The sequence below is a fragment of the Rhipicephalus sanguineus genome, chromosome 9 (assembly GCF_013339695.2).
Source record: "Rhipicephalus sanguineus isolate Rsan-2018 chromosome 9, BIME_Rsan_1.4, whole genome shotgun sequence".
NCBI lineage: Eukaryota > Metazoa > Arthropoda > Arachnida > Ixodida > Ixodidae > Rhipicephalus > Rhipicephalus sanguineus.
The window spans coordinates 151,102,009-151,174,097 of record NC_051184.2 but is presented as its reverse complement, the minus strand read 5'-3'; the positions used below and the strand labels follow the sequence as shown (position 1 = coordinate 151,174,097).

The 72,089-nt window shown below is 46.9% G+C and overlaps 1 pseudogene; it reads left to right on the top strand.

The window, feature by feature from the left end:
- The first annotated feature begins 44,125 nt into the window (after positions 1 to 44,125).
- LOC119405919 (uncharacterized) lies at positions 44,126 to 49,898 on the top strand (annotated as a pseudogene).
- Positions 49,899 to 72,089: the final 22,191 nt, after the last annotated feature.

The following is a 72,089-nucleotide window of genomic DNA, read 5'->3' as shown; positions in this document are numbered from 1 at the left end:
TTACAATGGTTTCAATTGAGTAGAAAATGAGAGAAAACTTGCGAATTTGGACAGCAGCACATGTGGGACTTGAAACTCTTTTTCAAAGCACGCGGCAGTGCGCCACAAGCAGCCGACGCGGCCGCTGAGACCACGTGATCCTGCCAAGCACGTCACGCCGACGGTGGCGCCGGCGTTTCCAGTGGTGGGCCTCGAGGCCAATAATGAAAACTTGTAAACTGGAATCATGAAGCACTTGTCGTTCTGGCAACCAGCGCACTTCGAAGGCACGTGTCTTTCGCGGCTATTTGATCGAGACGCTCGCGCGTCGTCTGCTAGCCCCATTCCAGATAGCGCATGTCAGTGATGCGCGGAAAATTGTTTTGTCACCGTTACGTTCGCTTGACTGAGAGTCGGTTACTGACTGTCTGAAAGTCGATTTTCGAAAGCAGCATTTGGCAAGAGCTAATACTGAAAGCTTGGGCGCTTAATGTTCCCCGATGCGTGCTACCGTCTACTGGTGTAGCACACTATACGCAAGCCATGAGTTCATGCGCTAAATAGCATGAAATGTCACTAAGCTGCTTCCAGTGACAATGTACATAATGATTGTAGATTGTTTCGCCGGTAGCGCATGTAGTGTTCATGGGCTCCAATTCTTCAGCTTCGGGACCTAATGTCAGCGCTGCATGCACATGGCAGCGATCGCGAGGCAGCGCTGCTACTGGTACTACATGCATTCGTTGACTGTTCGGAAGCCACACGGTCACGTTTAAGGATACTTGCCATGCTTGGTTCAGTTGTTACCTTGGGCTGCAAATGTGAAGGCTGGTCTGCAAAGAGTGACGCTACTGCATCCTTCTTAAGCCGCCGCTTCTTCTTATATTCTATGAAATCTTCGCGTCGTAAACGACGGCTGCATATTCTAGTGCAGTTTGAAGATGTATTAGGAGACCAATTATCCCGCCTAATTACTGCAAGCCACCTCTACCGAACGCCAGCGGCAGCTGAAATTTCATGGAACGACAGCCGAACAGTGTATTAAGGCGAAAGCCTTAGATGCCTCATCAAACGCGAAAATTGACCGTCGGCGGCGTCAGCACGAGTGATGCAAAAAATAATTGCGTGATGACGTCATCATATGACGTCACAGATCATAAAATTTTGTGACATCGTCGTGACGTCACATAACGTGACGTCGTCATATCACATCTTCGCTTGGTCAAAATGGGCCGATCACGGAGGCAGTGCATGCCTCCGCTGATGTCCAGAAAGCTTGCACTGCTTCCGATCCTTGAGGCTGTAAGAACACCATTTTAGGCGCAGAAATGTTTAAGAGGGAGGCAGGGAATGTTCAATACATTGACTGGAAGAAAATAAGAAGATGGCTCTCACCTTTCAATCGTCTTAGATGAATGTATAAGGGACCCTGTGAGATTTTTTTTCTTTATCAATAAAGGGAAATAAAAAAAGACAATCGCGATTTTTTTCAGTTCCATTTGCAGAGTGTAACACAACAGTATGGCATACTAAGTCATTGGGGCGGTTGCAATAGACTGAAATAGAAAAAAAAACGCGAATATTATCAAACTCGAGTGCAAGTATCGAACCGGCCGCACGGCCTGACAGTCTGCCCGCGGAATACTTACAGCGGGGATGCAAAGACACGCGAACATGCGGCATCTGGTTTCTTTGCTGTTTCGTATCTATTTTCAAGTGGTTATAGCCTCGATTATTGATGAGAACACGACGTCATCCATGACGCAATAAAAGACCATCTAGCATCTTTTTATTGCCACCACGATTAGAGCACGATGAAAACAGCGCGCCGCTACGTTCGCGTTTCTTTTCATCCCCCTGTACCCTGCGAAAGCCTGAAAGAAGCACAAATGCAATTAAACTCGCATACATACACGAATTCGCGAGCTTCGTGATACGCGCGGCCGATCAGCGCCAGCTTCCCGTAGTCTACTTGCACAGCGCCACCACGCGGCAGCGGCGAGCGGACGCGGAGCGCGTGCTCGACGGCCCGAGCTAGGAGAGCGTTCTCCCAGGCACTGAAAAATAGAGGAGGCGCTGACTAAGTATTAGCAGGTATTAGTGGTTTAGGGGCGTAGCTCCTCTTAGTGTAACCTTGTCACGTCTCCGTTGTCCGGCGTATCTCCCGGCAGCCGGCAGTAAACGGCAGTATCTGTCCGGTGGTGGTGGTGGTGTGCGGCGTGACCACCCTTACTGCGCATGCGCATACCCTCTCCACACACCTCCTCTCCACTCCCCCTCACCATTCCCCATGTCCTCTGCCCCTCTCCCCTTCCCCTCCCCCTTCCCCTCTCCCATAACCAGTCTTAAAAACGGAGGGGGCGTGCACACATGAAGGCTCCCTAAAGACAATGCGCTGCGACAGCACGTGATATGTATCGCCCTCTCCTCTCCTACGCCCTCCCCCCCCCCCCCCTATTTGCCTCGCGGCGCAGCGGCGCCGACGCAGGCAGCGTCGCGAGGCAGCGTCGCGGCAGCGTCTTGATTGAAAAAACCGACCGCTCGCGCTGCACAACCGTTCACTGACCACCCCGTATATATAGGCACTGGATTTTGACCTCCAAGGTAGTGCGTGTGTGCGATTTCTCCTGTGAGTGATTAAACAATGAAAATTCACAGCGTACATGTAAAATTAAAGTGAGCTGCAAGTCGTCATAACTCTCATCGAACCTTTAGTATAAACACGCCCGATTTCACGTCGCTGATGATGTACTGGGCAGAATTCACGGAAGATTCACGGTTTACCGATGAACCTCCGCAGCTTCGCCCACTCATCATCATTCACTCCGTGGATATGCTGTGATTTTTTTCTGCGTACTACAGATGCCAGCTAAATGCAAAAAAGATGGCTGTTACCTCCGTCGTAGGAATCGGTATAACACGAAAGTGAAACATGCCGTCACAGATGTAGTTGATTGTTAATAGTGCATTGGTATATGAGAGCTTGTACAATTTCTATTGTTGTTTGGCAGATATAGCACCGCTCGGTATGTGCGTACACACGTTGACGCTTAGCGGCTCATCTTCGTAGCGACGACTAAGGCCCACGATCATGATTTAACAATTGCGTTAGCTGAAGTTCTCAGGATATACCTGGACAACGCATATGGTGAATCGATATGCACTCTAACTGATACTCTATATGCACTCCTTCAAAGCATCGTGATACGCAAAGAGAAACGCTACGAGCGTCGTGTGTTCCCTCCAGCCTGGCCGTTAATTCTCACAGGGCGAGCGGGGAACGCGACGCGAACATAGAGTAACATAGTTTACGATGTTACATTATGGTGCGACAGCCAGGCGAGCGTTGGAGAGCTATAAGCACATAGTAAACAGTGATACTCGATATGCACTCCTTCAAAGCGTCGTGAAACGCGAAGTGCGTCGTGTCTCCCCTCTAGCCTTGCCGTAAATTCTGACAGTGCGAGCGGGGAACGCGGTGCGGCAGCCAGTGGAGGGGTGGCTGCGTCGCATGAGCAGCAACTACGAACTTTGATGGAGCGGTCGCGAGCGCCAGCGCACTCGCTATCTGGGCAAACGGCTGTATACGCGTCTACGTGCAACGTTCTCACCGCTTCGCGATGACACGTCATACTGCACGAAAACCGCTTCCCTCCCTGGAGCGGCCGCATTCCCTTACACCAGCGTTTTGTAGAGTTGCGCCAGATCGGATCCAAAAGAGTTGGCTGCTAGACTTACTTCGTATAACGTTACAATTTGTTGCTATCGCGTTCATTGTTTCGCGCTTAAGTGAAAGTGATTTTCTTGTTTGTTTGTTTGTTTGTTTGTTTTCGTTTTTTTTCTGAGCCATTCTGTCCAGCAACTAAGGGCCCTTCTGGATTATCAACTCACCGTGGGGAACATTTACTTGAAATTCGAGAATAATCTAACGCCTGTGTAAGGCAGCCACCAGGAAAGGGCGCACCTTTTTTTATTTTGTTGACATTATTCTCTTGCCAACTCTAAAGCCGCATTTATGTTTTTGTCTGTTTCTGTATGCGCATTTAGGCGCTTCTGCTACGTGTTGCCGTGATCTTGTAGGCGTAGGGAAAAAGGGGTGCGGCCGTTGGGAATCCGAACTGCAGAAGCCGAGGCGTCTGCGCATGGTTCCGCGAAGTCTTCGAACGCCATAGATTTGAGCACTGCACGGGCCGTGATTCTCGGACAGGGCCCGGCCAGGGCCCGGCAATCGTTGAAGTTTACCCGCCCGAGCTCGACCCGGCGACTCAGAGCGATACCCGGGCCCCGCGCTAACCAGACAAAAGATTTCACGTACCCGGCCGGGCCCGGCCCCCCCCCGCCCCGCAAGATTGGGTCCGACGTGGGCCCGACCCAATAATCTAGGTCTTGTCGCCCGAACATGGAATCGCGAGCAACGCATTTTTAAGTAGCAAATCTTTACGTTTTCTTGGCGCATGCTACGCTAACACGTATGCTTAATTCCGTCTACAAAAGGGCCTCACTGTGATAACAGTAGACCGGACATGCTGGGCACGATTAACGGTTCTTCAGCAGCGGTATACTGTACCTATTTTTCTTGCAAATACAATGGGAATCATCAATAGCGTTTGGCAGCAGACATTGTAGCAAGAAAAGGGATTTGCAGCATGAGTTTAATTTCAACAGGAAGCGCAGTAAGAACAGAGGAGAGGGAGAACTGAACGTTCACTTCACTTTGTTTTTATTGCGCTCTTTATTGAAATTTAAAGCATTCTCTAACGACAAAGCTAATCGTGCACCCAAAATGAAACCACTTGTTTGGCCGAACTTGTGGCCGTGAAACGGGAAGTCAACCTGTAGAAATACACACTGTACACTGATAGCGGCGAACAGAGCGTCGGCCGTCGAAAAACTGTTCATGGCTGGGACGCGCCGTCTTTTATACATCACGCATCGAACTTTCCTGTTTTATCACTGGTGGTCGAGCAAGCTCTGAAATATTCTGGACTATTCGCGTCCTGCGCGTAATCTTAACAGAGTGACATACTACAACCACGAAGCTTCACGAACACTGCGGCGCGGTCAGCGTCGAGCGTTGCTAGCCTTCCTTGCGGGTCTAACCCGAATACATCAAAATAAAACAAGAAGCAGGCGTCGCAATATGTAGCACCTGTCTTCAGCATAGTAGCACCTTGCTCCAATAAGAGAAATATTGGGAAAAATCCAAATTTATTATCTTGTGAATACGCTAACCTAGATAAAAATTATAACGAGCTCCGTGCACCACGTGTACTTTTCGAAATACGTATAAACAACCGAACGGAAGAAAAAGCTATTTGTCGTAGCATTCTTTCCAAATATCAGTCCCCTGCTAGTACAATTCTACAAGTTTTTGTGGCATAGTTTAGCGTTCATTCCTTCACGTGTTATTGGGCGAAACGTGAAATTATCAAGAGATTCCGGTTGTAAGCGCACCATGCGCTGTTACGTCAGATATCCATCACAAGAATGGTATTGGCAATAGCATTTTCATCCCGGGCTGTATGTTCTGTAAACGTGCTTTAAAACGTACGATGGTTGGTTCATTCTTTCAGTGCAAATAGTGCAAAAACAAGACAAACCACAGGACGCCTTCTATTGCTTTGTTGTGCACTGTTCTTTTAGCACGTGTATTCTTCTAACGGAGCTTGCGCGGCGACAACGCTTCTTTAAAGGCAGCGATTTGATGTTACGGTGCCAGCCTGGAAAGGGGTACAAGCGTGTGCAACCCAACATTGAGCAGATAACGTTCACACGTATAAATGGGTGTTAAACATGAATACCTTCAACAGTCGTAAGAAACCAAAGCGACAATTAGACGTCAATCAGATGCAATTACATGTACTCGGGAGTTCTCTCACGCCACCCGAAACCTCAAATTGTTGCAGTAAATCACAATTTCCGTTCGTGAAAATAAATATGCACCTAGGCTCACACAAGCAAGGCCCCAGCATTGCGATTTTTCTTATTCATCCCGAGAACCGGCAATTGCGGCGAGGCAGCAGCTTGTTGTGCGGATCAACCGTCTCATCCCCCTGCGGACGAAATAATCACACACGCACGATTCGCTTCTGCATGGAAAGAGTTAGTTGGTACGGCATGGCTGCTCTCACCGCAAACACTGCAGGATACTTAAGCGAGAGTGAATGCAAAATGCGAAAGAGAGACAAATGAGGCATTTCGCTCGCGCTGACGTGTACATGCTTGGATGGCTGGGTACCGAAAAAGCCACACAAATAGAACAGTTCAAGAGTGGCGTTGCAACACGCGGAAAAAGCAACATGGGCGTTATAATTGCTCGCTAGCTCTGCCCGCTTTTGCACGCGTGACAGCCGGGTGCAGGGAAGTCGGGCGGCAGTCTGTGTGTGTGTTCTCCCAGAGTTCTCGCTGCGCACAAATTTGGCGCAGCTGTTGCGTTCCCCGGCCAGCGAACGGGTTGCAGCGGGTTGCACCTACCCGTTCCCCCTTTCTCATTCGTTGTTCACATCGCACCTCGCATAGGCGCCGCCAGCTACCACAGGGCTTCCACGCATTTATTAACGCAAAGGGCCTTCCCCGTGTTTTAATAACGCGCTTATACCATTCCTTAAGGATACAGTGTGCGCAATATTTCTTCGTTTATTCGGTTATTTCTTGCGGTGGCTGGCACACAACGAATGTTCCCAGAACGAACGCTTTACATAGAAGGGGTCGACACAGCCGGCCTGATATATCCCCCAGAGACAAGGAGCAGAAGTCGTGCTATAATCGTGGCCGCGAAACGCTCGCACTGCCTGCGAATTTAGACAAAATCCTATTTGCTTTGCATTTACAGCTAAATCATGAATTTAAGTGATGATAAATAGATAAGGAAGCACTTAAATAGGCAGGAACAGGCAGTGCCCACTGAGTCACGAAACTCAAATTCATCTAAGACCAGTATCATGAAGCAGCGCCTTTGTTGTTTCAGGTCCTACATGACAGCACTGTCATCTGAATAGTAACGGCATGATGACGGTGTGGTAGCGTTTACTGGCGCGAGAGATAAGTGTAGCCAAAGATGACCATAGCCGTGGGATTTGACAATACAAAATGTTGGCTCAATTGGTTCTTAGCATCCATATTTACAGCTTCACAACAAAGGCAATAGCGCAAAGAATCACATGGACGGCGAAAGTAAGGCTGGACACAGTGCTAGCAGCTCGAGGTTTACTACACGTGATCACGCATATATATACAACACCACGCAAAGGAAAAAAAGTCACAGTTTCGCCGCAAGGGCGAAGCAATGAATGCGATACCGAAAAATCAAAATGTGACACGAAGAACCAGAAGCAGCTCGATACTTGCAGCGTGCCGCTCAAGCACAAAAAACGACGCCCTAAATGAACGCACAGGCATGCACAGGGCAATCGTGAACTAACAACTGTCACAGCTGTTACGCCTATGTGCTTGACCAACACGCTGCAAGTGTCAGCAATGTAGAATCAGACGCTTGCTTGCTTGCTTGCTTGCTTGCTTGCTCGCTTGCTTGCTTGCTTGCTTGCTTGCTTGCTTGCTTGCTTGCTTGCTTGCTTGCTTGCTTGCTTGCTTGACCCTCAATTCTTGGCTCTTACCGTGCATGTGCATGTGCAACGTCGGCCGTCGCCGCCCGTGCTCTCGCACGGGCGGCGACGGCCGACGTTCGACGGCACTGCGCCGTTGCGGCAGCCTTGTCGCTAGCGTGAGCGGGCCATTAGACGTTCTTGAACTGCGCGAAATGACAAGGACACAAGCAAGAAAATACAGGGTACAACACGAGCGCAGAACTGCCAACCCTTTAATTTCTGGTAAGCAAGGAACAGATATTTCAACCAGGAACCCATACACGTGACCAATCTTTGATTCTCGCATGTGCCGACAAAATACGAACATTGCTGGATGAGAGTGCAGCCCAAAATAGCGGCCGACCGAGCACCGCAACACGTGGGACCAATCTCCCTGAGCTTTACGCGTGTGAAGGGACCAAAAAGTCAGCTGTCACTTAACATATAACCTGAACAAAGGTGAAAGAATGAGGACGTAACATGGCTTGATGTAAACAAAACATTGATCGCTCAACAAAATAAATATGCAATAAAACCACATGAAAACTAAAAATATGGCACGATGGAAATCAACAAATAACAGAAGTAAAGCTGAAGACGACGGAATTAAAAGTTAAAAAGTAAAACAGTAAGACCCCTCGTGGGAAACTGGCGGTCGCCCGCAGTTTTCGCATAAAACCGACAAAGAAACAACGCAACAAAAGGCACAAAAAACGCGAAAAAATTCTTTTACTTTTACAGGGCACTCTCGAGGAAAGCAACTTCTTTGGGCAATAACGAAAGAGACGGCATGCTAATACACTTGTCACCAGTTTTCATTATACGATAGGCTTAGACAATCTCCCTTCGGTTTGGTTCCTCGATTTAAACAAGAACTTGGTCTTTTCAAGAATTGGTTTGCAGTATGTGTTTCTTCCGCCCTCATCATTTCCTCTACATCTGTTACAATGTTGTGCCAAAGTGCCTCCTGCATTGTTCTTTACATGCCATTGGTGTTCCCGCGCCCTTTCGTTGAAACACCTTCCCGTCTATCCAATATACAAACTGTCGCACGGCACGGGAATGCAATACACCACCCCACAAACACACTCAGTGTAATTCGTTTGGTGCCTTGTTGAGCACTGGGGCGTACTCTTACTCTTACCTGTGACCATGGGACACACTCTACTGAGTTTACAGGGAGCCGAGAAGACGACCTTGACCCCGTACCGGCTTGCCACTTTTTTAACATGAAAGTGTTTTATGCCGGGCTCTACCAAGACTTTCATGACGTATTTCCGCCCCGGAAGTACGTCAGCAAAATGAACGCCATCAGATGGCAAAGAAAAAACTGTACGAAAAAAGTCACAGTTTCGCCGCAAGGGCGAAGCAATGAATGCGATAGCAAAAAATTAATGCATACGAAGTGAGGCTCGCCAATGGATACTCTCAGTTTGAACAGCGCTCCTGTTGCAAAGGCGGCCGAAGCAGCGAAGGAAACTAGCGTGCTTCAAGTGTCGAGCTGCGGCACTTGATAGTTCGCGCTCATCTTCTGTTTGTTCGTTTAGCGGCGTCCCTCAGGTCGAGTTACATTCGTACGCGCCGTAACATGAGCGCGGACATCACGGTGAAAGCTTGAAACATTACTCTTCCCCTCACCACGAGAAAACCGCGCGAGCAGACAGCGGAAGGGCAAGGTTCTCCCACGCGCAAATATGAGAAGAAGCGAGCGAGCTCGCCGACGACTTTTAAATGCGCCCGTCGGGCTCCTAACGCCATCTCGCTGGTAATGAAGAAACGCTTATTATCGCCTGCCGTCTCTGAGTCCGTCCAGCGGTAAAGGGTATGTATATAACGCTCGCCGTTAGCTACGTGGAAGATCTTGTTCCGTGGCGTAGTGGATAGCGCCACTCGCTGCGGAGCAAGAGGTGCCTGGTTCGATTCCGCGCCTCGGAAGCAATTTTCTGAATTTATTTTTCTTTGGGGCTTCTGTATATATATACATACTTATGCATATACGGTGCGTGGCGACGGCGACGGCAAAATCCAGCCGAGACTGTCCATATAATTTCTATCGCAATAAAAGTTCCATTGATTGGCGAGAGTCGAGCCCATGATCTCTGAGTCCGCGATGATGGCTGGCGGGCGTTTAGCCCAACACATTACGGAGGCTACATGAACGCGCCTTTTCACACTTTCCTCTCACAGTGCTTGGATTGACATATGGATGCCATGAGCGTCCCCTTTATAAAGGGGCGGCGACATCTGTGGCACCAGGCTCAAAAAAACAAAAAACAAAAAATATAATGCGCCGTTGCTACGACCGTCCATTCGGCGCGTTCCCAATACAAGTTTAATTTCGTCAACGCTTTAACACACCTTCAGGTGGCGCCTTTAGCCCAAGCCTCGCTCATAGCATCCATCCATATCGAAAAAAAGATGGTTCATCCCTCCGTCATAGGAATCGGAATAACACGAAAGTAAAGCGTGCCCTTACAGAAGTAACTGAATGTTTACTGTACATTGATATAAGAGAGTTTGCACAATGTGTATTGATGTCTGGCACCTATAGCACTGTTTAACGTCGATGCACCCACTTTGATGATTGGTGGTACATCTCCATCCAGACGACTAACGTCCATGTTAAATGATTAAACAAACCATTGTGGTAGCTGTAGCAGTTAACAGTGGAAGCGTAGTCGGAGAACGAGGAGTGATAGCCAGAAGAGCGTCGTATATTGGACGCAGAAATTGGTTGCCATCCCGCGGCATGTTATAATGTGATCGAACACCACGACCGGACTAGAGGGAAACGCAAAGCGCGTCGTGCCGCCCCGGTAGCCCGGTCACGATTGTTCTCGGGGGCGAGCTTCTAGGTGGCGTTGGGCGAGCGCGTGAGCGCGGAACGCGGTGTTACAGCCACGTGAGGCAGGCACGCGTCGCAGAGCTATTTTCGGTTTTGATTAGCGTCATGCCAGGCCGACGCTTTTACGACGCTAGGGCTAAGATCACCACCTCTCGGTGTGTTAAGGCAGTGACAAAATTGAACTTCTATTGAAAACGCGCCGAATGGGACGGATGTGTAACGCGTTGCAGGTGCTAATCGCGGAGGCCTCAGTAAAGAAGAATTACTTTACCGCTCCCAGAGGGCAACGACACCCCGCCGACCGGGAGAGTGGTAGATATAAAAGGCGCGTTTGTAAAGCCGCTAGAGTCTGTGACCGTGGCGCAGTGGATAGCGTGCCCGGCATATTGCGGGCCGAGCGGTCGTAGGTTCGATGCCCGTTGACGGAACTTTTCAATGCGAATGCATTTCTTAGTTGGGCTATGTCAGGCGTCGGTCGGTGTCCGCGCGCCTCTCCGCTCTCACTGCCTCTCCCATAGCAACAGCTGCGGGCGCGCGCGCTTATCCTCGCCCCTAGCAACCAAAGCGGGTGGTGCTGGTGGAGTAGCGGAGAGTGAGTGGAGAGGAGGAGCGCGCTCTGGCGTGTGAGGGCGCTCGCAGAGCTCGGCGGAGCTCCCGCGTGTGTGGAGAGAGTGTAGGAGAGGGTAGCTGCAGTGCTTCGCCGCTCGTTCTCTCGCCGTTCGCTCTCTCTCCTCCCTGCGCCACCGCCTCAATGCAGTGCGTTTGAAACGCGTTTGTAGCGTTTGTGCTGCCTTGGCACAGCCTGAAAACAGCGCGTTCTAAACGCGTTTGTGCTGCATTGAAGGCGGTGGCAACATCTCTGAGGTGATACGAACGCACGTAGGAAGCGTTCGTTGAAAGAGGCGCCCAAAAGGGAGACACTTGAGCGCGTCGATGTGTCCAGCTTTACGCCATTAAGATTACTACGCCGTGTACTCTTGGCGCAAGAAATGCATTCGCATTTCCTCACGATTCCCTTCGGGGAGGTGGGGGCATTTTTTTTCTTTGCCATCTGATCGTGTGAACTTTTTCGACGTCATTTCCGTGACGGAAATACGTCTCTGAAGTCTTGGTGGACCCCGGCATAAAACACTTTCGTGTTAAACATACCTCTCCGACGCTGGTCTGGCTGTCGCAACGCGTTCCCCGCTCGCCCTGTGAGAAATAACGGCAAGTCTTGAGAAAAGACGCGACGCGCGTAGCGCTTCTCTTCGCGTTTCACGACACTTTGAAGGAGTGCATATCGAGTATCAGTGTTTATTTATGTGCTTGTTAATGCCACGTTTGCGTGGGATTCACCATATGTGGTGTCCACGTATATGTCAAGAACTTCAGCTACCGCAAGGGTTAAATCATGATCATGGGCGTTAGTCGTCAGTACGGAGATGTGCCACTAGGCGTCAACGTGAGTGCGATGCGTTCACATCAAGCGGTACTATATCTGCCAAAGAACTGTGGACATTGTACAAGCTCTCATATACCAATGCACTATAAACATAAACTACTTCTGTGACGACACGTTTCACTTTCGTGTTATACTGATTCTTATGACGGAGGGATCAGCCATAGTTTTACGTTGTGCGAAATTTGATGAACGTAACCCATAACCTGCAGTTTGTCGTTCTGAAAAGTTTCTTTTAGTGGCTTCTTACCTTTATTTTTTGTAGGAGGCTTTCACAAGCACCTGCAATTCAACTATGAGGGTAGCCAGCCGACAGCAAGCGCCTATAACTTGCTCATTGAAGCTGATTTCCACTTTATGCCCACAGGATTTATCAAGCGCGGACTTGCAGGCTAGGGTTACGTTGGCCCTCTTAGCAAGCTTTGAATGCGCACTTTCAGACAGAATTGGGGCTTTTTTTTGTCCTCGGGTTGTAGTACCAACAAATGTGTTTGTCATCAAAAAAGAGCTCTAGTCCCAAGAACTGAAGGCAATTGTCTCTGGCTAATTAGCCCTCCGGAAACTGATTGAAACACCTTCAATACGGGATTCACTGCGCCATCATGCTTATCGTGCGCGGACGCGTGGAGTATATATTATAACTAGATGTTTACGACATCTTGCCCAGTGATTAGTTGCTCAACCCGCTGATCAAACACTGACAGACAAATTCTACAAAAGTACGGGTGCAACAGACGAACCTATACAGGTTCCGGCTTCTGCACGTAGTATTTTCCATTAAACTCAATAGCCGTAGAATTCAAGTGAAACATTAACAGTTCAAGGAACTTCTCTGTGCTCACCCCTGCCGCATTCTGAAAGGCTACTTTTTTATTTATTTTATTTATTATTGAAACCTACATCGCCCAAGTGGGTATTATTGTAGGGGGGTTAGAAAGGAAAAATACAGTAAAAAAATGGCACACATTTGCGCAGAAATGCCTGCGTATTCACGAAAAGCACACATCTTGTAGTGATGAACAAAAAGCATCGGCTGGAAGATCAACAACACACGCATCCAACTTATTCCATTCACGAGTAGTGAAAGGAAAAAAAGAATTAGCGAAGACACCGGTACGGCAGCTGATCTCGCGGATTTTTTTTTAATGATCATTTCTATGTGACACGTAGTATGGTCTCATCATGTATAAACTCTTGTTCATGCGAATTTCATTACAAAAGATCGAATGGAAAAACTTTAATCGCAAGAATTTTCTGCGCTGCTCAAGAAGTTTCCATCCTAAGTTGCCTTTAATACAGGTAACACTGGAGTTAAAGTTATAATTGTCGCTGACAAAGCGTGCAGCGCGGTTTTGTATGCGTTCAAGTTTATAGATTAGAGTTTGACCATGAGGATCCCATACTGGACAGGCATATTCAAAGATAGGTCGGACATTTGTAACATACAAAGCTTCTTTCAGATTTTTTGGGGCAGACTTGAAATTGCGTTCAATAAAGTTTAACACACCGCTGGCTTTGCCATTTACGTAACCTATATGCTTATTCCAAGATAAATCGGCAGAAAAGTATACACCAAGGTATTTAAAATGTTCAACACGGTCCAGTTGTGCTCCTGACAAGCTGTAGGATGAGTGAAAAGGTTTGCGTTTTCTGGTAAAACTAAAAAAACAACACTTTTTTACATTCAAACACATCTTCCATTTCTCACACCACCTCACCACAGTGTCAAGATCACGTTGTAAAGCACAAATATCGTCCATACTGTGTATTGATGTATAAATAGCATAATCATCTGCGCACAGCCTGACGTTCGATGTTAGCGTCTCTGATAAATCATTAATATAGACCAGAAAGAGCAAAGGACCCAACACCGAACCCTGTGGCACCCCGGAAGTTACGCTGACGTATAAAGAAGACGAACCATTTACTCGGACGGACTGTTTTCTAGAAGATAAATAATCCCTCAACCAACCAAGAACGGATGCAGGCAGACCTAAAAAAGATAATTTATGTAATAAAAGAGCATGTGGAACAGTGTCAAACGCTTTCTGAAAGTCTAAAAATACCTAATCGACTTGATGACCTTTATCATATGAACTGAAAACCTCATGAGAAAATTCGCACAGTTGTGTAACACATGACAGACCAGACCTAAAACCATGCTGAACTGTACAGAAAAAATTATTCGTTTCCAAGTGCTTTTAATACCGCTATATATAACGTGTTCAAGAGTTTTACAGCATACGCTGGTCAATGAAATTGGCCTGTAGTTGGCAACATTATTTTTGTTTCCAGACGTTGGTATCGGCACAACATTTGCTAGCTTCCACTCAGATGGCAGTTTCTGATCTTCAGGCGATTTGGAAAATAAGACAGCTAAAAAGGGCGCTAGAGCTCTTGCACACCTCATCAATACGTGATTAGAAATAGCATCAGGTCCCGGAGCGGAGTTTGGTTTAAGTCGTTCTAGCAGAGCGCACACACCACTAGCGGAGATAACAATATTATCCATAGGTTCAAATCCCTGTGGTGTCGTATATGGCATTTCGCCTTGAAATGGTTCAGAAAACACAGATTGAAAATATCGATTTAAGCAGGCTGCCTTCTCTGCATCTTCCTAAAAGGTTGTTTCACCATCAATTATGTCCGGAATGCCAACAGAGTCCACCGTATTCGATTTCACATACTTCCATACCTCTTTGGGATTAGTAATCAGCTTTCTTTCCAGGGAAACAAAAAAGCTATCTTTCGCTTCTCTTAATTGTTTCTTTAACATTCGACTTAACTCGGCGAGTTTTTCCTGAACATCAGCAGTTCTTGATGAACGGAAACGCTTGAAAGTGCGATTCTTTTTATTAATTAACTTCCTTAGGCTCGCGGTAATCCAAGGTTTATCAGCTCTTCGTTTCCCGGAAATAATCTTGGAAGGTACATGACTACTGACAAAATTAGCAAGCTCGGTTTTAAAGAGTTCTCAAAGACTGGTGATGTTCATGATCGAAGAGCACTCTTGGAACTCAGTGAAAAACGAAGTAAGATTGGATGATATTGCTTCATAGTTACCGTTTTCATAAAAATAAATTGTTCGCGGTGACATTCTATTTAACTTTAGTTTTGGGCAAACCAAACTACCAACGATTACCTCATGATCACTAATCCCCGTCATCGTTGTAACTGACTCTATGAAGGTGGGATGATTACAAAAAACAAGATCTAGTATATTAGCACATAGCCCACTGTACCTTGTGGGAGAAGCAACAAACTGATGTAATGCGTGTTCTCTAATGAGCTCCTCAAGTGCCAAGTACGGGCCCGACCGCGAGCGCAAGACGGGAACATGACTTATCCAGTCAACATCAGGAAGGTTAAAATCCCCTCCTAGTAAAATATATTCAGTTCTTAACGTAGCCAGTGCTTCAGACAAAGCTTCCAATGGTTGCGCATTGTTGGAGTTAGGCGGCCGATAAAAACAGCCCACCGCAACGTGTTGCGCTTGTGAGAGCTCAATTTTACACCACACTACTTCATGCTGAAGGCTGGTAAGTGATACCAACACGCATTTTAATCTGTTATCAACCAATATGAAAACGCCCCCGCCGCGCGCATCGCGATCTTTGCGATAGACATTCATATGTGAAGGAAAAACTTCTGCGTTGTAAATACTGTCGTCAAGCCACGACTCGGTGCCTAAAATTATATCGGCATTCGTAGTAGCTCCAAGGTGTGAAAACGCATCCTTCTTATTTCTTATGCTCCGACAGTTTACAACGACGAAGACCAGTTCTGGCTGATCGTGCCCTTGGCATCGAACAGAAGGCTTTGATTGGTTTTGCAACGGTTCTACGTCATCACTGGAAGAATTGTACATAAATGTTTGGGCCCCCATAATCAGCTTATTAAAGCGAAGCCTGAATGTCCCTTTGCGCTCTTTGGCAAATGCGACCAGTTTTCTTCTTTCTAAACGAACTTTGCTTGAATAATCCTCGCTTATTGACAGAGTGGTTCCTCTTAGCTTGTGTGCCTTCGCAAGTATATTTTGCTTTTCTTTGAAGGAACGAAATTGTGCTACAATGGGCCTATTCTTCAAGGTAGAAAAGTGGCCCACCCTGTGAGCCCGTTCAATGTCCGATGACGTCACCTGGACACCCAGATGGTCCGAGCAGAGAGACAGCACCTGACGTTCAGAGTCTTCCCAACTCTCGCCTGATAAGTCTTTCAATCCATAAAACACCAGGTTATTTCTGCGTGACCTATTTTCAAGGTCATCTTGGCGCCTTTCAACCCGGTCCAAATGGGCTGCAAGTGAGGAGTTCTCAGATTTAAGCTGTTGGAAATCGGCCCTTAGCTCTTTTAGACCACTGACGTCGCGTTCAATCGCGGCTAGTCGAGTCGTAAGTTCTGTGAGCTTGTTGTCAGCAACCTTCTGATTAGCTTTAATGTCTTTGAGCGCCTCGATAACCTTATCCTGACCGTCTTGTATTTTTGGTAGTGACCGCAATGCCTTAAGAAGTTCCTGTTCTTGTTTCACCGTGAACGGTCCCGGATTCATTTCGACGTCCCCTGACAGCAACAAACGCCCCCACTACTCCAGACTGTTGAACTTTCTGTCTGACAGTGGCGAACAAACCATCATGCGGGATTAAATAGAATAGGTCTTCAATGTAAATCGAAAACCCTGTAGCGGCCAGCGGAAGACCTTCTTGCAGGAGGCTGGCAACTTTTGTCGAAGACTCGAAGAGCGCACTACAAAGGGGTCCTTTGTCACGAATCTCTTTCTTGCGAGCTGGTAGTTCAGCGTTCATCGCAGAAAGAGCGTTTCCATAGTCAACGCGCACCGTTCGCTCTCTCTCGCCACACGGCGAGCGCTGAGGCGGTGGCGCCCCCTCGCACTCAAGCAAATGGACCGTCCCGACAGCAGACGATGATGCACGCCATCACAGGAGACCCCGATGCACGCCGACACGCCGAGACCCTAAGGAGCTTCGCCCCTTAAACGGCTGCAAGAACGCGCGTGGCATAACAAATGCATGTGCGGCATTTGCGGCGGTTTCCAAAGGAACACCGCGTGCGAACGCGTCAGCGCCCCCACCCAGTCAATATTTCAAAAGTGCAACAGCCCCAGCGTGATTGTCGCATTATCTCTTTGCTAAGTGAACATCGCGCCACCCACCAGGGTTGCCAGGTTCGGCTACTTTGCGCCAATTCGGCGGCTTTCTTGGGCCGGTGGCGGCAGAAAAAACGTCTTCGCTGCTTGGCTGCTTTTTCCTTAACGTATGCAACCTTAGCGTCCGTCTTAAGCAGTTATTCTCGCTTGATGTTTATAATGATGGTCTCAAGATGTAGAAGTACAATTTCCCACTATTTTCGGCCCTTTTTTCGTTCAACTCCGGCACAATATTAATATTTTTCTTCAATTTCCCTTTACCGGACGCAAGTAGTGTCAATATTTGCGACACTATTGCTGCATCATTAGGTTACATCATTAGGAGGTGCTGGGTACTTAAATATTTGTGACATGCACCTGGTAGTCGTGTTATGATGAACCAAGATATTTTGGGCCCCCACATTTTATGCAGCACAGCTCTACCATAGAGTAAGAAAATAATTTTATTTCTCTATGGCTCTAACTTTCACATGATTTGCCAGACGTGTTGTGTTCGATAGGGCTATTATGGCTGACTACAATGTGAGGTTTCCGATTTCGTTAGGTTCTTAGTGAATATGTAGGATGTTATAAAAGGAGATGCTAAAGTATGTTGACAAGCGACAGTATTTTTAGCGCAAGAAATGAAGACAGGATTTGGCAGAGTGTGTCAAGTTCTTCTATTCCGCCTAGAATTTTTCTGTAAGCTGAAAATGTGATGGTGCATGTACGGCCCTCGGCAGATTTTTTGTTGTGGCACTCTCGATGTTACACGCCGACATATTCCACTGTAGCAGGCAATGTACAGCACTACATATTGCCACGCCCGCTCCTTCTTTTATTTTGATGTGTTCGAGTTTGACCAGCAAGGACGGTTATCAACGCTCGACGCTGGCCGCGAAGCAGTGTTCGAGAAGCTTCACGATTTTAGTAGATCGCTTTGTTAAGATTGCGCGCCGCACGCGAATGTTCCAGCTTTGTCGAGAGAACGCCGCCACCAGCGATATTGCTGGAAAGTTCCATAGCGCCTGTATAAAATCCGACGCGCTTGACCGCTTGTCAGTTGATCGACGGACGACGCCCTGTTCGCCGCTAGCATTGTACAGCGTGTATTGCTGTAGTTCTAGTTCTCAGTTTCTCGGCCACATGTTCGGCCAAATAAACAGTTTCATCTCGGACGTGCTGCCTGTTGTCTTCGTCGACGTCACGACCACGTGACATCTGGTGGAGGTGCTGGGTACTTCCATGATCCGGACGCCCCCGCGAAGCGCCGACCCAAGCCCAAGCCGCGAGGAGGACGACGGCAAAGAAAACCCGGATCGTCGAGCAAGCCGCAGGCAACAAGGTCTACCGCCAGAGCACGGGCCTCTACCTGAAAAGACCCGGAAAACAAAGATCGTGACCTCGACCACAGCGACGATGACAGATGCTGTGCCGCCCGCACCGATCCTTCTCCGGACGCCCAAAGAGCCGCCAACCTTCCGCGGATCGTCGTTCGAAGACCCGGAAAGCTGGCTCGAAGCCTACGACCGAGTCGCCGTTTTTAATGCCTGGACCAGCGAAGACAAGCTACGGCATGTCTATTTCGCTTTGGAAGACGCCGCTCGGACCTGGTTCGAGAACCAAGAGCGAAGCCTGACAACGTGGGACATTTTTCGCGACAGGTTCCTCACCACATTCACGAGCGTCGTCCGCAAAGAGAGGGCTGAGGCTCTGCTCGAGACCCGCGTGCAGATGCTGAACGAAAACGTGGCGCTCTTCACGGAAGAGATGACCAGGCTGTTTCGCCACGCAGACCCTACCATGCCCGAAGAAAAAAAAGTTCGCCTTCTCATGCGAGGAGTTAAGCAGGAGCTCTTCGCTGGGCTCATGCGGAACCCACCCAAGACAGTCCAGGAATTTGTTTCCGAAGCCACAACCATCGAGAAGACGCTGGAAATGCGAACCCGACAGTACAATCGCCGCGCATTCCAAGACAGCGCAGCAGTTCATGCCCTCGGCTCCGACGACTTGCGCGAAACGATCCGATCCATCGTGCGAGAGGAGCTGCGAAAGCTCGCACCTTTTGCACAGCCCGAAGTGACGTCGATTGCGGACGTTGTACGCGAGGAAATCCAACAGTCACTGGGTGTTCCTCAGCCGGCACCGCCGCAGCTGCTAGTAATGAGCTATGCTGCTGCAGCCCGACGCAACGCCCCCCCCCCTCCTCGCCCACGTCAAGACGCCGCGCCGCACCAGCAGTTCCGCCGCCAGGCACCACCGCCGCCACCACCGACGTCATACCGCCCGCCAGCCGGTCAGCGATACACGCCGAGGAAGACCGCCGTTTGGCGCGCCCCCGACCATCGTCCACTCTGCTATCACTGCGGAGAAGCCGGCCACACCTACCGCCGCTGCCATTATCGACAGATGGGACTGCGTGGGTTCGCCGTCGACGCGCCGCGTCCACAGCAGGGTGAACGACCACGTGACATCGCCGACTATCTGGCAGGAGCGCAGTGGACCCCCCGAGGACATTCCCGATCGCCGTCGCCAGGCCGCTACGCCTCTCCCCAACGCCGACCATACACTGGCCCAACCAGGGGCCGGTCACCTAGCCCGCATCCGGAAAACTAAGGGCAGCAACCGATGGAGGTGCGGTTGCTGTACGACGAAATACCGAAGACCCTCCGCCGCCGACGCCGCCGCCACGACGAAGGCTTCAGGACACGACGCGAACCCCTGACGACGAAACCTCGCGGACCGAAGTAGACCTGACGACGCAACGTGGAAGCAGCGGAACAAACCGACGTAGCCGTGACCCGACGCCACGACCTAACTGCAACGCAAGACGACGAACTAGCGACCTCGACGTTCTTATCGACGGCCACAGCGTCACAGCCCTTTTCGACACCGGAGCCGACTATTCTGTCATCAGTGGGCCGTTCGCCACGAAGCTGAAGAAAGTTAGGACAACCTGGGAAGGCCCTGAAATCCCGACAGTTGGAGGTCACCTCGTAACGCCGGAGGGAATCTGCACAGCGAGACTCACCATTAACAACCGGATTTATCCCGCGAACTTCGTAATCCTGCCGCGTTGCTCGAGAGATGTCATTCTTGGTATGGACTTCTTAGGCCTTCATGGTGCAATCATCGACCTGAGGTCTAAGTCAATAACACTGTCCACGGAAAAGGCACTACCGCCGCACACTCCGCCAAGAAAGCACGCCTTGAATGTGCTGGAAGACCAGGTCACCATTCCCCCTCGCTCCAGCGTCATCATTTCCGTCGGCACTCAGAAATCAGCAGACCTCGAAGGCGTTGTTGAAGGTGACCACAGTGGCGCACCGACGGGGGGGGGGGGGGGTTGGGGGTTGTAACCCCCCCCTGAGGCCGACCTGACCCCCCCCCCGTAACTGCTTCACAGTCATTGTCGCCGAGAATCCAGCGTACACGTTCACGGGCCTTTCAGACGTTGTTATTTCAATTCAAGAGGTGGTCTGAGGTCGATTTTCTCTCATTTACTCCAGAAATACGTTGTATTCACCCATCTACTCCTAAACTGAAAGAGCGCAAACCGCGTGCTCTGTGGCTCTGCGTTCACTTCCAGTGAAGCGGCTTTGGACGAAAGAAAAGATGCTTTCACGGGTCGTCAGTTTGACCCCTCTTCTTTTCTTGCCCCCTCTGATTATTGCAATAGAGCAAGGAGATATTTCGGAATCTTCGAAACAAGCTATTGTTTTTTTTTATTTGTTTGATTCTCGGGGGAAGTCTAAAAGGGGCTGTGTACAATGACAATGCGCCGCGTGACTTGACCACAGACGTCGGTGCACAGTGCATGTGACATGAAAAATATTACGTATAGCAGCTCATCCAGCTGTGTACGCAGTGCTACATACATGTTTGTCCAGAACAAGAGTTCGCAGTGCTGTTTACCGTTTGTAACGTTATTATCCGGTTCACACGGGCAAATCTAATGCACTTACCTGCGCACATGCAAATTATACCTGGTTCACTGGGACGCTTCTAATGTAATTAGAGATTAAAATATCAAGTGCCTAAATACCATTAAATTGTCGGTGTCACATGGCTTGATGGCATGGCACTAATGGCGCGACGACGAAATTGCGCAATAAATATATGTTGGTTTTGTCTTGAATGTGCAACTTCTTTCAAATTCTACGTCATAAAACTCATTTTATAGAAATAACAAGCGCTTTCATGTACATTCAATGCCTTACTCGCTGTGGAAACGAAACTCGCTTAAGCGTGATGAACATTTCCTGTTGTGATGCCGGTGGCATTCTCGTTACTTTTTCTTAAATCCTTGATATTATAGTGAACACGAATTGTGTCCGTCACGGAGCACCTTTGTTTTCTTTTAAATAGTCAATAATGTACGCTCTCCTTGCCGACAAACATTCTTTTTTCATCATATAGATGGGCTCTACAAAACCCGCCCTCTGGATGAAGCTTTTTCATCTAGCGGCCGTGACAAAACACAAAATGAAAATGAAGGCACTCATTCAGCGGCAAGCTCTAAAGTATATAGCCACGTGTCACCGCTAAAATGCCCTTTATATTCACGGTGTTACCAATTAGCGCCATTTTTTACGTGCAGACGAGCTCTAACGTAATTCTAATTGGCAGGACCGAACCAAGGTAACTATCGATCCTCCAAAACGAAAAAAAAAAGGAGAAAAGCATTTGAAGCACTTGGGCCTTTCCAGAGACATATGGTGCGAATCTTCTTTTTCTGCCTTATCACAATGCATTAATTTTGCTAAATATGCAAACTTTCTCATAAACGTTTCACTATTTGGAACCCTGTGCCCATGTCTGTCGCCATGGCAAATATAACAATGAAACACATCGAGGAACAAGCTCTTAATTCATTGCAGCCGCAGTCAAAAATATTTGACAGATACGTCTCAACGACTGTCATTCGAGCGTCAAGAGGTCATAAGTCACAGTTATTCTCTCATCTAAATTTATCCAACGAGTATTCAGTTCACCCTTGAAACAGAAGACTCCCTGCCGTTTTTAGATGCCCTTGTAACTTGCAAATGAAACTGTGCAAACACACCTACACAAGTCGATATTTTCAGTTCACTTTAGAACCCCACAAAAATCCGCAATACATCAGTAGTAAAGATATTAATGCGAAGAGCCGGAACGCACTGCAGCACACAACTTTAGAAAGAAAAACAAGAAAAACGCGATATATTCAGGAAACGCGCCAGGAACGGCTACCCAAAATCTTTTATTCAGGAAGCATTTCGCTTCCAAAAACACACGACGCAAGCTGAGAAATCCAGTAACAGGTGTCCCCCAATCAACATCACGACAGAAATACATATCTCCGCTATCCGTGGCGCCAACAAAACCATCGCCCGTTTCCGCGGCCGGCTGAGTAACGCTACAGTAAGAACGCGAATGGCCCGTCGGCTCTTGCGCTTTGCCGCCTTTGTGCCATACACACGTGCAGTCCGAAACGGGAGGGATAAAGACCTGACCGAAGCCAGTTCGAAACCGCTAACGGTGGCGCGCGCGCGACTTCAAAGTGAAACCACATGTTCGAAAAGCCGCCGGCGTACTAGGCTGCCGAAAAAAGAAGAAAAAAAAAACGGTCTTGTTGACACCCCACTCCTGCGAGCGTGTGGCCCGTAGCCGACGATGGGGACCGGCGGTTCGTGAAAATGCTTGCAGCATTACGAACACAATAGCGCGTTCTATGCCTTCTCCCAAAAACCGGCCACCGGAAGAGCTTACCCAAGCCATCTTCAACAAAACTGATTGTACTGGCTGCGACGCGAGCTGCATCAGCGTAACTGAGAGAGACGGAAAAGACGTCCCCAATCCATCGCAGCTGAAGCCAATTACCGGAAATGAATGCTGGCAGGACAATTCGCTTTTCCCCGCGCAAAGCGCAAGAAAAAGAAAAGGAAAAAAAGATGTACGCGTACAGCCTCACAGTCCGGCACTCCAAGTATCCCCCTTTCCCTGTCTCTCATCTAACAGTGCACCTCGACACATCCACACGCCAAAGGTGCTCCCCACCACTTTTTACTCTTCAACTCATTCCCACCGGTCAATCCCTCGCACTCCTCTGTTCTTTGACCGAAGAGCACTGCCGCCGCCTGCCTCACCCTTTCATACCCACCAAACAAGAAAAGAAGCCCTGTTCATCCCTCCCTCGACCGCTCAAGAAGGAACCGTATGTATTCCGAAAAGTAGGGAAAAATGTTCACTCAAAGTTCCAAAGATAAGAGGGCGTCGGCGGCGCTTCGAAAAGAGTGTTTTTTGTTTTCTTCGGGGCTTGCGTTTTCTACAGGTAAATGGTGTCGCCAGCGGGGTGGCCGCGCATTTTCTTTTTTTAACTTTGTTGACAGAGGACGGACGAGCTGTATTGGAGCGGCGAGAAGAAAGGCGACCTCGTACGCGGCTCGTTCGTCAAAGCGACAGCAAACCCGGGAGGCCGTACAGCTCGAGCACATGGCGATATTCGTTTAAGCACATACACTGGTTCCTGCATTTATGAGCAAGCCTTGGCGCAACTAGTGTGTGCGTCGACAGCCATGCCGCAGTACCGCGCGCACGCAGGGACCCCAAGCAAGCACGAATGCTATGCGAAAATCCATACGTTGCGAAGATGGGAGGAGTAAGACGACGGGGCAGAATGAGTAATTGTTTTCAAGGACGCGTGACAAGAAAAAAGGGCTTTGGAAAGTGCGAGAGTTATATTGGGGTGCCACGTTTTCTTTCTCTTTTTTTCAGACAACTCTCGCCCTCTCTCTTTTTACCACTTCTTTTTTGTATGTTGTACATCGGACTGAAGCTACGAAGTTTGATGTGCCCCCATGCACACGTTAAGTTCGCTTGCTAGAACTTGCTTCTGTGTCTGCTGCGCGAATCTGCGTCGAATGAGCTACCACATCACATGCATTTCGCTGAAGCGCCAGTCGAACACGATCCTCACCTACTTCCCGAAAAAGAGTCCGTGTTCAGATTCAAGAGATGCAGCGACAGCACCGGAATGCCCGATTGCGGCCAAAAAGGAAGCGATGACTCAGCACTTATCGCCTTCAGATGCGTCAATCGATCAGTCACTTATCACTAAGGATACTTCAGTCGCCGAACCTGTGCACCCGAATGACATGGCAAAACGGTAAGCCTGGCTACAGTGCAGCTGCATTGAGCTGCACGTATATACTGTTTATAATCAATGCCACAAAGCTTATAGTAAATATTTACGATGCACTTTCAGATTTGTAGTTTGGCGAGGCTTGAAGGAAGTATAATATAGGATGTTCTGCTCACATTGTGCACAACATTCTCAGTTGCAGAGTTCTTTAATTGCTAAAGTTGCCAATGGGGCTTGTTTGTATGACATTGCCTGATTACTGTGGTAATCGGGCACAAGACACAATAAATGGGACACAAGAAAGGCACACGGCGCCGGGTGTCCTCGTGTGCCTTTCTTGCGTCCCATTTGTTTGCGCTAACATAGTAATAATTTTTTAACAGCAATGCGCGACCGCCAGCAGGCCGGCACGTCAGCACCCTTATCACTACCTGGAGCTGAAAAACTAGCAAAAATAAGTATTTGCCAGGCGTCTTTGTTGGGACTATATTACGCGTTGGTTTATTCAATTTGCCATTTATTTTCTCCGTGCGCTGCTTCACTGAACAGTTCCTTGGCCCTCTCAAGTTTTTCAAGATCTTGCTGTAAAATGCTGAAAGATCATCATCATCATCACATTTGATATTATTATTATTACTATTATTATTATTATTATTATTATTACTACTATTATTATTCCTATTATTATTATTATTATTATTATTATTATTATTATTATTATTATTATTATTATCAGTAGTAGTAGTATTGTTATTACTATTTGGTATCTCATATTTTCTTTGTCGTTGCAATCCTCCAGCCTAAACCACGAAATGGCGTATTATGCAATGTGCCTGAACCCCCTCCCCCCCATCCCACACTCCTGTAGGCTTCTCAGAATTTCAACCCCCCCCTGAGAGAATTCCTGGGTGCGCTACTGGGTGACCAGCACCACTTGATTAACCGCAGGATTTGCGTCGCAAGAGGAGTAGCAGAGCTGCGGGCAGGGAAAGCAACAGTTATGCTCACGAATTTCAGCAACGAGTACAAGCACGTGAGCAAAGGCACGACGGTCACCTACATCGAAGAAATCGTAGAAGCCAACAATGCTTTCGGCCTCACCGATTCTCCCGAGCCTACTCCGACGAATAGAGCGCCGCAACCAGCTTTCGACATCAATCCCAGCCTTCAGAAGCACAAACAAGAACAGCTCAAAACCCTGCTCTTGCAATACAAGGACTGCTTTTCGTCGTCGTCAAGAATTAGGCAGACTCCCGTGGCAAAACATCGCATCATAACAGAGGAAAGCGCCAGACCACTCCGTCAGAGCCCGTACAGAGTTTCGACGCGAGAACGCGAGGCCGTGAAGAAACAGGTTGACGAAATGCTACGCGACGACATCATCCAGCCGTCGAAGAGTCCGTGGGCATCCCCGGTGGTGCTAGTGAAGAAGAAGGATGGGACTCTACGTTTTTGCGTCGATTATCGTCGCCTGAACAAAGTCACGAAGAAGGACGTGTATCCCCTTCCCCGGATAGACGACACCCTGGATCGATTACACAACGCAAAGTACTTTTCGTCGATGGACCTCAAGACCGGTTACTGGCAAATAGAAGTCGACGAGAGAGACCGAGAAAAGGCTGCTTTTATAACACCAGACGGCCTGTTCGAGTTCAAGGTCATGCCATTTGGTCTTTGCTCGGCACCTGCGACTTTTCAACGGGTTATGGATACAGTACTGGCCGGCTTGAAGCGGCAGACGTGCCTCGTGTACTTGGACGACGTCGTTGTGTTTTCCTCAAACTTCGACGAACACCTTCGGCGCCTTGAAGTTGTACTTCAAGCGGTCAAGACCTCCAGACTCACCTTGAAGCCTGAAAAGTGCCGCTTCGCGTACGAGGAGCTCTTGTTCTTGGGTAACGTGATCAGCAAGGATGGTGTTCGCCCGGACCCGCGGAAAACTGCTGCCATCGCCGACTTCCCGACGCCCACCGACAAGAGGGCCGTACGCCGTTTTCTCGGCTTGTGCGCCTATTACAGACGTTTCGTCAAGGAATTTTCACGGATCGCCGAGCCACTGACGCAACTCACGAAGGCCGACGTCGAATTTAGGTGGGAAACGTCGCAAGTTTAAGCATTTCAAGAATTGAAACGACGCCTGCAGACGCCTCCCATACTTGCGCATTTCGACGAATACGCCGATACGGAAATCCACACCGACGCAAGCAGCGTAGGACTCGGCGCCGTCCTTGTGCAAAAGACCGACGGATTCGAAAGGGTCATCAATTATGCTAGCCGGTCGCTATCAAAGGCAGAAATCAACTACTCCACAACAGAAAAGGAGTGCCTGGCCATCATCTGGGCTACATCGAAGTTTCGCCCCTACCTCTACGGCCGGCCCTTCAAAGTTGTGAGCGACCACCACGCCTTGTGTTGGCTAGCTAACTTGAAGGACCCTTCAGGTCGCCTCGCACGGTGGAGCCTACGAGTTCAAGAATTTGACATAACCGTCGTTTACAAGTCCGGAAGAAAACACTCCGACGCTGACTGCCTGTCCCGCGCCCCCGTCGACCCACCGCCGCAGGACGACATGGAGGATGACTGCTTCTTGGGAACCATAAGTGCCGAAGACTTCGCCGAACGACAGCGAGCGGACCCAGAACTCAGGGGCCTTGTGGAATACCTCGAGGGCAGGACCACCGTTGTTCCCAAGGTATTCACGCGAGGAGTGACGTCGTTTTTCTTGCGCAACGGTGTTCTCCTTAAGAAGAACTTCTCGCCGCTTCGAGCCGATTCCCTTCTCATAGTGCCCTCGACATTGCGACCAGAGGTCCTCCAGGCTCTGCATGACGACCCGACGTCTGGACACCTGGGTGTTTCTCGCACGCTCGCAAGAATACAGGAAAAGTACTACTGGCCGCGCCTTGTCGCCGACGTAACTCGCTACGTCAAAATCTGCCGGGACTGTCAGCGACGCAAGACACCGCCGACTAGGCCAGCCGGACTTCTGCAGCCTACGGAGCCACCTCGACGGCCGTTCCAGCAAATTGGGATGGACTTACTGGGGCCGTTCCCGACGTCCAATACCGGAAACAAATGGATCGTCGTAGCTACCGACTACCTCACCCGCTACGCCGAGACAAGGGCCCTACCCAGAGGCAGTGCCGCCGAGGTAGCGAAGTTCTTCGTTGAGAACATCCTCCTGCGTCATGGCGCCCCAGAGGTCCTCATCACCGACAGAGGTACGGCGTTTACTGCTGACCTAACTCAGGCAATACTGAGATACAGCCAAACAAGCCACCGCCGGACCACAGCGTACCACCCACAGACCAATGGCCTTACCGAGCGGCTAAACAAGACCATCGCCGACATGCTGGCCATGTATGTCGACGTCGAACACAAGACGTGGGATGCCATCCTTCCGTATGTGACCTTCGCATACAACACGGCCATGCAAGAAACGACGCAAATGACGCCGTACAAGCTGGTCTACGGAAGGAGCCCGGCAACGACGCTCGACGCAATACTACCAACCGCCACCGACGAAGACGATCTCGACGTTGCCGCCTATTTGAAACGCGCCGAAGAAGCTCGACAGCTCGTCCTCCTGCGCATCAAGAACCAGCAGAGGGTCGACAGCCGTCACTATAATCTTCGACGACGCCACATGGAGTACCAACCCGGTGACCGTATGGCGAGCCGTCAACGCGAGAGAAGACGACGAAGTTGCGCTCCAGCTGCTCCGCACGTTCGAACCTAGCGCGTGAGAAGAAGACGCCCGCAAGAACGACAGCGCTCATTTTCGTTCCCTGGCGAGTTCGATCGGGAAGAAGATCGGACGGGCTTCTACCTGCTCTTGCCTACTCTGAGGGTTTGGCCAAAGTTTGAGTAGCGGCTTCAATTCTCTTTCTGATAAGTGTTTCTCTAGTGTAATAATTGATTAGCGAGTACATTTCTGGCTAGTAAGACCAGACAGATGCCGTTTTCCTCACCTGGACCAGGGGCCTTCATCTGGTCTGCTTCTCTCCCTCCGCAGGAGCTACCAGTAGACCTGTTTCTACGTAATGGAATCTCATCTGTGCCTGTGGCTCTTGTCCCAAACAACGAAGGTGTCATACGGATGAAAAATCCAAAAGTAATCTAGGCGAAGTTGAGATCAGCTACAGCTCACTTCCACAGCATCACAGATGTCCGAAAGTTCGGCAAGGGCGGTATTCCCTGTTTCTCGTCTGACCAGCTCTGTGTTCGAGACTTGCTCAAATGCTCGGTGTTCGCTACCAATCCGGTAAGCGCCTTTATTCCAACCCACCTAGCATGCGTGAAAGGACTTGTTCGGGGAGTCGATGTCAACATGACTCCAGCTGAGGTACTAGAGATGTTTTCTGAGGCAGGCGCGATCGCAGTTTATAGGTGTGGACGAGTTCTTGATAAGAATAAGGTCCCAACTGAGTCTGTCATCGTTATATTTGCCGGGTCGAGTCGCCCAACTGAAATCAAGGCGTGGCCTCTAATATACAGAGTTGAACCGCTGTCGCCTCGTCCCCTACAGTGTCTCAGGTGCTGGCGCTACGGTCACACAATGAAAGGATGCAGATCAGCTCCCAGATGCCGAATTTGCGGTGAGGCGCACAATTCAAATGAATGTAAAAGTAATGAAGAAAAGTGCTGTCTTTGCCATGAAGCGCACTGCGCTGATAACCCAGATTGCTCGGCCAAGGCACGGGAATTACAAATCCTTGAAATTGTTGATCGAAGACGATGCTCTCGAAAAGACGCCATTGCTGAAATTCAGGCTCGAACTCAGGGGTACGCTGGTGCAGCAGCCCGCCATAACATAGCAATGGAAGCATCTCTTTCCCTGTCCATTGCGGACATGATTGATAAGGCTATGGACAAGGCAATGCAACGCCTCGCTACCACTCTTTGTGAGTCCTTGACACATATTATAGTTAACCAGATGGCGCACGTATGCGACAAGACAAAGGATATGGGCACAGCTTCCCAAAATGCTGAGTTTACACCCCTAATAAGTGAAGCTGAATCTGAGATCACTGCTTCGAATGCACAGCCTGCAGGGTCCTCTCGAGGGAGCATCCAGAGGCAAAGTGATGTCATACCGGATGATAATCAGGATTCAGATGATATGGATATGGACATCAAATCTCTAAAGCGTTCTAGATCCCCGACCTCCAAAAAATCCGGATCACCAAAACATTCGAAAAACAAAAAATACCAGAAGGAGAACCTCTCGAAAAGCGATTTTCTAAAAGAAAGTATTCTAGATAAGGCTGTCGCCGACTCAATTCTGTCGAAACCATAGGGTCCCTGAAAATTCTGTATTGGAACTGCCGATCTATTCACTCAGCTATAACAGATTTGTTGTATTTGTCTTCTAAATTCAATCCAGACATTATTGCAGTGCAAGAAACTTGGCTTTCCGCACAATATTAATGAGAACTAACAGACAGCTGTCTGTTAGTTCTCATTAATATTGTGTCTAACAAAGAAAAACGAGCCCTTAAGAGTAACCTTCTGGCTTTCCGCACATCATTCGTTTCACTTAACCAACTTCAGATCGTTTCGACTAGACCGTCCAGCCAAAGGCGGAGGTTTAGCATTCTTTATCAGTAATAAAATTAGTTTAAAGGCCAAAATTTCGTACAAAAGTATGTCTCCAGAATGCGAAATTTTCGCCTTAGATATCACCTTGCCAGGATGCTCACCATTCTCTCTAGTAAACGTCTACTTTCCTGTGGGCGTACAAGACACGCGATGTTTAGATGTGGCAGTCCATTCATGGTGTAAAGAAAAAATTCTGGTTGGAGATTTTAATTCCCACCACACCAGTTGGGGTTTTAGAACAGATCAATGTGGCCAACGATTGTGGGTCTGGTCAATAGACAACAATTTATCGTGCCTCAACGCTAGAACTCCCACATTTGTCCGAGATCAATCCCGTTCTGCCATAGATTTGAGTTTTGTTAGCTCGACAATTTCTATCACCTCGTGGATAGCCCTGGACTGTGCCACCAATAGTGACCACCTGCCCATAATGTTTGAGATTAATTACCCCATAACACCATCATGTTCTCACGTCCGAGTTTTTATAAATTATTCAAAATTTAAAAATGTCCTAAAGACAGCTTTAGCATCTCCCTCTGAAGACATTGATGAAACTAAAGCTATGAAATTAAGCGCTGTAATTAAAAGAACATATAAAAAAGCAGAGTTTACTATTGAATCGGCCAAGAGGGTACCTTATAGTCCATGGTGGAATTCAGATTGCTCACGTGATCACAGACGACGAAAGGCAGCTTGGAAGCAGCTAATTCATAACCAGTCCCCCAGAAATTGGTCAGACTACAAATTCATTGCTGCTGGATTTAAACGCACGGTGGCCCAAGCTAAAGAAGAGTATGACAAAAGACATTTCGACTCTCTTTCCAAACCTAAAAGTAAAAAAGCGTTATTTCGTTATATGAGATCTCGAAAAATCCTATCGGCTCCAGTAAATACTGATTATGAAAATCTATCATCGGAAGAAATGACAAAATCTTTAGAGTCAATTGGTAAAGGCCTAGAAAGTAGATTCTCTTCGACTGTGCAGAACAACTGGCAAAAATCTACCATAGCGGCTAACTTTGAAAAAGTGACACTGTCCGAAGTGTCAAACGTGATTAGATATTTACCTTCGTCTGCTCCTGGTCCCGATGGAATTACAGTGCCTATGCTTAAAAATTTATACAAATTATCACCTGGTGACGTCCTAAATTTGATAAACTATTCTTATAAAAACGCCTGGATACCGTATGACTGGAAAATAGCCAAGGTAATTCCTATACTAAAAAATCAAGGGTTAGGTTTTAACATAGAAAATATCAGACCCATCTCTCTAACGTCTCATATCATCAAGCTTATAGAGAGGGTCCTAAATGACAGGATAAATATCTGGATTGCAGACAAGTCAATATTAAAACCAAACCAAATCGGTTTTCGTAATGATTGTTCAATTTGGTGTGCTCACGCTGATTTAGAGAGTCGAATACGGCTTGCCCGTAAAAGAAGACATTACGCTGCTCTTGTCACACTTGACATAGCTAAAGCTTATGATAGCGTCGAGCACTCCATTTTACTGAATACACTACAGAGCTTAAATTTTCCACAATATATTATTGAGTGGATAGCAGAATTTTTAAAATCAAGGGAATTTTATTGTGTTAAGAATGGCTGTTGTTCATCAAAATTCAAACAGAAACGCGGAGTTCCTCAAGGAGCAGTCCTATCTCCGGTATTATTCAATGTACTGATGAGCTCTATTCCAAATGACCAGGACGTCAATGTCTACATTTATGCAGACGATATCGCGTTTTTCGCAGCAGACTGTGATATTTACTCATTACATCAAAAATTGCAAAGGTATCTAAATACCATAGAAATTTCGCTGCAGTCGATTTTATTGTCGTTAAACATCAGTAAAAGTGCGCTCTTGGTGTTTCCCTAGCAGATTCAATTTCAATTTCCGTATTATATCAGCAGGAACCCATTCCACAAGTGGATTCTATCAAGTATTTGGGCATGATATATAATGAAAGACTTAATTGGAGTCCACACATAGAATATATAGCAGCAAAGGCACAACGAGCGTTAGGCTTATTGCGTAGGCTGAGTAACCGGAAATATGGGTTACGTAGAGACACCTTGATATTGTACAAAATGTACATGCGCCCAATATTGGAATTTGGGTGTATATTATTTTCGGGCGGCCCTGCCTATAAAACAAAACCTTTAGTTTTATTGGAGCGTGAAGCGCTGCGAATGTGTCTGGGTCTCCCAAAGTTTGTGGCCATTAATGTTATGTATCAAGAAGCACGCCTTCCAACTCTTCTTTGTCGATTTCACATCTTAACGGTGCAAACTTTTTTAAAATTTTACAGCTTACCAGCTAGAAGATCTGAATACGCCTTTATCAGAGACCCCGACTCCTTCGTTCTTGCCCATTGGCCACGATTTCATACACCCCAAATAATTTTTGTTCAAAAGAAACTGGACAGCATTAAGTTGGACATTAGAACGATAATTGAAACTAATGACTCACATAGTAATATTACGATAGAATATGATGAAATTTTCCCCCCGAAATCTAAGTTCCAATCTCTCCAATTTTTGAATAACAGGTTAAAATATTACTTGGTTCATGCAGAAACAAAAAACATAATAGCCACAGATGCTTCTGTGAATAATCAAAAGACAGGCGTAGGAATTGCTTCCGATTTGCTTGGCTGGTCATTCTCAGTGAGGCTGCCAGATTTTACGCTTGTTTTTGAGGCTGAGCTCTTGGCTATTATTTTGGCGCTTCGAAAACTGCCTTCAACCGAAAATAGTGCAATCATAATAACAGATTCTCTTTCGGTATGTACAGCACTTACAGCTTCAGAACACTCACGAGCCCTCATGACTTTGCGCACATTAGTTCCGCCACATCTGAAACTTCTGAAATTATTGTGGGTACCAGGTCACTGCGGGATACAATTAAATGAATTGGCTGATTCTTTAGCCCGGGCTTCCCTCGATGGACCAATAATTTCGGTACTCCCTGAAGTAGAATACATTGCAGCGATCAGATATAGAAAATTAGCAATTTGTACAGATATGATGGAAACGATAACGAAATGGACAGAATATCGACACCTTAAATTTCCATGGAAACCTAAGTGGAGTCAATCTAGAAAGTTTGAGGTTATTATTTCCAAATTTAGATGCCGTGTCCCCCCATTAAACTTATATTTACACAGAGCTGGTTTGGCGATATCACCCCTTTGCCCATTTTGCGAAGAAACAGAATCTATTGAACATTATTTTATATCATGCCGCAACTATTCAATAATTAGGAAAAGACTTCTGGTTACTCCATTTTCAACGATTGGTTTAAATTTAACTGCAGAAAATGCTCTAAATTTCGGTGCCTCTGTTTTGGGACATTGTCATAGAGAAATTTTTGATGCTGTGTGTAATTTCATCTTAGCAACTAAACGTATTCCAACATAAGGTCTAAGAAATACTGGAAAAATACTCGTGACATAATTATAAAATGTCATTAAAAGTAAGTCATAGACCCAAATTTGGTCGAGTCAGGTAAACTCAGCTGTCTGGTCGGCTCAAAATTGTAATTAATATAATTATCCTTCATAGGCTATATTACCTTTTGTAATTGATTGCTCTGTATCTTCGCGTTTTTTTTTCTACTTTAGTAATAGGGAGGTTAAAAAAATTACTGTAATTATCATCCGTGGCTACAATAATTTTTCTTGGCCAATCCCCCAGAGTGGGTATGTGCCAGAATTAGTAGGCTCCAACCAACCAACCAGCGGCTGTGGTTGTACATCGGAGAGTAAGCAGCAATAAAATATGTGGGAAAGTGAACGCCTCACGTCATCCCACAAGTGGTGACCCGGACATCGAACTGCAACGCGCCTCCTGCTCATCCCTTCGCCAACGTGTGTCCCTTCGCCCACAACCGTGTGTGGGTCTGGACGCCGATACGCCGACGTGGGCTCAGTGAAAAACTTCTTCGGCGATACTTCGGCCCATACAAGGTGCTTCGACGCCTCGGCGCTCTTGACTACAAGGTCATCCCGGACGGCATTACGAACTCCCAGCGACGCCGCGCACGACCTGAAGTCGTCCATGTCGTGCGCCTTAAGCCGTTTTTTACGCGTTAGCGAACCTGGGGACTCTACTTTTTCCTTTGTTATTGTAATTTATTTGTGTATGCACTTGTTTTTTTCCTTTCCATGTTCTGTTGCAAGCATCGGGACGATCCTCTTTTTTTCAGAGGGGGGCAATGCCACGCCCGCTTCTTCTTTTATTTTGATGTGTTCGAGTTTGACCAGCAAGGACGGTTATCAACGCTCGACGCTGGCCGCGAAGCAGTGTTCGAGAAGCTTCACGATTTTAGTAGATCGCTTTGTTAAGATTGCGCGCCGCACGCGAATGTTCCAGCTTTGTCGAGAGATAACGCCGCCACCAGCGATATTGCTGGAAAGTTCCATAGCGCCTGTATAAAAGCCGACGCGCTTGACCGCTTGTCAGTTGATCGACGGACGATGCCCTGTTCGCCGCTAGCATTGTACAGCGTGTATTGCTGTAGTTCTAGTTCTCAGTTTCTCGGCCACATGTTCGGCCAAATAAACAGTTTCATCTCGGACGTGCTGCCTGTTGTCTTCGTCGACGTCACGGCCACGTGACAATATTTTGTACTGTGTTATCTTACTACAATTTCCATCCAGGACTACCGAGCTGGAAACGTGGCGCTTCGCTTTTTGTGTGTATCACTGGTACAAAATTTTGCAATGCTTTTCCTTTAAATACGCTTTCGTAAGACGGCATGATTTGCGTACTGGGGAGTTGGAAAAAGTTCAAAACCGTCATCTACTTGTTGTACGCTTTTGTCTGTGTATACACATCACACGCGCGCGTACACGCACACATCTGAAAGGAATGCATAATTTCCTTCTCCCCCTGAAACAAAATTAAATATCTTGGATATATCCCTGCGTGGTAAGCATCTTCTGATCTACTTTTTCTCTGCGAAAAACAAAGCATACGCAATGGGTGGAATTTTTAGGTTACTTTTAAAGATCACGTTGGAGAGCAGGCAAGGGTGTTCGAGAAACTTTCAGCGAGATACGCGATCAAATTGGCTTACAGACAAGCCTAGACCTCTGCTTCCTGGCGGAACTCTTTCTCATCTGAACACTGCGCGCACTGCTTTCTTTGAAGGTTATGGAAGACGCTTTCCCTTGTCTTCCGAGTGGAAGTGCCAAGAGCTCTGTTGAATTGAACTCTCCGGGCAACGACATAGGAACCGTAGGACAGGGACAGCTCTTTTGTGTGTGCCCTGCACCTTCCAGGCCTGGCTTCGGCTGAGCACTAGTGTGAGGGAAATGAAGGCGGCTAGGAAAAGCAAGAGGGCGAAATCAGCGCTTTGAGCCGGCCTTCTGCGTGTCCCTTTTCATTGTCCGCCTTCTCCTTTCTGTCGGAAGAGCTCGCGTCTCTCCAGTGGTGGAGCTAGCGTTATCAGGCACGAAACACCTTCGAGCTAATTCCGGAGAGAGGCTAGCGTGCCTGTCTTCGCGCTTGGCTGGCTCGGAGTTGGCATTGCTTGGGCCTTTTCGCCCGTTCGCGAACTTAGCACAGCGGTGGTCGAGGAAGACCACTGAAAGTTTCACGTTTCCTCCTTGCAGCCCGGAAGTTCAGAGGCGGAAGCTTTTTTACTCCAGCTCTTTCATCAAGATGAGTGTAGCGAAGGAACAAGTAGACTCGATGTCGACGCACTAATGCTCTCACAGTCTCTCTCCGCCTCCTCGCACTTAGACGTGTGGAGTGTTTTGCGAAAGTAGATGCCACCTTCGGGATCACGTTTATAGTTAGAGTAAAGTTGTTCACGACGGCAACACCGCGCATCAGCATTACAAAATGCTCGGTGACGTACTGCGTCAGCGCGATCTATTCCATTCTAGAATACACTACAAAAAATTTCCTTATTTTGCCGACCAAATAGCTGTCATAGCGTCTAGAAAAACACGAACTCAAGTCCGCCGCGAATATTATGTACACAACACACGTAGAACAATGATTTTTCGCTGAATAGTGCAAAATACAAAACGCCTCCTGCATCACCAAACAATACTGAAGCAACTAATGACGACCTCCATAAATTCATGCAAGTATCTTGGTTGAAACAGCGCTCACGAGACGACGACGAAGTAAAAGAAAGCACAGGACAGGCGCTGACTCGCAACTAAAGTTTATTAGGAAAAACACGCATATATATAGGTGATGTGCAACAACTAAAAACACCAAAAGCGAAAAAAAAAAACAAACAAACCCTGATACCCAAACCCAGACAAACCCTAATAAACTTTAGTTGCGAGTCAGCGCCTGTCCTGTGCTTTCTTTTACTTCGTCGTCGTCTCGTGAGCGCTGTTTCAACCAAGATGAACGCATACCAACTCGCTCAAGCTTCCATTCTTATGCAGTCATACAAGTATGATCGTTGCATACCATCGCTGCGACTACGAGTTTCGCACCGCTTTTATTGTACGAAACTGTCTTCGACCCCAAACAGCAGTTTAGGAGGGCATCGCGGAGAGACATCCATTCTACTTATCAACCGCAAAGGGCGCACCGCGATCGTCACTCATCCGTCCACGACTGCTGCCCTCGTAACGGGTAGCCCTAACGATGTATGCACGAAGCGGGACCGGGCTGGAGCAGCATTTAACAGCGAAGCTCTTCTTAGTCGAGGCTTTCATGTCAGGGGTCGGCGTAGCGGTGATCACGTGGCCTCGCAGTGGGGCGAGAGTGAGGCTCAGTAGGAAGGGGAGGACTATGCTGTGCTGCGAGGGCGAGTGCGGAGGATGTCGAGGCTCGGAAAAGGGGTGAACCTTCGAGAAACGTGCCAAGATGGGGTGAGGGCTAGGCTAAGTGGGGCATCAAAGAGCGTGTCAGGGTCAGTATTCAGGAATTTGTGCTTTCAGAACGGCGAACATTTTTCGTTCTCACGATGAAGAAGCCGCCCGACGTGAGAGTCAGTGAGAGCTGACGCCGGAAAAGGCATGTCGTCGCCTAGCCAATGGCGATGTTCGCGCAAGAGAGGCCGAAGCTAAGTGCCAACGAAGGGAAGAGTTGAAAAACATAGAAGTACCATATAGCCTGATGAAGGAGGGGCGGCAGCCTCGCTGTTTCGACAGTGTTCGCGAAATGGAGCTGGCTGGATTTTTTCATATGGTCTACGTCTTCGAGGAGAGTGTTTCACTTCCCACCTATTCATCTTTGTGGTTGTAGCTTATGCTGCTAAAATCGATCTGTTGGCATATATATACTCACGCTTAGCAACATCCAGGATTAGGTCATTTCGAGTAAAGGCGGGGAAATGATCACGAGTTACTTCGACGTTTTCTGCTGCGCTTTGATCCCCGCACTGCGCAGGTATTATTGGCATAATTAATATCCTTGCGGGTTGTATAGTGCATGATTTTTTTTTCTTGGGGCGGATTGCATAGTCACAATACAAACTACAGCGTTTACGGAAATCGCGGAATGATAGTGCAGGTCGTGTTTACATCCCAAGCTTGGCGTTTTTATTTCCCGCTCATTGCTTGTCTATAGTTGTTGCGTTCCGCTAAATTTTGCACATGCGCAGGCAATTAAGGACCCAATTATTGTCATTGACAGCAGTGTTCTGGCTTGTCAGTGGCCGGAGCGCAGCCGCTCCATGTGTGTGTCTCCTCTTGGGCTGGGGCCATTGGCTGAGCCTCTGTTTATGCTGCTGGTATGCCGCTGCGCCGAAATACGAGACGATCTATCGTGAAAACTTGGCGCGCTGCAGCCTTCGCGCGTGTGATCAGTGTCGGGCCAAAGTGCATCTCCTCAGCGGTGTCTGACAAAAAGTGCCTGACGGCAGGTAGCACCAAGGCCCGGCCGGCCCGAGAAAGGAAGTGTAAATCTCTTCCTCTGTAATTTCTGTCTTCCAAAATCCCGAATCAACGTAGAAAAAATTATAATTGCGAAATCCTTCAGTGAACTCTGATTACCCCTCCTCGAGATATACAGACATCATCAAGTCTGCCCTGTATACCGAACACTCTAGATAAAAGGAACAGAACAAAAAGTATTGCGTGCGCAGTAGACTGAACTTCATACGACATTTCACACTGCATTCACTTCTAGCTGGTGATTCATACTTTCAAGATTTTAGGCATAAAACCCAAGTATAACTTGGAGCTTAATGCAACTTTCTTCAGGCTGTCGAAAATTAAGGATAATGGCGGTCTATTTCACATATGCACTTCAGATTGTTTCTGTTGACAGCATTTGTTGCTCTCGAAGAAACTTGCTTTCGTGTAAATAAAATAACTGATTCTAGAAATCCCACTTTTTGTGACCTGATCGCATATATGTTTGTTTGTGCTCTTCTACATGAGGAGAGGACAACTATTGATCAGAGCTGCTCTAATGGCAGATGTAAAAACACCCTTAATTGATATGCAATGATTAGACTGTGAAAAATGGTATTGACACCCTAGGCTAATATTGCAAACAGACAGACTCACTCGTAAAAGCTAGCTTGTTGTCAGTAATTTTCAGTGGTCATTTTCAAAATCTACACACATTAAGCTGCTGTGCCTTAGTTCGTCTTTACCTGTACTGCAGCTGCTGCAAATTCTTGATTAACCACCGGGCTGTTGATTTGCCACTATGCAAAGCAAATGAAATGTATGTTAATGCCATTTTATTCTACCACAGAACCGCGAGGATGCTTAACTAGACAAGACCTTTTGTACAAAAAGGCGGTACATTCACTATGTGTCATTTCCTCTACTCCATCTTTTCGCATTCACAAGTGGACTGAATATCTAGTTCTACGAAGTTTAGGTGGCTGAGTAAGTTTTTGATTTGTGATGTCACTGTAAGTCATGAACCTCAGGAATGAACAAAAGAAAGGGACTTGCCGCCGGCCGGGACCAAACCTGCACCCTTCGAATAAAGCGTCCCACGCTCTACCACTTGAGCTACAGCAAGACGGCAAGCAGGGCCAGTTGGTTGGGATTCGTATTGAAGTCTGTTACAGAGCAACACTAGACAAGGACAAAAAGAAGGAAACGAATATTGCACAAGTTCGCCCAAATAAACAGTTGCGTATTTTCCAGCCTTGCTGCAAGCTTCTTCCCCGTCACAACCACGTGAAAATATGCATGCTATGCACACAAACGTGAAATAGTGAGGCCATGAATGTACTGTAAGCCCTCTCTGACCGTTTAGTCACACGAGCAAAAGAAAGAAGTGAAGCTTTGTGAAGAAGTTGCATCCTTTGTCTTCATTTCTATTTCAAGTTGAAAAGGTGCGAACTACCATCTTCGTCGGCACTCCCCCTTCAAAAGGAACAGAGATGATACCTAAAAATCGGGATTGAGATGAAGCAATCTTTTTTCCTTTAAGTTAAAGACATTTCAGTCTTAATCGTTGCTGAGTGCACCGTGCTTTGCAAAGGAAAACACCACTTGCTTTCGGGAACTCAGGTTGCTTGCAAGGGATTCTGTTGATGTTCACTATCAGATTCGCTCAACGCCGTTCGAAGGCTTACGATGTTTTGGGGTTCATAACTGTGGTGTATCTCTTTAGAGGTATTTTTTACCTGTAAACTGATAAACCAACCAGTCAAACTGTCTTTAGAAGCAGTTTGGATGGTTTATGAGCGTGAAATTGTTTTGGATGCTGCATGGTAAAGTTCGTTTAATAATTGCAGAAGAAGCAGGCATGTCCCTATAGAAAACCTGAAGTGCAGATTATACAATCAAGAAAATGGTCACCGCTGAAACGGCACCACGGGTTGTACAGCAAGCGGAAGAGACAGGTGTCTGCAGTTCAACCAGTGCAAAGGTATGAACTCAACATGGGTAACCTATTGCTTGCCTGTATTTGCTAACCAATACATTTGTATGCATTTCATAGCTATTACACTAGTAGGCGACGATGCGCGACTAATGCAGCAGTTAAGCAGCTAACAGCTGCTTAACTGCTTAGGTGTGTATAGAGTGGTATTTTCTGCCTTCCGTCTACGAAAATGAATTTTAGACAAAAAATGCTCCAAGCTTACGCCAGAGAGGCAGAAAAGCTGGCTGACTCGTACAATTGATACGAAGACCTAAAGCGTGCCATAATCATGTTGGTGAAGAACTGAGCGGTCATAGTCGTGGACATAGCCGGTTCAAAACATCCCATCTGCAGGTTTAATTCTGTTGCGTTCCTCTCTGGCTGCAGTTTTACTGTTCTGATGCTGTGCAACTATTTTTCTCACGCAACGGTGTCACGTGAAAAAGCAGCTTCGGTTAATGTTTCGTTGCGAACTGTTTAGCAAAGTGGATGACAGTGCAACGTCATCGTACCCAACCGCTGGCTTGAAGAACAAAAAAAAAAGGAAGGTTATCTATTAATTTGCCATTATTGGACGCATTCATTGCAACTCTCCATGTATAGAATCAGCTTTAATCAGCTTTCATACAACACAATGCATAGTTATCAAGGATAAAGTTTGCACATTACAGGTTAAGATACGTACTGGACGCCGTCACTGTAACTGCGGTTCAGTTGTGCACATCCTACAGGCACGCTCTGTATTCATAGGCTACTCATGAATCTTTTTTTTCTTCATGTTTGCTTCCTTGAGGCATGCCCGATGTAAAAGTGTGCTGCAAGTTGAAACTGTGAAAGTCACTTTACATCCTGATGTGCACATGCAGAAGAGCGGGATATTTAAAAAAAGCGAAGCTTGCACTACCGCGCGAAGCTTTAAACAGCGAAACTGGACGATTTGAAGACTAATCTGGTTGATGAAGTTTAAAGGGGTACTGACACAAAATTTCGCGGCCGAGATAGCCTGCTGGATCGATTCCCGTGTACGTGCATGTACCACCTGCAAAATATCGACAGCGAATAAAGCTTGGAAGGTATTTTATATGACTTTTGAAGTTCGCGAGCGCGATCCAGCATTATAGGCCGCACCTAGTGCATTGACACCCTCGGAGGTGACCCGAGGTGACCCCCCTACTTCCCCTACGTAAACGTTTCAGCCGGTACAAGTTATGATGAAGTCGTAGCCGCCATTTCTGTTTTGACGCACTTCCCGACGAATCGCTCCTCGCCAGCGGGTCAAACCTGAAGTGATTCGCCACGTCGAAAATTCCTTCCATCCCCGCCGCAAGAAAATCGTCGCCATCAGACGACAATGAGCCCGACGACGACAGACCGCGCGGAAATGCGTCACTGTTCTGTGTGCTCACGTGACCGAGCGTTTCACTCGCTAGGTGGTGATAGTTGCACCCGGCGGCTTGTCGTTTTTGGAGCTCTGTCAAACCGAAACTGAGGCTGTGTCGGTAATCAGGAGCTTGTAATTAATTATCTGTCACGCGCTCCAGCAAACCATGTGCCGTGTTATGACTACCAGGCCCCCAGCAACACATTGCAGCAAAAAAAAAAACGCGGGGCGAAAAGTTTTGTGTCAGGACTCCTTTAATGTTTGACGGAAGCCCGTCTGGTCGGGATGATACATGGTGAAGGTAAAAAACCTCGAGGCACTGCGCCTACCAAAGTGGAAATTAAAACACAGAAAAAGACTTTTCACTTATGAACAAGGCTCCCGTGTAAGAGCGGAAACGTCTTTTTCTGTGTGTTTTAATTTTCACTTTGGTCGGCGCAGTGCCTCGGGGTTTTTTTACCTTCACCACTAATCTGGTTGCTTCTAGGTTGTTTTTAGGCCTTAGATAGGTGATACAGGTACTTTCTAGATTGTTTCTAGGTCGTTGCTAAGCTTTAGTTGGGCGATACTAGGTTGTTTCTACGTTGATTCTCAGCGCAGAGAGCCACAGACAGTCACAGGCAAACCGCAGACAGACAGAAACCACAGACAGTCACAGGCAAGACACGGATGTCCAAACTACAGAGACAGAACCTCGCGCTGACGCCAGGAGTTCGCACCTCTCATAGATCTACGGGCACGTCGCTGTCGGTGTAGGCCTTCCATCGCTTCGGGGTATTCTCGCAGCCGCCGTTGCCTTTCCCGTTCCCTAGTATTCTCTCCTTGTACGTACTCGGGGTCTTCGGCTCGCCGCCGTCGCTTCGCAGCCATTTGTTGGGCTAACTGTTGCCGTCTTCCTTTTTGGTGTAAGTTGTGTGCAGTGGGATTTACCGAATATCTGTGGCACCTACCCGTTGGATGACGATAGTTTTCTTTTCATTTTTAGTGGACCAGTGTTTTGTATGCATCCCCATAGCATGTGACAAAACCCTAGCACCGCTACACTGACCGAAGAGCAGTGGGAGGCCAAGTTATCGGACCCAGACCTGAAGAATCAGCGAAGCCTGGTTCAACGGGCACGAGAGATGGCGAAGGCCCGCGGCTACCTGGAATAAGGAGGCCGCCCACCTTGGGCGCACAGCGCGCTTGCTGCAAATAAACGTTTATTCTCTCTCTCTCTTAGTGGACGAGTGACCCAATTTCTGTGACGCATACCCGTTTTTGATGATGACAGTTTTTTGGTACGGGGTGAACAAGGAACGATTTGCTGAACAGCTTCGCTGTTAATAAACTGCGATGCGACAGCTGCGCCATTCGCGCCATACTGCGCCAGGAGGTGCAAGCTGCTACATCCTGCTACATCATTGCAAAAATCTCATATTTCACGCCAAGCGTGCGCCAAGACGTCGTTCTTGCGGTCTTCCGGAGAAAAAGAATACTGAACGTCCTTGCAAATCATATTTAAGTTACTACTGTAATTTCGTGTGGTCACTGGATCATGCTTTCGAGTGCTCTATAGTTGAAGTAGCTGCTAGGCGCAACCCTGTCAAACAATCAGACTGGCTTACACTGTATAAATAACGTTTTCTACTGCTACTAGGCCATACTGCGCAATTTCCTTATCAAGTTCAGTAAAATAGCTTCTGTTGTTGACTAAGCTGAAGAACAGTAATAATTGGTGCAATCAGAAGTTTTTGAACAACGGTGTTCTATTTGATTGATTCCATGAATTACGGTGAGCAGTGCATGTATGTACTTGGATAGACCATTTCGCTATAGGCGATGCGCAAAGCGCCGACGACGCCATCTGCCGCCATGGCTCGGAAGCGCTCGCGGGGCCCGGCGAGCAGTGTTCCCGCGAGCGTCTGTACGCGAGTGCACGGATGGATGTGTTTTTCATCGTGATTTAACGATTCTGGCGGGTCTCAGTGATGTCGAAAAATACCTGCTGCGTTGTCGGCTGCTCAAACACACACAAAAAATCGCCAGGAACGCACATCTACAGGTTTCCGGTGCTATTTCATGAGCGAAAGCGACGGCGGCGGTGGATTGCGGCTGTACGACGTAGAAGCTAAGCAATCGAGCTTTGTTTACGGCAGTGTTAGAACGATTACCGTGTTTTTATTTCTTCTTTTTTGACGCTACGTTTTCAGCGAACGCTGCTACGTTTACACTTGGTCGCCTCGCCTGCATTGTAGACACTAAAATTCACATGAGGTTGTTATTACTGATAAGACGCGATACCTTGGCTCACTTGAAAAACGAATGGCGCGAAGCGCAATGCGAGAGAATGTAGGGCAGGTGACGGCTCCTTTAAAAAAGCGCCGTGGAATCACACGTGTGCTGTACGAAATCGGCTGCATTCTACCTATTGATGGCACTGGAATGCGATCATCGGTGCAGAATGTTCGCTGTGCGCTTCTGCACCGATGATGACAAGCTTATCGTTTATTTTTTCACAAGTTTATCGTGCTGGTTTCAAAGTTTTACCAACGCTGACCCTTCACGTGGCCGACCCTGTGAAATCTATACGCCGGTGCGACAGCGCTCCCTCAAAATCTACTATATCAGCACATGGCACGTAAACGAAGCTACTGTGTCGAGAAAAAAACATTGGTTCACGCGTCAATGCATGCAGGCGTTAGTGATCGGGACGTTATAAAGAAAGCGGTGTACTTACGATGAGCTCCACTTCGTAGGAGAAGCTTGTTGTCGATTGTCTGTGACAAACACTTGTCGCGTATGGGGACATTGTCGTCCCACACAGCTGTGACATCGGACACATGTCCACTATTACAAAGTGCGGCTCCTTTGCGCACACTGTTGCCGCAAAAGTAATTATCTGGGACGCGCACAACCGGCGAATCGCACGCGCGCAAATGGGGCGTCTGCTACGCGACCCGCGAGCAGTTCCAACGGCCGCCGCTACGCGGCTTTCAGTGGCGCCCCTATAGACCCTTTTCATAAATACGCCACCTGACGGTGGGCTTTTCGTCAGTTTCGCTTCGCAAAGGAAGGAGCGTGGCATAGCCAGCGCCATCATGAGGGCATGGAAAGCGAGCCGTCAAACGCGCGAGTGCTGTGATGTTTGTGTTGGCGGCTAGTTCTTTGTGTCATCCGCTGAAATCTCACCGTTTGCGCGCTTGAACGAGCTTTCTGAGTTGCTACCGCTGCACAATGAGCAACATTTTGTACCCTTCAACGGGTTGGACGAGCAGTTTGGCTCGACTGCCGCGGTTGCGGTACCGTGACCACAGCCAACTCGCGTGCGCGCCCGGAACGGGAAAAAAGGCTCGCCGAAGCTACAAACTTCTCACCGAGAGCTATGTCATCACATCGACTCTACGTGCGTGCTACGAGCAAGAAAAGTAAGTAGCTACACTTTGCATGATCGCTCACAATTCGCTACCGGCGGTGTCTGCGCCGACGTCTGCGCTCGCTCCGTTTACGTATGCATTTTTTCCGTGTGAATTTTCATAAATAATTGTACATCCTACACTGCTCCTTATGCCAACATAAAGAGTATTGAAAGATAACGAAGGGGTGTAAGTGGGACGAAGCCGCTTGGATGCCCTAGAACCAAAAGCGAAGGTCGCTTCATGTAGCGCTGCGCGAAACGAACAACAAGTTGTCGTGTGACAACTTTCGATCGCGATAGAAGCCAATCTATTCCCGAATTCTTTGCTTTTTTTTACCTCCTGCAGCTAGTTCTGAAAAAGCCGTTGCAACCTAGATTATTTTTGCGGATCAGGCGTGGTTGCGATTCTTCGTGGACCATACGACACCCGCAGAAGTGAAACGGGGAAAAAATCGTGCATGCTTGCCACAAATGAGAAGCTACTAGAGATACCGTTGTGAAGACGGGATTAGTTTGGACCCCGGGGTTGCCTTACTTAGGCGTACGCCTATGGTGCCTTAAATTTAAATCTATGCTCTCAAATGAAATGTTTTTGCCTCCGTAGAAATTTGTTGTTGTTCGATCACGCTGCTGCCCAGCCATCACAACAATGCTTTACCCAGGGATCCCCTCTGCGAGGTTGTCTGAACATGCATGCATACATTAGGGGCTGCCCTACGTTATGTCGTTTTGAAGGTTTGATGTGAGTTTCCGTTTACTTTTCTCTGTGTAGGAACGCCAGGTACTTCATAAAAGCACGGTGCTACCGCAGCAAAAAGAAGACACAAACACCTTATCTTGTTTGTGCCACCATCAGTGGCGATGGTAGTGTGCTTGACGGGAAATGTGAGTGTCCTGCTGGAAACCATTTTTGCAGCCATGTTCAGGCAGTGCTGGACACACTTCGACTGTTGCAAGAGAAAGGATTTGGTGAGGTTCCAGCTCACTTGTCGTGCACGGATTTACCACAGTACTGGAGGCGGCCACGGGGTGACACTATAAAAGGAAGCAGCCTTCAGAATGTCGACTGGCGAAGAGTGGGTGAGGGTGGCCGTGAGTTGCCGTTGCCATGTCGCCTTGACCTCAGTGCAATCAAGGAGAGGAACGTAGAAGACTGGAGGAAGGACCTTGCCCAGTTTGCTCAAGCCCTTTCAGATGCAAACGCAGACAGTGCCCTAGTAACCGTACTAGCTGCTGCAGACCGTGCCCCAGTGTGCAGCTCCAGATGTGGCACCGTATTTTGTGGCTCACCACTTGCGTACCAGCAGCCACTCGTGCCTCATGGCTTCAGTCCTCCTCTGCAGCTATCTCGGGGAGAAGCTGAACAAGCATGACAAGAGTGCTACACCGTGCCTGCCAAAACCCATGGTGCCATTCACTGGAAGCAGCCAGTGGACTATACCAGGTGGCATCAGTGGTGGTGAAAGACGCATCTTGGAGGTATGTCACCACTTTTAACTGTGCAAGCTGCACAAGAAACTGCAGATTCTACCAGAGCATTTGTGGGCTCTGTTAGTGTAATCTTTAGTACACTGCCAGCCTTGGTGCACACTTTATTCTCTTGGTAGGTATGCAAATCTCAAAGGCACTGACAGCACCTGTTTTCTGTAGCACAAAGGAAAGCTTATGGTCAGAGTGGCTAATCACAGAATGGTAACGTCAAAAACGCCGTGAAACATTTATAGTGAAAATTTTTCGATCTGCAGCAACTATGAAGTCGTATACACACAAAGTGAAATAACTAGAAGAATAAGGATGGGATGGGGCTCATTCGGCAAGCACTATCAAATCATGAATGGTAGTCTACCACTATCTCTCAAGAGGAAGGTATATAACAGCTGCATCTTACCGGTACTTACCTACGGAGCAGAAACCTGGAGACTTACACAGAGGGTTCAACTTAAATTGAGGACGACGCAGCGAGCGATGGAAAGGAAAATGATAGGTGTAACCTTAAGAGACAGGAAGAGAGCAGAGTGGGTCAGGGAACAAACGGGGGTTAAGGATATCATAGTTGAAATTAAGAAGAAATGGATATGGGCCGGCCACGTAGCACGTCGGCAGGATAACCGGTGGTCATTAAGGGTAACTGACTGGATTCCAAGAGATGGCAAACGCGTGAGGGGGAGACAAAAAATTAGGTGGGTAGATGAGATTAAGAAGTTTGCAGGTATAACGTGGCAGCAGAAAGCACAGGACCGGGTTGATTGGCGGAACATGGGAGAGGCTTTTGCCCTGCAGTGGGCGTAGACAGGCTGATGATGATGATGATACACACAAAACATGCTGCAAACAGTGGGAGGTGAGAGCAGTTCATGCTCATGCACGGCGGTCTGCCGCACATATATGCACTACGACTCGACATGTTCCACTAATTACCATGAAATCGTGAAAAGAATACTTGAATCTGTCACTTAATCGCACGTTCTGGCCAGCTGTCAGTACGCCTTACTGCATACCATATATGAAATAGGGAAAGTCGACAGCCTTCAAGCCTTGTAAAAATATATAAGAACGAGAATGGCTGTGTGGACCAGGTGGGTGAAAACAAAGGAAATTGGGGATAATTAGGTGAGAATATTGTGTAATAAACGTGAAGCTTAGGCTTAAGAAAGCAATGTAAGTGTCTGAGTGCGTTGGTTGAGTGGAAGTGGAATGAGTAGCACCAAAATATTCACTAGCATAATTTCGCTGCCTGGTGTTTGTTGTGCTCCCTTATAAGCAATTTACTTTCTCTGTGACAACCTTGAGTCTTTTCATGATTTCCTCACATGTTGATGTCTCCTTCCTTTGTGATTCAGAATGCCCTTTCAGTTGCCTTATTGTGTAAGAAATTTGGGAATGCACTGTTTCAGAAAATTGTGCTCAGTCCTCTGCAAGCACAGTGCTTAGAGAAGAACTCCCAGCAGCAGCGAGCCAGCCAAACATGGTGTCAAGAGCGAAAACACCGGCTGACATCGTCAAACTTTGGCACCGTGCTTATGCGCAGCCATTGGAGCAGTAAAGGGCTTGGCCACCTGACATCAGCAAAAGACCTATCTAGGGTTCCTGCTGTCCGGTGAGTCATTCTTTAAAATAAAATGCGTGCGATGGCTGATCAGTCATGTGAATCACAATAGTGCTAGAAGTTTTGCTGAAGGAAAAGAGTCAAGTGACCCATCAATTCAACATTTTCAATCATGTGTGCTCCTGCACAACTGATCCACCATTTCAGTTTTCCTGCACTTCCTGCCCGAGAAGCTCATATGGTAGACCGGTCACCCCCAAAAAATATGTCTGGGGTGACCCAAACAGAGAAAGATTTTTTTCAACTGTGAAGCTTTCAGTGGAACCTTTATATGTTTATTTTATAGATTTGTGCTACTCTCTAATGGATAACTGTCTTTTTTTTGTTCTGAATATCCAATATTCATAAAATAAGAAATTGTACTATAATTTATAAATGCAGCATCTTTTCTTTCCTTAAGTGACCCAAGGGTGAAACCAGTTTTGCTGCTTTGTTTTGAGAAAAGTTTCATACCAGCAAAGCCAGTTAGACAACTAGTGAAGACCCTGCAAATTGTGGTGCTTCTGTTTGAAAAACAGCAAATTCAACTGTCCTGGCCACAGCGGCAGCATTTTGATGGAGGTAAAAATGGTTTGAGGCCAGTGTGCTTAGGTTTAGGGGCACATTAAAAAAACCAGGTGGTCGAAACTTTTGGAGCTCTCCACTACAGTGTCTGGTCCTATCATATCATGGTTTGAGACATTAAACCCTAACAATTCTTATTATGTTATGGAAAGGTTGGTGTATAATGACGCCAACGTGCAGTTGGTGTCATTAAGTGCAGCTTAATGCAAGTGTAAGGCAAACTAAGCAAATGCAGTACAATGCACTTTTTATGTAGAAAGAACTACAGGATAAGCATGGTTCAAAATCTCTGCAATTTCGTCCAACACAATGTATGTTCTGCACTATGCTTTGTATCCTCATAAAGCCATACTTTCTGCTGTGGCACTTTGACCATTTATATCGTCTAGCCGCCTACGTCTGGGCGCTCTCGTGGTAATGTCTGTAACTTGGTATGAACCGAAATTTAACATAAAAGGACATGAGTATCTGATGAACACGATTAACAGGTCATGACACGAATAAAGTGACATGCTTGTCACGTACATTATGATACCCTTTCCCTCAGTTGTGTGGCACACACCGCCTACCATGGCTCATGGAATTGTGGGTATGCACCACACGTGATTCAGTCTATATGAACACAGGAATGGTGAGAAATGACATCGTAAATCTTTACGAGATACTTGCATTAGGGAGCCCGTGTCATATAAAATCAGATGCAAGCAACGGTGGTGTTGTCGGTGATCAAAAAAATCTTGGTGGACTTAGAGAACAAAAATCACAGGTAGAGCTAGAGTCAACCTAGCCATTTTGCATGGCAGTCAAGCATAATATCAGAAATAGTACACCCTAATTTGGCATCATGTCTGGGCAACATAATTACAGCATTATAATAAACATTACCTCGTTTTTATTCGTTATGGACATGCGAATGGTGGTATTCGAGGCTGAATGAATCACTTTTAAGTACTTTTTTCTAATGTATAGCCGTGGTCTGAATATGCTGCAATGTTACCATCATAGTGCTCTCAACAGTACGATTTTCACAGTATGTTGCACGTAAGCATAAGTAGAGAATTTTGAACCAACTTACAGTACTTTCATATGCACAAAATTCTTGAGGGTGTGTGACCGTAATACAGCTTATCATGTATAACTCCCTGAGCTATGCAACATGCTCACTACATAAACTGTCATGTATTATGATGAAAATTATATCAGAAAAAATAATTTTCATACTTGTGTGCCACTTGCATGTTAAACCATGTATAGTTACCTTTTAGAATTACTAGAAAATATCAGTTAGTGACCATTCGATTCTCAAGCTGCATCATTTAGGACACTATTAAGTTTGCTCTTCAGTAATTTCGAATAATGCAAAACGGCTATGAATGTATTTATTGCATTTTTTCTTAATTATGCTTCTGGTATTCTTTTGTCTTCGAAATGCAGGTACGGCCTTGCCAACGAGGCAGGAGCTCTCCAGCGTTATCAGGATGTTCTCAGGCACACAGGACGGGACGTGGAGCTTCAAAGCGTAGGGCTGTTTGTCAACCCAGAACAGCCATGGCTTGGGGCTTCCCCAGATGCCATTGTGCATGACCCTGTGGAAGACCCACCGTGGGGTTGTGTTGAAGTGAAGTGTCCTTATAGCATGAAAGATGCAGACCAAGAGAAGCTTCTTTCATGCCGAGACATTTGCGTGTCTTTTGACAGCTTGAACCACCCCGCACTGAAGCAGTCGCACCCATACTTCGCTCAAGTGATGGGCCAGATGGCCATCACAAAACTACAGTGGGCAGACTGTTATGTACGGTGAAAACTACATTTGTGTGCAAAGGGTCCGGTTTGACGAGAAAGTGTGGCATGAAATGAAAGCCAAGCTGGATAGTTTTTATTTTGACACACTTTTGCCATACTTTGTGAGAAACGTGGGTTGAATGCAGCGAGTTTTTTTTTTTTTGAAAAGGCCCTTGACAGGGAAATTTTTGGTTGTGACTTTTCTGTAATTTGTAGCGTTGTGTCTGGTAATGCCGACATTGAATCGTAAATGCTCTAATATATCGTATAATTAATGCTAGCGTTGCTATATGTGACCAATTTAGCGCCACTTTGAAATGCCCGCCTAAAATTGTTAGAAACTAGTACCCCGCAGCAGGGGAGCACTAAGAGCACGTGCGTTTAAGCTTTGGTGATGTTGAGAGCGCAGTTTTCACATTGGGGCCCGTGCGCAGTATAGAATGAAGCGAAATGGGTGTTTCAGTAGAAGTTAACCCTGTTCGATTAAAAAAAAAAGAATGATTCCTGGTGTAAGCAACTACAACCACCTAAAGAGCAGCGCGACAACAGTGAGAGAGGGGCGAAGAAAATAGCCCTCGTTAGGTGCCATTCGTGGTATTGTGTGCTCCCCGCATATCTTCTACGATGTCTACAACACTCGCTTTTCTTGTGCAACGTCACAAGGGGCCCCTGTCAGTCATACTAATGGCGATGTCACGAGGTGCTGAAAACAGAGATGAGCAGTCACACTTACTTTGGAACCAAATTAAAAATCAGCGCATCTCCACGAAGTGAATCATGACGAGTGGGTGAAGCTCTGGGTATCATATGGATAGGGCTCCGTGTTTTCGGTGTTTATATTTCTTGAAAATTGGCGAATGTTTATCGGAGTTTAAAATTTTGGCGGAAATTCGGCGTTTATCGGAGTTTATTTCTCGTATATTCCCAATTCTCCGAAATTCGGAGTTTTTCATTGTTCTCAAAACCACAAACTTTTAGGTCAATTCATATCTGAATACTAAAACATCAAAACACGAAGCACATTTTATTTGTTCTAGAAGGTTCGAATGCACAAAAACATATTGTGACGTAGCAGTTGACACGCCTTTTAATGGGCCTTCGCGACTCGGCGAACCGATCACATCCTAGGCACAAAACAATCCCAAGATATGTCCTTACAAGCGAAGATGATAAAGAACACCATGTGATGATGATAATGTACAGATGATAAAGAAGTGCCTGATAAATGCCCACACTATGTCGCCGGGGCGGAAGAACACAGCGCTGTGAGATGTGTCATGGAGATTCTTGCGGAGCTGTTGTCTTGCTTCAGTGTTCACTCGGGCGAGCTGGCGACAGTGGAGGATGCGGGACACATATTGTTCAGTGGAGGATGCAGATGGAGTGACAGGGGCGGTCAAGAAAGAGACGTCAAGGAGGGAAGATGGCGATCAGCCATAATATGCACATGTTACATATTTCATAGCACTGATAGTTCGCAAAAACACTCGGGAGCTGGCTCATGTCGTCGGTTTCAAGAAGCACTAATTTAAAAATAGGCGCATAGGTTTGGAACGTGCAGGGCAGCTCATGGTGCACATGGAGGCTTTAAAGCTTTTGGTTCCATAATAAGATGATGCCAATGATATTGAATAAAGAATTTAGCAGATATGTTGATAACCTTGCAATAAACATGTTTGCACAAGCCACCTGACTGGTTTATTCATACTCTTTTAGAATTGTAGTCTGCAGGTTGCTCAGCAGAGCGCACACCACCCAGATTTGGCTTGCAATTGGAGCGAGAGAGAGGGGAATAACCCGATCAAAAATATGAAGTGTTTTGATCCTTTGTATTCTTCGCTCTACATGAATGCGCAGGGATGCAATGTCAGCAGTTTCTTCCACTTCTGCTGCACTAAACTGCCCTTTGGTCAAAAAGGGTGGTAAATTTATCCAACAAGTCCTTAATCTTGAAGCCTTTGTCTGCCATGATTGTGTCCCCTTGGTCAAAAGCTTGTTTCAAGAGGCCGCTTCTGATTACGAGCTCCCTGTCCGAGATGCAGCCCGTAAATAGGTCTGACACAAAGCTGATGAGCCCATTTGGTTGAATTCCAATGAGTCCTTTGAATGTGTTTGTAGATTTGTAGTTAGAGTATGTCCCTGATTGAATAACAAGGGAACTTGATGCTTCACATCGCACTTCTGTGGCATCAATGATGACGCGTGTTGCAGGATACTTCTGCCTAAATGCTTCAGGCATTGTCGAGTCCACAATATCCCGTGTGGACCACCATGGCATATCAGTCAGTGTCTCGTAGAGCTTGCGCACCCATGCAGAAAATATCCTAGATACCGTGCTAAGAGAGATATGAAAAATGTGCGACAAACGCAAGTGGAAACATCCAACTCGCAGCTTGATAAGTGTCAAGAAGATCTGATTTTCTTGGGAAAGCTTGCAGCGACGGCCCCTTGTTTCCTCTTTACCTGGACATGAACTTGCACCTCTGCTCCTTGAATTCACTACGTTTACTAACGCTTTGAAGCGGCCGTAGTTTGGAAGCCCAGTATAAAATTGAATGCTGCTGTCATCGTTCTGAAATTTATCAATGCCAAAAATCCACCTTGCTTCATTTGCTTTTGAGAGCTTGCTTGACAACTCGTGCATTTCTTTATCATGATCCTTCTTTTGATCTTCGCACTTCCGTGTTAGAGAAACTACTGCTTCTTTTGCACGTGCAAGGCTCATTCTTTCTTGCATGAGCGTGTCATGGCAGCGCTGATACTCTGTGCATTGCTTTTGCAATTGAATGCATTCTTCCCTCTTTCCATTCAGCTTGCTGCTTGTCTGTGCAAGTTGTTCTTGTAGTCTCACTAGCACTTCTTCTTTTTCTTTGAGTTGCTGTTGAGTCGCGAGGAGCTCTTGTTGACAAGAGCAGCAACTGGCCTCCTGAAATGTGTTAGTAGCATCAGTGTGCGACTTGTTTGTTGGAGAACATACGCTTTCAAGCATGTCTTCACTTGTTTGAGGTTCACTGATGTCGCACGCAGTTCCTGTGACGCAGTCTTCATTCCTAGGTTTCAGATACCTTGCTGGAGGAGGCCGAGATACAACTTGCTTTTTGAAAGGAAAAACAGAGGGCACAGCATTGTCTCGCAGCAGTCGTCTCCCACTTGCCACAGCCGGCAAGAAGTCGGCTTCAGTGAAGTGCTTAGAGCAGACTTTTGTTGTTTTTACTATGTTGAAATGTTTTCCTGGGTCCCGACGAATCGCATGAATCCACTGCTTGCGCAGCCTCTCGTTGACAGGAAACCTATGGAACGTGACCTGTGATTAAAAAAAAAAAGTGGTCAATTTCATGTGAAGAAACAAGCCTGAATATCGTAAATTCTTGGGATCACAATTAATGCAATTGAGTTACAGTAAGTCAAAAACATGCAGCTTCCACAAATTGAATATACAAAATTACGCTGAAGCTTAGTCATGCAACAAAATAGACGTTTTTGCTAGTTTGTGTGTAAGCGCACAAACAACGCGGACGAAGGAAAGGAAGGACGTCACTGTCGCGGAACTATGCACCGCAACCGGTGAAAATCCTGTCTGCCGCAAGCCACACCACGCAACTATTTTCCGGACGCCACGCGTTGGGTATATTTGTATGTACTGAAAAATGTTTACACGTGGCTTACGATATGCGAGTACTGTCGCTACTAAATGAACGGTACGCAACTTCATATTTATTAAAGACGATAGTCTTTCTTGGGGAACTTAAACGCAGAAATTTTGGTCTGTCTTTCTGTCTGTCCTTCTGTCTGTCTTTCTGTTTGTCGGCACGTCCCTCGATTCAACCACTCGGCCAAAGTTGAACCACTTGCCCAAGGGCCAGCCATCGTGAACGGCTGACTAGGTTCATACTTGTGTACATTGTTGATCAAAAAGCAAACATTACGCATATCTGAGGCGCAACATCACTAGGTAAGCATTAGGCGGTGTGTTCCTTTAACAGAAAATACATAGATACGCAATTTTAAAAACCTTGATGGTATGCGTTTAACGTTGAGACAGTAACGCGTTTATTAAAAGATTGCCACAGCTGAAGCGATCAGCGCTCCAAGCCGAGCAAGCGCGAGCCACCGTCTTCGTCTTCTTCTTTCGCAGGCGTTCTTGTCTGCGCCGTACCACGTTACAAATCACTCCCCCGCGGAAAAGGAGCCATCCTGGCGACCTAAGGAACAGGTACAGCTGGTGGGTCATAATGCGGCTTCAGTCGATCGACGTGAACAGTCTCGCGGCCGCGACGACGGCGGCCCGTAGATGATTGAACAGGCTCAATCATATAGTTAACTGGGGATGCTTGACGTAGGACGCGGTAGGGGCCTTCGTACTTAGGCAGTAGCTTTGTGGAAAGGCCAGGAGTGGAGGAGGGAACGCGAAGCCACACCGACGTTCCAGGCGAATACGACTGAGGAGGCAGGTTTTCGTCGTGACGGTCCTTCTGGCCCTACTCGCCCTACAATGTTACAACCCTAGTTTCTTAAGCTGCGCTGAAAATGCGACTGCGCTGAAACTTGTCTTCCTCCGTGCCCTCTGCACAAGCTCATGTTGTGTTTCGGTTTCGGTTCAGTATTGCATTGTACGAATGACAGGGGGCGCCGCTCTGGCATTGCTGTTTTACCCAGGCGACGTGTAAATAAAAGAGTGTGTGGAGAGTACTCGTTGAGTGCGGACGTTTCTTCTCCTTCGGCGCATCGCGCCAAACAGCGTGTTCAGGCTGGCCGGCGTCCCCACCGGGCGCGTTGGTCACCGCCGGTCTTCGCCTGCCGCTGCGCCGGGAGTACCAGCCCGCAACACAGCACTCGTGTTTCCGGACGTATTGCCAGATGGCGTCCATATCTCACGCAGCGCCTCTTCTATCGTCTTTAGACGACATTTGCAGCGAAGCACGCAGATACGCGGCCAATTTTTTTTTCTGGCTAGCCTTACGAACCCTCGCAGTATTTCTGCACAAACAATCTATCGCAATTCACCGCATGCAGGCACTCGGGAGAAGACTATTTATTCGTAAAAGCAAGGCTACACATAGCGCTGCGAAATAAGCACGGCCGTTTCTGTAGCGCATTTACAAAACGGCGCCCTTCCGCACGTCCGTTTGACATCGCGTACGGAGGGAGAGCACGTGCGTTTGTTGTTCACGTTTTATCGCTTACCTTATCGCTGTTCTCGTCGCGATATCCTCGATGGTGGCACATGGGAACGCAGCACGTCTGCACCATTGCAGCACGCCGTCTCTAGGAAAAACGTTGTTGACAGTTCACGATTCGGCGGTGCTGAAATGTCATGCATTGGCACGTTGCCGAAGCCTGCGTCGTCTGCTGCGGTGCCCTCACAATGGCGGCAGACTGTAGTTTGCGTGCGCGGCGCTAGGGGCGCCCTTTTTCGAAAAGGGTCTATAGGCGCTGCGCATCGCGGATAGTTCACGTGTTTTACAAAAAAATGTAGCATAATGTGTTATAACAATCTTTCATATGCAAGGGGGTTTATTGACGACGTCTGGTAGCAGGCAGACCGCAGGTCCAGCGAGAAACAAGCAGGATCCGCAACCACAGCTCGCGATCAGCGCTCGCGCCTTTGCACCAAGAGATGATCCCACTGGTGAATGCCTCGCTCTTTCACCGCTACACATAGAAGGTTATGCAGGGTGCTTAATTTATAAGTAATGTTTCACGATACAATCGCCACATTTCATCAACAATTCCACTAGCTGCAGTGAACTGTTGGATTTTTCTGAGAAAATGGGGTATCCAAGCATTCCAGTATCTCATTGGTTCTCGACTGCAGCAAAAGTTCGTGTTTGAGAACTTGTCGAAGTTAAAAGCGAAGCCTCCCATTACCGCAAGTTTCATGCAGCACATATCAGATTTTGGGCACTCAGGATCAATTAAACCCTTTCTCTTGTTAACCACCCATGAACCAAAATCCTCACTGTTTTCTCCATGAAGCACGACAGCACATACTTCACCACACAGCGAAATCTTAGGTTGTTCTGAAAGCACGAGTGCCATCAAAATTGTTCTTCTGGATAGTAATCAGAATGCCTGGGAATTTTACACGGCTTGTGCTTCCAGCACTACAGCTAAAGCGTCAGGGAAAGTCATAATCACTTACAAATATGAAGTGAATTAAAAAAAATGTTAGGTGGCCTACGGTCATGCGACTAAAGAAGCTTAGGGCTAAAACGAGGAGCAGTAACTTAATTTTATTTTGGGAGATTCGATATAAATATGCATGTATCTAGCATAAATCAATTTTGTTAAACATGTGGTACAAGTCCTCCAGCTCAGTGACAAATATTTACGTTTGAAAGTATGTGCTTGGTAATTGCCCCAATAGGTTGTTATGCTGGTACAAAGTTAAGTTTTAGCTGCTCCACCAGCTGCGCCAAAGCGGCTTCGGTCGATCACGTCGCCAAGTACGTGCATGTACTTGAATATACCGTTTCGTTATAGTTTGTTGTACAAAAATTGTAGTATTACTTCTTGCACAAAAACTCATACAGGATTCTTAACTTTTAAGATGCCTGAACATACAGTCATTAAACTTTATTAACAATTCCACAGACTGCAGTGGACTCTGAGATTTTTCTAAGAAAGCATGGTGTCCCAGTATCCCGGTATCTCGGTTCTGTTTCTCGACCGCAGCAACACTTCGCGTTTGAGAACTTATCGAAGTTAAACACGAACCCTCCCATTGCCGTAAATTTCATGTATCACAAATTACATTTCGGGCACAAAGGACCAATTGCAAGTCCATTATTTTATCAAACGCGCATGAACCAGAATCCTAACTATTATCCCCAAAAGTCACTACAGCAGGCACTTCACCATGCAGCGAAGGCCCAGGTTCTTCTGAAAGTACGAACGCCATAAGAATAGTACTCCTGCGTAGTAAAAAGAATGCATGCTCAATTTACACAGTGTATGCTTCCAGTAACCACAGCATCAGGCAAAGTCATACTAGTTTACAAATATGAAGTGGATTCCGAGAAAATGATAGGTGGCCTGAGGTCATTGGATTAAGGCAACATAGGGCTGCTCGCAGGAAAATGAATAGCAGAGACAAATTCCATGTTTTCGGGTATTGTAAGTAAACATACATGTATATGTGCATAAATCGATTTCGTTCAACATGTGGTACAACTGCTTCAGCTTGAGACAAGTATTTGCGTTTGAAAATATGCGCTTGGTAACTGCTCCAAATGGTTGATAAGTGCTCCAAAGCGAGGGTTAACCTGCTCCAAAAGCTGCGCCGAAGTGGCTTCTGCCGATCACATCACTGCATTAAATGAGCCTAGTAATGCCATTTCGAATCTCATGTTCATACAAATGTAGCCTTACCTACCATATATGTTGTCTTAGTTCGTATTTAAACCATACGGTGAGTAATTCTACATTTCACACTGAGTCTAAAGTGATTTTTGTTGTGGCAGATCAGCTCTTTGCATACACGAGCATGTGTACCCTACTGAAAATTCCTATATATACAGGACCCATACATATGATGTTATTGGATACAGGACGTATAGGGGATACAGGTTTATAGGTGATATAGGTTGTATAGGTGATATAGGTCGTATAGGTGATATAGGTCGTATAGGTGATACAGGTAGTATAGGTGATACAGGTAGGTGGATTATATGGGTGTTACAGGTGATATGGGCAATATGGGCCGAATCAGCGATTTGGGTCACAAATGACGTGCAGCAAAGGAACATATTGATAAGGACATGCCAGTTTATGAAGCGTATAATAAAAGCAAATATATACAGCAATTCAAGCTGTAATGATATCTCGCAGCAGTCTAATTATAAGAATGTAAGAATTCACTGTTGCACTTACATATATACTTGAAGAAAAACGATCAGGCAAGAATATTTGGTAACTGATTATTTATTTAAATCTTTAAGCATTTCCGCAATAAAACGGTTCATCTTTTTCAAACGTTCAGCTCCCGGCACTTCGTTGGGCTTCTCGGCCACATACTTGTTGAAGGCATCTGTGGAATAATGAGCAGGAATGTGAAGGAATTTTAAGCACTCATAAGTTCACATGTATGGTAAAAATGAATGTCATTACATTAGGCGAAATTAATGAAGCATGAAATACTCACTTGCATGAAATACCCCTTCTAAGCCCCTAGTTGACACAGTTAGCAAAAACAGGTGCTGTACACAATTGTGTACATAGCGTGTCAAAGGGTTAAGAACACTTCAGAACTGCAAAACTTTGGTGATGTAAACCACAATAGTTACGTAGTTGCATACTGATAGAACATCCAACGCACAATACTTTTTTTCACTTTTCATGACTTTCGAGTAGAACGTACGAAGGCAGTGAAAATGATAAACTTACCTTCGAAGATAATCAACAGAGGCGCGTGGTTTGGAGATCCCGCAAATACAGAAAATGTTGATGGCACATCATGGTGACGGTATCTGTCTCGGCAGCTTTGCAGAAGGGAAGCTGCGATGGAGTCTTGCATGTAGGCTGTGGTGTCCATTTTTCCGCAGGAAAGTTGCGATGCTGGGTCTGGTGAACAACCGTTCCGCCGAAACAAACTTCCATGTACGGCCACAATTGCAGCACATGAGCGAAGTATGTTCTTCACTCTTTCGCTGATAGCCTGTGCACATCGCGGTACTCGATGTCCACGAAATCAGAGCAAGAGAGATCGCAAGTTACGAACACGTCCGCACTCGTGACGCTGGTGAGCAATTCTGAAGAAGGAAGTGCGGCGCGGAGGGATACACAACAAGAACTAAAGTGACCGTCAGAAATTTACACTGGTGTAACTGCCAATAAATTCTGCGAAGCTTATTTGTGAACTATCAAGTTTTCATGGCGCAATATTAGCACCCTATAAAATACAAATTGATCTTTTCTCGCGTTATTTTCTTGATCGCAACAGTAGACGGGCCTCCTTGCACCTGTGCAGCGAAAGTTTGCGACATGCGTTCTCAGAATTCTTCTCTTCCCCCCTCATGGTCTCGCCACGTGCAAAGACTACCGCCCGCGACTTACCAGACAGGCGAGTTTCGGAACAATAGGGCGCGCCTTTTCCCCCCACGGTCGGGAGAGCAGCTTAAAAGTGCACGACCGTTGAAAGACGCGTTCGTCGAATCCGCATTCTTTTCGCGTAAGCCGGCTACCACGACGTGTTTTTATCGCCATTTTTATCGTACTTCTCATGAATAAATAGTAATAAAATAATAATAATAAAGACACTGCCTGTCAAAGCATTGAATACACATTCCGATAAACATTGAATCAAGGGTACTTTTGCTAATTTTGGAAGGCAGCATTTTAGCGAATCATTGAAGCAAATGCACGTGTCGCACTTGACCGCGACACGATCCGTCTACACAGTTCAGAAACACGTGCGCCGCACAGTCAGTGCCTGAAAGCATATGCTTGCATGCAGTTTTATGTAATGCAATGCTGCTCCACTTAGTGCTGTAACTGTATCCTCAAGTTTGGTTTATGCCTAATTCAGGACCCTTATTAACGAACGTGTCTTATAAAAAAATGGAAAAATATGCGTAAGAGAAAACTGCAGCCAATAGTGGTGCTGGCCATATGACGCGCACGCACACACACACACACACACGCGCGCGCGCGCACACACACGCACGCACGCACGCACGCACACACACAATAAGTTTTGTGAATTCTACCCCAGAAGCTAATGTAGGTGTCAACATCCCTCATTGAGAGCGCTCAATACTAGGTCAATTAAATGTGTAGTGACCGTGGGTCAATTAAAACTTTCTTAATGTATGTCAATTAAAAATAAAATGAGTGAGAGTCAACTGAATATTTCCAACCTAATGTCAATTCAATGTTTATTGAGGGCACTCATTAGAAGCTGCCGTTTAATTGACCAGCTATTGAGTCAAAAAGGCCTCGGTTCGGGGTCAATTGACACGCAAAGTGCATTTTTGTATGGGGTGCGCGTGCACAAAGATGTTGTACGAGGTGTAGATGAAAGCAGATGATTATGTGCTGCACTGCCACTTGTCAAGATAAAAAAAAAAGCCAGCTGGTTCGAGAGCTAGAGTGAGATGAAAGGGAATTTGAAAGATAACATTGAGAATTAGGTGCTGTCCTGCCACTTATAGAGATAAAAAGGCGAACTATTGATCAGGATGAGATTGTGAGAGGTTTGAATGAGAGCGGATGAAAGAAAACAACTCCTGTGTTGATCCTATATGCCGCCATATAGGTCCTGGGAAGCCCTATTTGTATCCTATAACCGCCATATGGGTCCTCTGGAGGTCCTATTTGAGTCCTATATACCGCCATATGGGTCCTCTGTAGGTCCTACTTGCGTCCTATATACCGCCATATGGGTCCTGTTTAGGTCCCATTTGGATCCTATATACCCCCATACGGTCCTATACAATTCCTATATTTAGTCCTGTAAGTCCTGTATAAAACCATACGGATCCTGTATGAAACCATATAGGTTTTTTCAGTAGGGTAGTGAAAGGTACGTGACATGCCTTTCCACCGCTAAAACAGCTGTAAGACGATGTTGTACCAAAGCTGCGCCGGAGTGCATCTATTAGCTACATTTTACTTGCTTGTCCAACATTCATTTGTAGTTTCCCGTACGTATCTATTTGTCCTTTCTTCGACCAAAAAGAGAGAATAAAGCAGAAAAGTGGAACGTTAACTATTAGAACTAGTCATTGTGGCACAAGTGCGATGGGAAAGACAATATCGCAATCATAAAATGGGGGAGCCTGTGGGGACATGTGGGTTCAAATAGCAATACAGAATGTTTTGCTGGCACAGACTAGTTCTACCTGAAAAGGAAAAAACCTAATATTGTTGCATCAAAATGTGAAACAATAAAAGCAAATCAGATGGCTAAAAATGTTTATTCGTGCACTCAGGTGTAAGGGTGATGTGCTTTTTATAGCAGAGGTAGCTCTGCTCTGACTGAGTAATGCTTTGTTACAATGGCAAGATCAAATGTTTCTTTGATTAACACCAGTGTTGTATGCGTTACGGACAAAAAGCAAATATGTCACTCATTAGGCTAAGGAAGAGGAACGCGTTACCCTCCTACGTTACCTACAAAAAAAAAACGTAACGCGTTACCGTTACCGTTATCAAATAAAAGTAGCGCACGCAACTTCTGCCGTTACTCCAGGGCCAGAAATTTGAATCAGTGCGCCCTTGCTGCAGGAACCAGAATAACAGTTTAATAAACCTCATATTTATTTCACAAGAAGCCTCTAATCAAAACAACGATGTTAGCTAAATTACTGATAAAACTAGAAAACTTTTCACAAGTGTGCCGGACATTAGCAATTATATAGTGGCCTGATATGTTTACCGTACAGTTGCATGTCATTTCTTATAACACCGTCGCACATGGTAAAGCCATTCCTCAAAGTGACAGTAAACAGAAAATGAGATGGCATCATGAACGCCCTCCGGAAAGGGAATATCACCGATCTCTCAACGAATTTACAGTAATTCTGACAGCGTGCTTCTACTAGCGTACAACACAGCGCAGATCTTGTAGGAATAAACAAATCCTTACATTGTGTCGTCCCGGAAAAATAACTGCACCATAAATCATTTTTGCCCCTTTAACCTATATATTTGGGGCTAAAATTGCCAGTGCTTATGCGAAGACTTTCAAGGTAAGCATCGCTCGCTCAGGAATTCAACAAACAGGAACGTATACCCGGAGTTGGAACCAGATAGAAGCAAATTTTATTTTGAGAAGAGCACTGTTAAACAGTGTAATAGTAATTGTTGGGGTTTACCGTCCCAGAACCACGATATGATTATGAGAGACGCCATAGTGCAGGGCGCCGGAAATTTTGACCACCTTGTGTTCTTTAACGTGCACCTAAATCTAAGCACACGGGCCTCAAGCATTTTCGCCTCCATCGAAAATGCGGCCGCCGCGGCCGGAACTCGATCCCGCGACCTGCGGGTCAGCAGTAGAGCACCATAACCACGGAACACCGTGGCGGGTCCACTGTTAAACAGCGCTGCACTATTGCAGGGACAGCTTGCTAGTAACTGCAACTTGTAGAATTTCAGCAACAGTGTTATTGCTAGACTGCCGTCGGACAGCATGCCTCTGAGTGAATACGCACGCAGCTACGGTAAAGAGACGCTCAACGGACGCATTAGATGATACTCCTACTGCCAACGCCTCGCAGGACGATAGCAGTTCGCCACTGCGACATGAGAATAGCTATGAGAATGTGGCACCTACGAGACGGAGGAGCTTTGTGTACGACTCCCGGGATAATTGGAATAAAAAGTAACGAGTAAGGTGACACTTCGCTTTAAAAGAGTTCACTGTTGGGCGAGCTGGTGTTTTGACATAGAAACCATCGTAAGTACCGCAACTAGACAGGACACACAGCAAGGAGCAGACGAGCACAAGCGCATAGGCGACTGTGCTCGTCTGTTCCTTGCTGTGTGTCCTGCCTAGTTGCGCTACTTACGATGGCTTCTATGTGACACCTCACGTTACCGAAAAATGCTAACGTAAGTACGTTACCCGTTACAGTATCGAAATCGTAATGGGTACATTACTAAATTACCGAAAAAGGTAACGCGTTACCGCCAACAGTGTGAAAAAGCAGTTATTACAGAAAAAACGACAAATAAACGACGCAGTGGATCTGCTGCACAAAATGCAAAACAGTATCGCAAAGACTCGTTAACATGCGCATGCTATTGAGCATACAATAAAAAAAATCCTAGTTTCGCCGCAAGGGCGAAGCAATGAATGCAATAGCAACAAATTAGAATGTCACACGTAGAGCGGCAAGCATCTCGAAACATGCAGCGCGCCGCACAAACCCAGAGGACGCAGGAAAAGAACGCACACAGGACGAGGTCGAACTAACAACGCTCACAGCTCGGCACCTGCGGCGCGCTGCTCAAACACAAGGAAGGACGCTCGAAGAGAACGCACATCGCCTTGTGCGCCACCGATGGCAGCGCTGCGAACGGCGCTCAGGTGACTCAGAAGGGGGGATTCGGCTTACGTCGTCTGCTAGGCTCTGGCTAGAACGGCAGCATTCCCGTTATAGTTTGCTCGCGTCGCACAGCGTTCCCCGACTTCTAGGTGTATTTTCTTCCAGTGATACTTCTTTACATGGATACCAGCATTACAACAGGTTAAGAAAAGTTAACAATTGGCATATCTTCTATATACCCAGTCATCGCGGACAGGATCATGCCGGCGAGTTAACGCAATTGACTGGGCTGAATAGCCGTGAAATAGCTTACGTGAAAGCGCGAACGTCTCACCAAGCAAGTTAACGAGAGTCTGCGCTGCTTTGGAAGAGAAGCGCGATCAATTTGACGGTTTATTGGCAAAAGTAGGCGTTGTGTAAACAGACTTGAACGAAAATTCACCCTTCACTTCCAATTCATGTGGGCATGTGTACACAAAACGTGTGCCAACAAAATAAAATTCATAAATTCACCGCCCAGCGGGTTATACGCCTAGTGCGCGCCGACGGAAGCGCCATAGGCGGCGAACTCGGTCATTACTCCCGGGAAAGCAAGCAGAAGGCCGCCGTGATTTCCTACGTCATTGTACGTGTGTTTCCGCGTTGTTCACGTTTCCGTAGCGAAATAAGCAACGTTTGTTGTATGTGTGGGGGCCGAAACTTCAAGGGATGTCGAATAACAATTGCTGTGGAGTGGAGTGCTCAAACACCTGCAAAAACGCGCCCGCGACACGGTTTTACTTACCGCAAGACCTCCTCAGCAAGAGCGACGGAAGCAATGTTGTGCGAGTCAATGCGTCGCTTCTTGTTCTGATGCTTTCGTTCTGCCATATCGGTGCTCGCTGGATGCACTCGATCATGTTGACACTGGTAGGCGACCAAAGTTATCGCAGCCTGAGCATGTGTTGGTTCGGTTCGACCGCCGTGCAAGGGCACTTCGCTCAAACGTTCTGTATTTATTATTTACAGAAACAGAAATGCAGCAATTGTTGACTTCAGGAAGAGCAAGAAGTGATTGAGACGTCACCTTTGTAAAGAAAACAAAGCGGTTGTTCACCACGAGCTGCACCTCATAGCTGGGTCTTGTTACGCTGGTCTGCGCGACGCACCTTTCATATTCACCGGCATTACGATTCACCCCACGCGGACGTTCGTTCTCCTCCGCAGTCGGTCATCACATGCCTCCTCGGCGACCCTCTTCAAAACTTGTCCCTGCTCCCGCGGCGTCATCTCTTGATATTTTACCCACAGCACTAGATCATCAAACAACACGTCTTCTACGGTCGAGCGAGCGATGCTATCACTAGAACGACATAACTTCTTCGCTGACTGACTCCTCACTAACTTACTCTAGTCGCCGCGCGCTTGCATTGCCTGTATCGGCTCGCGCCTGGTTGGGGAAGGTGCGTATGTTTCGTTTGTGCGTAGCACGGCGAAAGCTAGGGAAAGGGCTAGATCCTCTCACCGATTCATCTGCGGAATCAGACGGCGCCACTGGCGCTGCTTTGCTTTCTCGAATATCCCGGTCTTTCGCGTACGTTGGCTGTGTCGGTGGCGTCTTCCGCGGAGAGGGTAAGGGGCGCGCTTTCGGCGCCTTTCTATACTTGTTTTTTCGATGCGCGCGCTCTGTCGCGCACGAGCCGTCGGCGCCAGGCCGGCCAGGCTTTCATGCCGTCGTTCGAAATCGGTGACGTGCGCTTAGTTAAGCGCTCGTTTGTGACAAACATCGTGCACAAGTCCACTTTCGTATAGGCCCGCGCCTTTCTTACAGCTGCCAGCGCAGAATTAGTTGTCTGGCACCCACACGAAGGGAAAATAGCAGCCGCGAACTTCATTCATCTCCTCACAGCAAAGCTGTGCAAAGCGCTGTCGTATGCTCGGCTTCCCGCACGTACTGTCGGCGGCGCCCGCTAGGTGGCTATCAGTGGCGCCTCTATAGGCAGTGCACAAGGTGTATTGCGGACAACTAGCGTAGATTACTTCACTTCATATTCAGTTTCCATTCATGGGCAATCAAGATCATACTCACGTCCACTCACACTCAAAGTCACTCATTCGTGTTCGTACTCATACACTAAGGTTCATACTTACTTGTACTCACACTCATGAGTACGCACTCACGTCCACGCTCACGTGAACTCACACACAGGCACTCACTCACGTTCACGTACATACTTACATGTACTCACACTGATAGGTCGACAAACTCACTCATGAGTCGGCTCACGCAGACTCAGGTCGGGCCATGAGTGTGAGTCCGACTGAGAAAAATTTTAGTTAGTCCGAGTCCGAGTGAGTCCGGTTGAAAAAAACATTCGTGAGTCTGAGTCCGAGTGAGCCCTAAGCACAAACTATATTTCTTGAGTGAGTCTGAGTGAGCTCTGCCTTCTATTGCCGACCTATGGTCCTATCTAATCATCTTCAGCATTACTACCAGTCTTACATCGACTTACGTTTATACTCAAGTCTATTAACACATATGTCGGTGCACGAGCGTTCATGCGCCACCTCAATATTTATTGATCAGAGACATGAGTTCGCGAGGGGGAGGGGGGGGGAGCGTTTCATGACCTGTCCCCGCAAACTCTTTCAAGTGAAGTTCTTGGTATATGAGTCGTGTATTTCATAAAAATGTCCTTACTGGATTGAAACCACCGATGACACGTATTTGAAGGTGCAAGATCAAAAGGCGTATCGTAGAGCACCGATTATGTGATATCTCGGCGTTAAAGAGCACTGGCACCATGATCGAGAAACACCATTTTACGCTAACGGACTCATGAGTCCACTGACTCAAACTCATGTCAAGCCGTGAGTCCGGCTGAGTAATATGTTGGTGAGTCTGAGTCCGAGTGAGTCCAGTTGAGAAAAAGTTTACCGAGTCTGAGTCTGAGTGAGTCCGGTTGAAGAAAATTGTGGTGAGTCTGAGTCCGAGTGAGCCCTCAGAGCAAAATATATTTCTTGACTGAGCCAGAGTCACCTCTAAATGTTTTGCCGGCCTATGCTACTCATCGGTACTTACTCACTTCCATACTCATGCCCACTCCCATTCGTGAGTACTCACTCACGTTCATAGTCACGCTTAAACTCATCGGTACTCAGTGAAGTCATGCTCACGCCAACTCGCGCTCATGAGTACCCACTATTGTTAATAATCATGTCTACTCAAACTGATGTGCACTCACGTTCGTACTCAGCCTACTCTCACACCTGAGTACTGACGCTCATACTCACGTCTACTCACACTCAGCTGACCTCACTCATGGTCATACTCACACCTCCTCACACTAATCGGTGCTCGCTCACCTTTATACTTATCTCTACTCCCACTCATTGGTACTCACTCACCTTCATATTCATGCCTACTCATACTTACGAGTACTCACTCACGTTCATACTCACGTCTACGCACACTCATTAGTACTCATTCACCTTCATACTCTCGTCCGCTCACACTCATTAGTACTAACTCACGTTCATACTCACGCCTACTCAAACTCATGAGTACTCACTCACGATCATACTCACGCCTACTTGCACTCATAAGTGCTCACTCACGTTCGTACTCATGCCTACTCACATTCATGAGTACTCACGTTCACTCTCACGCCTACTAACACTCATGAGTACTCACTGAGATTCATATTCACGCCTACTCACACGCATAAGTACTCACTCACGTTCATACTTACACCTTCTCACACTCATGAGTATTCACTCACGTTCACACTCATGCTTACTCACGCGGCTCTTCACTCACTCATTGGAGGGCTCCGGAATTTCGACCACCTGGGATTCTTTAACGTGCACCTAAATCTAAGTACACAGGCTTTAAACATTTTCGCCTCCATCGCAAGTGCAGCCGCCGCGGCCGGGATTCGATCGCGCGACCTAAGGGTCAACAGTCGCGCCCCATAACCACTAGACGACCGTGGCGGGGCACTCATACTCAAACTCACGCCTTTCAAATGAGTGTGAGTGAGTGTACTCATAAGTTAGTATGCCAATCTACGCATGCGTGACCTGATTTGCACGTTAGGACCTGTCACTTATGTTTGTGATACACTCTTGTCACGCCCTACCAATTTTGGTGCATATGAAGTTAACGAAACGGCCACAACAGCACCAAAACCATGGCATTTAAATCATGTCATTCATGACATGCATATCATGGTTTTCATGTTATGACCTGTAATTTGCGTTCGTATTACAGTCATGTTATGGCATACCAATTTTGGAATACATCACATCAACGAAATGTCCAGGAGAGCATGAAGTCGTGACCGGCTAAGAAATGCTTCGCATTTAAAAGCCATGACGTGCGCAGCTTGCGCCACCTAGGTTTGAAGACGAGAAATAAAGAATGGGTATGTCCGCCCGATAGAGGGAGCTACCCTTTCAGTGGTTATTTTATATTATATATTTAGAGCAAAATCCATTGTGCAGAAATTAGTCGAGGCAAAAATTAAAGGTGAAAGTGAACGCTGGATGACAGAGATTCGCGAAAAGAAGAAGGCCGCGCCTAGGATATTTTGGAGCCACCTAAAAGCGCTGGGTAGGAAGTCTGTCACAATGCAACAACATGTGGTAGATGAAGGAGGAAATCAATTGGAAGGGTATGAAGCGCTAGGTTACATCCGAAAGATAACAGCTGATTCGTTTAAAAAGGTCGCCCCGGGGATTCCCCCAGTGAGTAAAAGTACGCAAAGGAGTGCAACCGACGAAGATGTAGTACTAGAGAATTTCAATTGGAAGAAGGCCGAAGGAAAAATTCCTAAGCGCACTACTCCGGGCTTAGATGGGGTTCCCGTCAGCCTCATTAACGAACTCGGACATAAAACTAAAGAAGCACTGCTGAAAGCCGTAGAAAAGTGCTTACAGGAGAGGGAAATACCAGACAGTTGGCGAAAAAGTAGAATGAACTTAATCTATAAAGGCAAGGGAGAAAAGGATAACATTCGCTCGTATAGACCGCTAACCATTACATCGGTGCTATACAGGTTGGCGATGCAGGAAGTAAAATTAAAAATAGAAGCGTGGGTAGAACAAAATGATATTTTGGGAGAACTTCAGAATGGATTTCGAATTGACAGGCGGTTAGACGATAATCTGTTTGTTCTTACCCAGTGTATAGGAATATCGAGAATAGAAAACAGGCCCTTATACGTAGCTTATCTAGATATTACCGGGGCGTATGACAACGTTAATCAGGAAATTTTGTGGGATATACTGAAAGAAGTGGGCATAGGTGACGACTGTATACAGCTTTTGAGGGAAATATACCGAGAAAATACAGTTTGTATAGAATGGGAAGGAATAAGTAGCAAGGACAGCGTTGAAATTAGCAAGGGGCTGAGACAGGGATGTCCTTTGTCCCCGCTGTTATTCATGCTGTACATGGTGAGGATGGAAAAAGCGCTAGAAGGTAGCAACATTGGATTTGATTTGTCACACAAGCAGGTCGGCACGATGGTTGAGCAGAAGCTTCCAGGTCTATTTTATGCTGATGATATTGTCTTATATGCGGACAGTCAAGATGATATACAGCGACTGGCAGATATATGCGGAAGGGAATGTGAGGCTCTAGGACTAGGATTTAATGCAACAAAATGTGGATTGATGGTATTCAATGATCACGAAGACCATGTGGTCTTTATACAGGGCCAAAAAATACTGAGGGTAAGCGAGTACAAGTACCTCGGAGTATGGGTAAATGAGGGGGATAGATATATGGAGGTACAAGAGAAAGCATCGGTAGCAAAGGGAAAGAGGAATGCTGCAATTATGAAGCACAGAGCTTTATGGGGATACAATAGGTACGAGGTGCTTCGAGGGCTGTGGAAGGGTGTGATGGTCCCGGGGCTTACATTTGGGAACTCAACAGTGTGCATGAAGTCAGAGGTACAATCAGGAATGGATGTAAATCAAAGGACGGTGGGCCGCCTCGCGTTGGGCGCTCACGGGAAGACGACAAATGAGGCTGTAAAGGGTGATATGGGATGGACGGGCTTTGAAGTGAGGGAAGCTCAGAGCAAAATGAGATTCGAAGAGAGGCTGAGGAAAATGAAGAACAGTAGATGGGCAGAGAGGGTTTTCAGGTATTTGTATAGAAAAAGTGTTGACACGCAGTGGAGAAAAAGAACTAGGAGGCTCACCAGTAAATATACGGCTAGCAGTGCGGGCGATATGGCAACAAGGAGCATTAAGCGGAAGGTCAGAGAGGCGGAGAGGACTTATTGGATGGCAGCGATGGAAAAGAAGCCGGCTCTGAGTAACTACCGAAAGGGAAAAAACGAAATAAGGAGGGAAAGGTTTTATGATAATTCAAGGGGAAGCGCTTTACTGTTTGAAGCAAGGTCGGGCTGCCTTAGAACGCGTAGTTATAAAGCGAGATTCAGTAACGAAGAACAATGTACATGCTGCGGGGGAACTAAGGAAACGATGGAACATGTACTGATTGAATGTGGCGATATTCACCCAGGTATACGTGTGGCACGAGTCTACATGAAGCCTTGGGTTTTAGGGACAACAATGGAAAGCTGCACACGTCCGCGATAGAAATAAGTAAGAGACGGTTAGAGTATTGGTGGCAGAAAAGTAGAGATAAAGAACAAAAATAAATAATGGGGGAAAAATAAGGCCATTCTGCCTTAAGAGGCAGAGAGATGGACAGTGAATTTATATTGTTTTGGTATAATAACATAGATTTAATCAATGTAGATAAGGTATTAGGCCAACATGAAACAAGGAAGCTTTTTTTTTTCTTCGAGCCTGGTGGCAGACATGTCACCGCCCCGTTTTAAAGGGGACGCTCATAGCATCCATCCATATTCAGGAAAGGAAAAAGGCACCTAATTTCTGTCTGCCTATAGGCGACACGGCGCAGTGCCTTGTAGGGGTGGGGGGTAAGGAGGGAATAAAAGAATAGTAGGAAAATAGAGAGAAAAGTGAGAGGAGCACATCCATCCAACGAAGAGAAAAGAGGACAGGAAAGATTGGGAAACGGTCACGGGAGTTCAGGGACGGGTCCGCGAAACACAGCTAGAGGCACAGTGCACAACATCGACGAAACGGAGAAGGTCCCGACGATGAGCGGCGCACGGCATAGCGGGCGAGGAGTCCGTCACGGGGCGCCGGTCAGCGAGAGGTACGAGGAGTAATCCAGGACATCGCGGCCGGCACGTCCGTCTTGCTTGAAATCCAGCGAGCGAAACTACCCTAGCAAATACGGTTAGAGTTAGAGTATTGGTAGCAGAAAATTAGCAAGAAAGGGCAAAAATATTGGTAAAAAATAAGGACATTCTGCGGTAAAGGGCGGAGAAGTGGGCTGAGAATTTACGTTTTTTTATTTTCCTGTAGTAAGATACATTTAATTGAAGTAGATACATTAGGCCAATAATGGGAAAAAGAAGAGAAAAGGGAGTGAGTGAATAAACTTTATTAAAAGTCCGGGCGAGGCGGTGGGAAGAGGGGATTAACCCCTGTCCCGTCCCACTCTCCGTCGCTGATGATGGCGTCAGGTGACGGCTTGAAGCCCTCGGACCCGGGCTAGAGTGTACCCCGGGCGGCATCCTCGGCTTGCCGGACGGCCCCAAAGTTGGTCGGTCAGCTTGTCGCTGGTGAGTGCCGCCTGCCAGCGGCAGCGACGCCGACGCAGTCGATCCGCAGCAGTGACCACAGCAGCGGCGGCGGTCGGCCCCTGCCCTCGCACGGTGGTAGCTGTTCGTCCCTGCCTAACATGCGTTGCGAAGCGAGCGGCGGCAGCGACAGTAGAAAAGGGATACACTTTTTTTTAACCGAGCCTGGTGGCACAATTCTCACCGCCCCGTTATAAAGGGGACGCTCATAGCATCCATCCATCCATCCATCCATTAGGGCCTAGAAATACCGGACAGTTGGCGAAAAAGGTAGCATGAACTTAATCTATAAAGGCAAGAGAAAAAAGGATAGAATTCGCTCGTATAGACCGCGAACCCTTACATTGGCACTATACAGGTTGGCGATGCAGGCAGTAAATAAAAATAGAAACGTGGTGGGCAGCACATACCGATATTTTGGGAGAACTTCAGAATGGTTTTCGAGTCGACAGGAGCTCAGACGATAACCTGTTTGTTCTTACTAAGTGTATAGAAATAGCTAAAATGGAAAACAGGCCCTTGTACGTGGCTTTTCTGGACATCAATGGGGCGTATGACAATGTTATCAGGAAATATTGTCGGATATATTGAAAGGAATTGAAAGGAATGGGCATAGGCGACGACTGTATACAGCTTCTGAGAGAGATATACCGAGAAAATACAGTTTGCAAAGAGTGGGAAAGAATGAGTAGAAAAGAGAACGTTGAGATTAGCAAGGGACTGAGACAGGGATGTCATTTGTTCCCGCTGTTATTCACGCTGTACATGGTGAGCATTGAAAAAGTGCTAGAAGATAGCAACATTGGTTTTAATCTGTCATACAAACAGGGCGGCATGTTGATTGAGCAGAAGCTTCCAAGTTTATTTTATGCTGACGATATTGTTTTATTTGCGGGCAGTCGAGATGATTTACAGAGGCTGGCGGATATATTCGGAAGGGAAGGTGAAACTCTAGGACAAGGATTTAGTGTAACAAATGTGGATTGATGGTATTCAATGATACCTATGATCCGGCAGTGTCAATACAAGGCCAAGAAATACCGAGGGTAAGCGAATACAAGTGCTTCGGAGTGTGGTTAAATGAGGTTGGTAGGTGCATCGAGGCGCAGGAAAAGCCTCCGCAGCAAACGGAAAGAGGAATGCTGCAATAATTAAGCACAGAGCGTTATGGGGATAAACAGGTATGAGGTTCTTCGAGGTCTGTGTAAAGTTGTAATGGTTCCGGGGCTTACATTTGAGAACTCTGTGGTGTGCATGAGGTCACAGGTGCAATCAAAAATGGATGTGAATCAAAGGACTGTGGGACGCCTCGCGTTGAACGCTCACGGGAAGAAGACAAATGAGGCTACAGAGGGCGATATGGGATGTGCAAGTTTTGAGGTGAGGGAAGCTCAGAGCAAAATGAGGTTCGAACAGAGGCTAAGGAATATGAAGGAGACCCAGTTAAAAAACAATTGAAACCATTTGGAAATATCAATGGGTCCAAATGGAAATAGTGATTTATAATAGGACCAAATGGTATTACAAATAGGACCATTGAAATTCCCAAATGGTTCACTTACTTCCAATTGGGCCAAATGGAATCTCCAATTGGGGCATTTGGACTAACTGGAATTGCCAAATGGCTCGAGTGGATATGCTCACTTTCATTTGAGCCAAATGG